The following is a 72,089-nucleotide window of genomic DNA, read 5'->3' as shown; positions in this document are numbered from 1 at the left end:
ATTCTTTAGGTCCAGTTAAGGGATCTTCCATAAGGAATAAGGCGCACATGCCCACATTTTGGAGGAAAAGGACTTCCACACCTTCTATCTCTACCCCCGTCACGGCTATTGCGCCTTCTGCATCCGCCTCCGTCCCAGTGGTTGCAACCCCTTATTCGCACCTGTCCCAGCTGTTGCATCCGCTCCTTAGTTTTTTTCACTTGTCGATGAGAACGATGAAGTCTCCCCCCGTGATGGGGACCTAAGGCCCTACAAGAGGAAGGCTGTGGATGGGGGAGTTCCCGTGGCCATCAATTCAGTGGAGGATGACTTCACTCTTCAATAGATGACTACGATACACATTAGAGATGATGTTGGGGCGACCTTTGAGGCCCCTCAACTCAAAGAGGTTAACGCGGGCGTGCTGGTATGTTCCGAGGGGGAGATGGTCGTGGAGAGGACACTCGGTGAAGGCTCCATGCCCGCAGGGCAGGAAGAGGCTTCTTATTCTAGGTCGACAGCGGCAGACGAAGGCAAAGGAAAAGACATCGTCGATGAGGGCTATAAGTCAGGTTCCGACATGGACCCTGACGACCTAAGGATGATTGACGAGGGGCTCAGTCAGATCGAGGTGAGATGGAGGGAGGCTCAAGGACCATCACGATCCTAATGGATCGTGACTTGCTAAGAAATATTGAAGAGGTGGTCCCCGCTCTCAGTCCTCTCTGCTCCGACGCCGAGTGTTTGACTCTCAAGGATATAAACAACAATACCCTCTCAAAGAACAATGCTGGTCTTGCTCTCAGGGTGAGTATAGTTGTTGTTCGATCTTTTCCCTTTGCTTTAACTTGTTTTTGGGTTTTGACTCTTGCCCCTTATTTTTGATTTGCAGATGGTCATTTTGGAGATTGAGAGTGCTCGGGGGAGAAGAGACAAAAAGACATCTATGTGAAGTTGAAGGGTAAGTACAAAGAGTACCGTGGAAAGTACCAGGATCTTCGAAGGTAGTTTCACGAGAGGGGCAGAGACGAGCTGAAGAAGAAGGACGAGGAGCTGATTGTGGTTGTGGGGAGATTTAGCGTTCTCGAGGAAGCGTTGAAGAGAATAGAAGAAGAGCTCGATCTAAGTAAGGGCATGGAGGCCTAATGCAGCGGCCTTTAAACTCAACTGGTTCAACTATTACGCCAGTGAGACGAATGCCGACTCGTAATAGGTACCCTCAGGGGGGAGGTCAAGGAGAAACAAAAGATGATCAAGCATACGGAATTTTCCCGTCTGGATGCTCAGAGAAAAATTAATATTCTCGAGCTGGCGAATAGGACTCTCCATTTTGAGTGCGAAAATGATCTATCAATAGCTAGGGCTAAGTAGGACCGACTTGAGGAGAGGATTGGGAGATGGACAAGGAAAACTCCGAGTTGCATGATCGAGTTTCTGCTCTTGAGGTCGAGAAGGCTCAACTGCTTGCACGGCCCACTTCATCAAATGCTTACGAGTATCCTAACATTCCTCAGAAGCTGTACGATAAGTGGATCCATGCCGAGGCTCGACTGGACATGCTCTCGGACTTGTATATGGTGGGCTCTATTTATGAGACGGCTCTCGAGGATTCTCGAGTCAAAGCCCGCAAGTCTTGACTCGCTTGTGATTATGATCCTGCCACGGCTCAGTCTGGTTCCGAGGAGGATGAGGAAGGTGGCATAGACCAGCTCGTGGATGGTGCTTGGTATGAATCCGCTTACCCTCAGGGCGAGGATGCAGAGGATTCCGGAGGCCGTGGTGATGGGCATTAGTTTTTGTTTTAATCTTCTTGTATTTTTGTTTGCGTTTTGTGCGGTTTTGTAAAAACTCTTCATCTGAATATGAATATAAAAGTTGATTTTTGTTTTATATGTACCTTTTTCATTTCTGCGTTTTGCTTTTGTACTTGCATGTTTTGCCTCTTTATTCTTTCTATCATTGTCATCCTATAAGTGGTCATAACCTTTGATCCGACTAGCCGTAGGCCGTATCGGCCCTTTGTTTACACAAGTCGAGTTTGTCTCTTAGTTAAGATGTGGTCGAGGGCTGATAGGTGTTATTCGAGCTAGTCGATCGTACCTTTAAGTTAGGTTGTGGCTGAGGGTCAATAGGTATTCGAGCTTGGTCAAACATAACCTTTCATTAAATCGTGGCTGAGGGCCGATAGGTGTTGTTTGAGCTTGGTGGAACTTAACCTTTATTAAATCGTGGTCGAGGGCCGCTAGATGTTGTTCAAGCTTGGTCGAACTTAACCTTTTATTAAATTGTGGTCGAGGGCCAACATGTGTTATTCGATCTTGATCAAAATTAATATTTTATTGGAGCAATTTCAATAAATGAGTACTTCTATTATTTTGACGTTGTTGCTTATGAGCATCATTTTTCCCTTGGGAAAATTTTGGATAAAGTTACAAGGTTTGGGTGTTGGCCGGCGTTCCAATTCCAGTCCTAGTATATCTAGCCCCTTCATTGTTCGACTTGGAGAATTTTTGAGGAGTAGGGTAATGAAAAATCTATCTGTTCTTGTGCGTTCCAACTCGAGGTTTCCTGTTCGTCGCCTCGTTAAAAACCTCCTTGAGAAAATCATATTGGGACAAAACTCAAATGAGGGAAAAAAGAGTACGACTTACGGGGCACTTCTTATTTCTTAGAAGTTGAAGTACTTGAGAAGGCTGATATTCCAATTGTTTGGTAGGAGCTTCCCTTCCGTAGTTTCCAATTGGAACGAGCCTTTTTCTGCTTTGCCTATAATTTTGTACGGTCTGTCCCAGTTCATTCCCAATTTTCCTTCTCATGGATCCCTGTTTGCTTGGGTTTTGGCTTTGAGTACATGATCTCCGACCTTGAGTAATCGAAACTTTGCCTTTTATTGTAATAACGTTCTGCTTGTGTTTCTGAGCGATCATCTTTATGAACGCCATGTCTCGTCGATCCTCGACCTCGTCGAGATCTTGCCTCCTATTCTCATCATTGCTGGTGTCGCTTTCATGGGAGTACCTCAGGATGGGTTCTCCGATTTTGATTAGTATGACCGCTTTTGTTCCGTAGACGAGGGAGTAAGGTTTCTCTCTTATGCTCGTCTTCGAGGTAGTCTTGTGCGCCCATAATACTTCTGGGAGTATTTCTGGCCATATTCCCTTTGCCTCTTCAAGTCTCTTCTTCATGATGTTTAGTATTGTCTTATTGGAGGATTTCGCTTGTCCATTGCTAGCAGGGTGGTAAGGAGTTGAAAGTATTCTTTTGATATGCCATTTTTCGAAGAACTCGGTGGTTCTTCTTCTTGTGAACTGAGGTCCATTGTCGCAACTTATTTTTTTAGGTAGGCCGAATCGGCAGATGATGTTTTTCCATAAGAAGGTGATTACCTCTTGCTCGCGAATTTAGGAAAATGACCCTACTTCCACCCATTTAGAGATAGTCAGTTAAAACTAAAAGAAATCGTACATTACCTTATCCCGGCGGGAGTGGACCCACAATGTCCATTCCTCACTTAATAAATGGCCATGGAGAGGTGACCGAATGAAGGTGCTCTCCTGCTTGGTGGATTATTGGGGCGTACTTCTGACATTGCTCGCATTTTTTCACGAATCTGAGGCGTCTTTCTTCATGGTAGGACAATAGTACCCAGCCTATATGAGGCACCTTATGAGTGCTCGATCACCAGAATGAGCGTCACAATGGCCTTCGTAGACTTCCTTGAGAATGTGTTAGGTTTTGTTTGGGCCTAAGCACTTTGCCAAAGGACCGCCATACGTTCTCTTGTATAAGTCGTTATGAAGGAGGTTGTATCTAGTCGCTTGCATTCTTAGTTTTTTAGCTTCATTTTTGTCATTTGGGAGGATCCCATCCTGCAAATAGGTAACTATACAATTGCGCCAGTCCCAATTTAAATTTACAGATTTCACCTCGATTTGGTCTAGTGACATTTTGAAGAGATAGACTATGCTTTTGTCTCTGACCGTTATGCTTTTGGTGGCGGCGGACAATTTGGTGAGGCCATCTCCTTCGATGTTTTGAGTTCATGGGATCTGGTCAAGCTGACATTCGGCGAAATTGGGCCGCAATTTACAGATCTTGGATTGGTATTTTTGCAACCTTTGTACTTTAATTTAGAAATTCCCTATAACTTGGTTGACTACGAGCAGAGAATCATAATGGAGTTTCAACCGCTTCATCCCATATTTGAGTGCTAGTCTCAACCCTACAATTACGGCCTCATACTCGCACTTGTTGTTAGTCATATCCAGACATCTTATGGACTAGCGAATTACTTCACTGGTAGAGACCTCGAGTACGAGTCCCAGTCCTGATCCGGAAGAATTGGATACTCTATCAGAGTAAATGACCCAGAGGTCTTGTGTTTGAAGAGAAGCTTGAGCAGATTCCTTCTCGGCCTCAGGCATTACTTTTGCGCTAAAGTCTGCGACGAAGTCGGCAAGCACTTGGTACTTTATTGCTGTTCGAGGCTGATATGTGATGTCGTGCTCACTTAGCTCGATGGCCCATTTAGCTAGCCTCTCTGATAGCTTGGGTTTATGTAAAATGGTTCATAAAGGAAAAATGGTGACGACCGAGATAGAGTTGCACTAGAAATAGGGTCTAAGCTTTCGTAAAGCTATGATCATTGCCTAATTTCTCGAGGTATGGGTACCTCGTCTCAGCGTCAACAAGTGTTTTACTGTATAATAAATAGAAGATTACGTACATTTGTTTTCTCGAACCAAGACCACACTTACTGCTACTTCAGAGATGACGAGGAAGATGATGAGGCATTCCTCGGGCTCGGGATTCGAGAGTAAAGGTGGTGATGACAAATACGCCTTCAGTTCTCGCAGTGTTATGCCCTTGGGCATCCATTCGAGGTTGTTATCCTTTTTGAGTACATCGAAAATCTTGTGACATCTATCAGACGACAACGAGATAAATCTAGCGGCAATTCAACCGGTCAATCTTTGGACTTCTTCTTAGTAGTCAATTGCTCAGATATCCCATTGATAGCCTTGATTTGATCTGCGCTGACCTCAATTCTTCTCTGCGGTACTAAGAAGCCCAAAAATTTCCTGAGGCTATGCCAAACCCATATTTCTCGGGGTTTAGTTTCATCCTGTGTTGTCTTAGTATATCGAAAGCTTCCTTCAAGTGATCGATATGATCCTCTGCCTTCACGGATTTGACCAACTTGTTGTCGATATATTCTTCCATAGTTTTGCCGAGTTGGTCTTTGAAAATTTCTGTGACCAACCTTTGATAGATAGCCTCTTTGTTCTTCAATCCAAATGGCATGATCCTACAATATGTTCCCCTATGGGTGATGAACGTGGATTTTTCTTGGTCTTCTTCCTCCATGAGTATATATATGGTTGTAACGCAAATATGCATCTAGATAACTTAACAGCTCGTTCCCTACTATTGCGTCGATGAGTTAGTCGATGTGCGGCAGCGGGAATGAATCTTTTGAGCATACTTTGTTTAGGTCTGTGAAATCCTCACACATCCTCCATATTTCTATTTGACCATCACTATGTTAGCAATCCATTTCGGGTACTTTGATTCCTTGATGGAGCCGTTCGCTCATAACTTCTCTACTTCCTCGTGGACGGCATCATTGATGGTAGTGTTGAACCCGCCTTACCAGGGGATAGAAGAGGTTGGCATTCAAATTGTGTGTGGCGATCTCTTTGGGGATGACCGGGATATATGCATGGCTTAAGGCAGACAAATCTGCGTTAGTTATTAAGAATTGACTAAATTTACCTGGTTCTCGGAGTTGCAACCGATTTAGGTTTTTTTACTAAGGTCGCTATGATCTAATTGGATGAGGTCGAGCTTTTCTATGGTTGACTCTGCGGCTTCATCCATTTCGGGGTCCATAATGACTTCCTTAGCTTCAACTTCTGGCGACCACGACCCTGCTGATTGTTATGCTTCTTTTTGTTAAGTTGTCGTGCTGTCAATGGCGATTTGGTAACATTCTTGGGACTACGTTTTTCCCCTTGTATGCTGAATATTCCCCAAGGTGTTGGAAATTTCATCACTTAGTATAAGCTGGAAGGGACGACTCTCATAGGGTGTATCCATGGTCGTTCCGCAATGGCGGTATACGCGATAGCCTAGTCCATGATGTGGAATGTTGTCTCTAAAGTCACCCCACCTATAAGAATGAGAAGTGTAATTTCTCGCGATGTCCGTTCAACTGCATTATTAAAACCGGTTAGTATGATGCAACATGACACTATCTTATCCTCGAGTCTCATTTGTGCGAGGACTGGGGGTGGATGATGTATGCTCCACTTCCGTTATCTACCATGATTCGTTTAACATCAGTATCTAAAATTCGTAAAGTAATGACAAGGACATCATTGTAAGGGAAAGTCAAACCATCGACATCTGACTCAGTCATACTGTTCTTGGGTGATCGATCTTTTGAGCTTGTGGGTGGCGATGAAATTGATGTCGTTGATAGAGGCATTGTCATTTCCTCCAATAATCATATTGATGGTACGAGCTAGTAAAGGTGGATTTGGCGGGCCTGGACGTTCTCGACCCCTTGCTAAGGTGTTCCTGCCTTTGTCGTTGAGTAGTTCTTTGAGGTGCCCTTGATGTACCAGGTTCCCTACCTCTAGCCTTAGGGTGATGCAATTCTATTTTGTGTCCACGTTCTTGGTGGAATTCACAGAAGGCGTCAGATTTACTGGTGCTCAGATCAGACCTCATCTTTGGTGCCCATTTCATATTTATTCCAAGTTTCTCAAGGGCGTAGACCACCTCTATAGGTGAAACATAAAAGTGAGTAGATAACAAGGGGGCATATCTCTATCGCTCCTGTGAGTTCCTGATCTCGGCCTAGATAGGATATCTCCAAAACGAGATGGGGGAGGAGCGGGCGTCCTGACATAGGGCTGGTGTCATTCTCTATTTGGCCACGAGACTGGGTGATATCTCCTCATATTATCTCTGCGTTCTTTCCTGGGCTCAGATTGTATCGAGATAGATCAGCGAGTTGGTCCGTTAAGGTCATCATCATCTGATCTGACCTTGGCACAGTAGGCATTATAAATTTCATCCCAAGTGGTTAGAGGATACTTCATTAACCAGCTCAACAGCTTTCTGGTCACTCTTGGACCCTCTCTGCTGAACACATTTTGAAAGGCTGCAACAGCCATCCCTTCGGAAAAATTTGGTAAGGTCATCCTTACCTTGTTGAACCGAGCGAGGAAGTTCTTCAGACTCTCTCCTGGGGATTGTTTGATGACGAAGATGTCATTTACTCTTGTTTCGGCTTTCTTGGCCCCAACATGTTTTGTCACGAATTTATCGGTCGTCTTTTCGAACGTTTCTATGGAACAAGCTGGTAACTGTGAATACCATGTTAATACCCCTCCAGTGAGGGTTTCGCCAATTTGTTTCAGCAAAATGGAGGACACATGCTCCTTGGTGAGGTTGTTGCCTTTCATAGCGGTGACGTAGTAAGTCACATGATCTTAGGGATCGGTTGTCCATTCATATATTTTGAGATATGGAGGTATCTTGAAGGTCTTTGGTATGGCAAGTGGAGCCGCTTCCTTGCTATATGGCTTTTCTATGAACCTACCGGCGTCCCTTTTTGGCAGCAATTTGGGGGCGCAGGGTATCTTGTCTACCCGTTCCTGGTGCTCTTTCATTTGGTCTCTGAGCGCCTTGTTTTCATTTTTCATTTCCTCCATTCTTTTCAGCACGGTGGCAAAAACACTGTCACCTGCACTGTAGGTAACATCGTGAGTTTTACCTGAAGTTGGCGGGTCTGGTCGGTCGCTCTGTTCGTCCACTCGCTTTGCTGCATGGACTCTCGTGGCTTCTGTAGTAGTGCGTGCATGGAGCTTGTTTGCTGAATACGCTGACTAGGGTATCAGTTAGCCATGCTTCGAGGAGTTTTTTCATAGCAGGTGGCGTCCCCTCTCCCGCGGATATGGAGGGTCATTTCCCGTTTGGTTTTGTTGCGTTGCAGAAAGATAGGGTGACCTTTCTCGTTTGGGAGAGGCCGTAGGCGTTACCCCCTCATCATGGATGTCATATCTGTCGTTGACAACATTCATGAGGTGTAGGGGAACATTATTTGTTGCCCTTGCTCCGTTTCCTTGGTCACCTGCCATGGAAATATTGTACGCACAGAGAGGAGAAATAAACTTTGTGATTTGTTAGATTAGCAAGTCACGTGAGTTGTAGATCTAATGGAAACTAAAAGATTGGCTAAGAAAATTCCCACAAATGGCGCCAAACTGTTTGACCCAAAATCTAGATTTAGGTTTAAACAATTAGATTTTCTAATAGAATAGAGTTAATCTTAGCCAATATTAATATCCAAAAGATCGTTTAATTGATTTCGTGGAAAAATGTCACAAGTTCCGTCAAATAGCAATAAATGTGTAACAACGATATTATTTAATGATCCAAGAACAAAGAAGACAACATTAAACGATAATAAATGAAATATAATGTCATTTTAGTAAATAAATGCAAGTGAGATAACCAAAAAAGGGTCAAATTCGGTGATATTCCTCCTGTCAATGAGAAGTGATTAATGAACCTCTGAATATTTGTATTCTTCTTGGATCATGGGAGAAAAATTAAAATCAGATAAGAGGAAAATGTATATAAAGCAAGAATCTTTAAAGAATGCCAAAGTGTTGTTCTTTTACAATGAGTGTTCAATCCGTCTCTATAACTACATATCTTTCTATTTATAAGGGAGCATGGGCCATAAAACCTTAATAGTTCTCTTTAATGTCTTATCTCTAAAACTAGCCGTTACTACTCCGTTAAGGAGAGTACTCGTCCTCGATCTCGATCTCTGTTGACTCCTCGATCTCTCCTTCGTCCTTCGTTGAAACCAAATTGATAACACGTGGCGGCCTCCAAAAGCTTTCTTAATATCGATTAGGCTCGCATATAAGTATGGTAATTTTTGGCCCATACACTTAGGGCATTCATTTTATTCTTAGTCAAACCTCTATATAACAATCACATTTCTTCTAATATTTTTTGGCTGCTATAATGAAATATTGTTAAATAGGACATATATTATAGTATAATATAAAAATTAATTTTGAAAAAAATTTAACTTTTATAATAAATAATTGTTTTATACGGATAATGTTATTAAGATGTTTGACTCTCTCTATATATATAAACATCCTCCACGTCAAGTATACTTTTTATCCTTTAATTAGGATTTTTCTTTATTAGTTATCTCTCAATCATATTTAGTTTATTGTTTATTATAATCTCGTGGTCTAAGCAGTAGTATGAAAGTCTGGTAAAAATAGCACGGTATAGCCAGTTTTCGGACTAGTCATTAAAAAATAGCCAGCGTTTATCAAGTCAATAAAAAATAGCCATTATTTTGCTGCAACAAAGATCAATCCAGCATAATATACTGGAGTTCGGTGCACCTGTGTATGAACTCCAACATACTATGCTGGACCGATATACTTTGCTGGACCGGTATACTTGCTGGAACTCCAGTATATTATGTTGGAGTTCTAGTGTACTTATGCTGGAACTCCATCATATTATACTGGAGTTCCAGGCATCATATTATGCTGGAGTTCCAGCATACTTATCCTGGAACTCCAGTATAATATGTTGGAGTTCCAGCATACCAGCATAATATACAGGCGTATTTTTCGAATTTTGAACAGTGTTTTCGCTCAGATTTATTTTTACATGAAAAGTGGCTAAATTTCGATTACTTTTGAAACTGAGATATTTTTGAACGACCAATTATAAATCTGACTATTTTTGAATATCACCGAAAGTCTGAGTACGAAGATTATCCAAATGTTAAGGGCTCCATGGTAGAGTTAACTCCTTGGATGGTTACCCAACTTATAAGAATATTCTACTAAAGTGACCCAGTAATTGCCTTTTCACTTAGAAAATAAAAACTACATATTTAAATATTAAAATTTTATTTTTTAATAATAAAATCTATTTAACCCATGACCTTTATTCTCATCTAACCAACCCAAGAAAATAAGTTTACTATCAATATATTAATGTTAAGAACTTTAAAAGTGAAACACTTTACCAATTTTTTTCTTGTGCATTAATGAATATGTAACATCTTTAGATGTTGAAATTAATTAAACATTTCTCTAACTTATGTCACTTCCATCGTCTCATTACGATAAATTATATTTCAGTCGTTGCATAGAACATGACAACTCATAATAAGAAAAGGCCAATTGACAATACTAAAATGAATAATAGCAATAGTAGTTCAGGATAGACTACAATAGCAATTCAAGTGTATTTAGGCGTAGCTCTATTACAGATAATATCAATGCCATAAACCCCTCAAAACGCTTGTAACAAACTAGCCATTGATTAGTCTGTTTTCCCGCGCAAAAAATATAAAAGTTTGTTTCCTCCCATCGGTCCACTTTAATTGATTTTTTTGGTTGTTTTCAAACATACTAAAGAATTCACCTTTTAGCATTAATTAACAATAAAATTGGCCATATTAACCTTCATTTGTTCATTGAAAATATAACAAATACTCATAAGCTCTTTAAAAACTTCGAAAAAAAGAGGTTAACTCCTTGATATTTGAAATAATCAAATATAGTGGAACATAAAAAACAAGCAAAACAAAAAAAGTCAATTAAAGCGGAATAGAAGGAGAATTAACTATTGAGGAATTCTCATACTAATTAGGATGACCATCCAAGTAATGAACTCTAAATTACCCACGACGTTCTATTCCTTCATTGGGAACTTGGAAATATATATATATATTAAAGGACATTTGGAACTCTAAGTTAAGGATCTTCATTGTTGCTTTTGCTGATTTCCATCCTCAACTCTAGTTTGGTGATTGAAGCCCTTGTTGTGAGGGCAACACAGTTAAATTAAATCCAGAGCAATTATTTGGCTACAACACTATTCTATTAACTTCAAAGCATAGAAGGGTTTGAAATAACGAACACAAAAAACACCAAACAGATAAGAAAAGAGGGCAAAAGTTCAGAGGAAAAACATCATATTAAGAAGTCAAATCATATCAATCAAACAGGACACCTCGCCCAAAATCAGTATGAATAAACAAAATGCAATTTTTTCGAAAACCTGCCCAAAATTTGTTCAATAATCCGATACTATATCCAGAAAATTGGCTTGTATTATTCGTTAGAAAAGAGCTCGAGTTGAATGGAAAACAAAGAGAAAGCCATTAATAGTTTAAAAGTGTGAATTACCTCATACATTCGTTAATAAGGAGCATAGGTATAAGCTTATAACATAAGGGTATTTTCGTCCAGGCATGTAAAAGTTTATTAAAACAGTGGCTAAAGACTAAAAATATTTAAAACAGTGGCTTAAAAATAAAGACATATGCTATTAATGACTATCTGTGCACATCGCCCTATAATCTTCCACTGCCCCAAATCTAGCCACCTATGGTCCTTTAATATCTCTTTACCCAGCGTGACTACTTTGCACCGTGGCTCAAAACAATACTCTCTCTCGTACATAATAAGTGATCAATTTGCTTTGGGCACGCCATTAAGGAAATACTAAATTCTAGACGAAAATAGTTAGTGTGACTAAACTATCATTCATTAAATGTTACACTATAATAATAGTAGCACTTACTTCTCTTCTCAAATGTGAGGAGTAAATGACTTTTTAGGAATACATACCAAGGGTAATTTTGGAAAAACAAATTAAATTTTTTCTTGATTATATAAATGAACACTTATTTTGGACCAAAATAAAAAAATAAATTGGTCACTTATTGTGGATCGGAGGGAGTATGTAACAATGCCTCCACTATCGCTACCTCGCACGTCGTTATCCCCACCTCATACTCTACTCTCATCCCAATCATCCTCTAAAATACCTGGATCAATGGAAACTCTAACCTATTCTTTTGATGGTTCTTTTGATGCCAACAGCCACATCAGTTGCATGGGTGGCCTGATTAGTGATCACACAAGCTCATGGGTCGTCGGCTACGCCAAAGCACCATTGCCACCACTGCTCTACATGCTGAACTACTTGCCTTATTAGTAGGACTAAAACTTGCTTTCGCCAATTTTTTTCCTATAATGGTGGAAACAGATTCCAGATATTATGTAATTTATTTCTCAAACACAGTTATTGCTGCTCACAAATTCTTTCTGATTGCAGTTTTGTTCTTGATATTTTAGGATTGGACACAATATGCCACATATTTTGGGGGGGAATACTGTGGCTGATGCACTAGAAAATATGGATGAAACTTGATTCCACTAGCTCCAGAAGTGAATAATACAGTATTCGAGGACACACCTACTACAAAAAAAAAAAAAAACAATTACCAACAAAAAATATTGTTGGTAAATTGATCAAATTGGTTGGCAATTTGAATTACTAACATATTACCAATGGATATTGATCTGTTGCTAAAAGGCTCAATGATAAATTTTACCAACCAGTTTGAATTTGTGTAAAATTACCAATTAAAAATCAATTAGTAAACACCAAATAAATTTGTTGGTAATTTTTTAATCTTGAGTCCAAGATTTTCGTTGGTAAACTTACTAACCAAAATTCGTTTGGAAGTCCGTTAGTAACTGTACTAACAGATAGAAAATGAATTAGTAAAATTGGTTTTTCATTATTTAAATTGTGTTTGTAACTGGTTGGTAAATATAGTAACAAGAAAAATTTCGTTTGTATTCCGTTAGCAACTATACTAAATACTAATGGATACCAACTTGGTTGGTAAATCCGATAGTATATTTTTAAAAGTACATTGGCAATCGGTTGGTAATTTTATCTATGGAAAAGTTCTGATAAGAAATTGTTGGTAATTTACAAGTAAATTTCAAATTCGTTAGCAAATATAGTTATTTATTTTTAAAATTTACGTTAGTAATTGTTAGTAATTCGTCATAAAATTTACTAAAAAACTAGTATTAGTACCCACGCAGATGTGCGGACATTAATCATGTCAAATATTTAAGTTATTTGGATTGTATTTTAGTAATTTTAAAATTTACATGTTCTCGGTAAATATAGATAATCATTGGATATTAACTACATCAAAAACAATTAACCATTTCTTCTATTTTTCTTTTTTAATACCATTCTTGCCGGTGTCATTGGATTCTAAAAATAGTCAGGAAGCAAAATAATAACTCATATTTATGGCAAAACAATCAAATGTTGAGGCAATGAATGACTCTTTGGATAAGACTTAACTCTTTTACTACTACTTGAACTCTTATTTGGTATGTTGATATCTCTTAAAAAATATTTCTTTCTAAAAATTTCAATTACTAAAACATTATTTTTCAATAATAATTATTTTTATAATAATGTAATTGAAAATATTATTCTTAATTCAAAACTTATTTTAGTTGGTTATCTAAAAATATAAAAAAATTCTTTAGCTAGTGAATATTTTTACTCCATTTTAATATTTGACATTAACCATGTTAAATATCTGAGTTATTTGAATTATATGTAAATAACTTTAACATTTAAACCTTCTAAATAATTATAGATAATCGTCAGATATTAATTAAGAAACACTACATGAAAAAAGACTAACATTTTCTCTATTCTCGTAGTGATAATTTTATTTTTGCATCATTCTCATAGGTATCATTGGAACCTAAAAATAACCACAAAGTAAAATAATAACTCATATTTATGGCAAAGCACAAAGGTTGACACGATATAAACGATTCTTTGATTACGACGTGACTCTTATACTACGATTTGAACTCTTATTTGGTATGATTTTATCTTTCAAAAAATATTTCTATTTTGAAATTTCAATGTATAAAACTTTATATATATTATAACAATGATTATCTTTATAATGATGCAAGTGAAGATATTATCATTAGTTTAAAATTAACTTTAATCAGTTATCTAAAATTTAAATGATTCTTTGGCCGGATTTATTTCAGTATGACTCCACTTTAGATTTATCGATATCTCTAGCCCCAGAATTTAAATTTTTAATACCCTATATATACAAAAATTTTGTTCTTTGAATCATTAAATGTTAAATTAGTTGATTATTATTATTATAAAACATTGCATATATTATCTTAAAATTGTCAAGTAGTTTATTTTTCGATACCATACTTGGCTTAACCTCATTGCAAACTACTCAAATTGCATTCCAATTCAAATTCAAATATCATATCAGTTTATTAGTAATAGTGATTTTTAAAAACGATATATAATGTGAATTAAAAAAATATTCTAAGATATCTTTATCTTATAATCTATGTATTTGAGTTGGAAAAAAAATATATTTGAAATCGATGAGATTAACTTTCTAATTTTTTATATTCAACAAAGATGAAACATGAGAAGAAATTTGTTGTCATCTTTTATTTCTCGTTTTTAGATCTTTCTAACATTTTTTTCAATATTTATTTTCTTTTATCTTATTTTTTATGTCATTATATTTTTTGTTACAAAAAATTAATTTATTTCACTATAAAAGGATGAGTTTTAATAAAATATTGTCTACATATGAACTTTAATTATATTTTTACTCTTTGGTTGAAATTGTTTCATATTGTCTTTTTGGCTTTATCTAATCAGCCTAAATAGGTGCTCACCCGACCACTTAAATTAAAAAATTGAATGATGTGTAATTTATATATAATCCATATATAATATGTGTATAATCGTGCGTTATCGGTATATATCTATTTGTATTAGCTATAAAAAGTAAACAATAAATATTGCCGGATATTATGTAAATATTCCATAATATTTCGGTTTTTTAAATTTATCCATGATATAACTTCTATTATAAATAATTATAAAACTCCCTACTAATGTTCAAAAATATCTTATCTTTTTATTATCTTTGAATTAAAAAAAGTAAAGAGTTATTTCGAAATAATTTGTTTACATTTAAAAAAAACAGTTCACGTCATACCAATTTTTTCTTTATATATACTCTTAGTTACACTTAAAAGTCGTTATAGAAACTATCAATTAGAAATCAATTTCTCTCTTATTGAGTTTGAAAAAAAAAATCTTTCACATAATCTAATGATTCAAAACTAATATTCTTCAACGAAAAAAAAATTATATCCTTGCAATATTGGCCTGACTATAGCTAAATGAAGGGGTTTCAGCTTCTACCCTTCAATTCCTTGAATGTGCTAAATTGAAATTAATGATAGCAATCGTATAGCTAAAGTTTTGTTATTTGTTTGATGTCCATTTATGCAAATTGACTCTTCAAACAAATATTCTTCAAGAAGAAAAAAGAAATAATTTTTTTTAATGTTGACTGATTTTGTGATGTTTCTTTCTCCAGCATATATGTTTACTTTATTGTATATGTAAGTAAACTTTTATTTGGTTTTGTAAACTCTTTTTTATTATTTAGATAAACATAAACGTGTACCCTATATATTAAACTTATTTTAAAAGAATTTCGTTTTATTCAAATCTAGCTATAGTGTTTCAAAGAACTATACTTATAGGATTTTAAATGTGAAAGAGTTTTATAGTTATATGGAGTAATTTTTATTTTTGCTAGAGGCGAAGTAATATTTAAATAATTAGAAAAAATAACAAAAAGTTCCTAACAAAAGTTGATGTTTGGGCCATCGACTTCATGGGTCCTTTCGTGAGCTCTTGTGGAAACACTTACATTCTTGTGGCGGTGGATTATGTCTCCAAGTGGGTTGAAGCCGTGGCTTTGCCCAACAATGAAGCCCGGAGTGTTGTGGCATTTCTTAAAAATAGTATCTTCACGAGGTTTAGCACTCCCCATGCTATCATTAGTGAAGGGGGATCTCACTTTTGCAACAAGGCTTTTGATTCATTGCTATCTATATATGGAGTTAATCACAAAGTAACCACCACATATCATCCTCAAGCTAGCGGTCAAGTGGAAGTCTCCAACCGAGAAATTAAGAGTATCTTGTCTAAAACTGTAAATGCAAATAGGACCGATTGGTCGAAAAAATTGGATGATTCTCTTTGGGCCTATCGGACAGCTTACAAGACCCTGATTGGTATGTCTCCGTACCGGTTGGTGTTTGGGAAAGCTTGCCATCTTCCGGTGGAATTGGAGCACAAGGCTATGTGGACCTTGAGGAAGTTGAACTTAGAATGGGATGTTGCTGCAAATCTGAGGGTTGAACAACTCAATGAACTCGATGAGTTTAGATTCCATGCATACTTCAGCTCGTCCTTGTACAAGGACAAAATGAAATACCTTCACGACAAATATGCTCGGGGCAAGGAGTTCAAAGTTGGGGATATGGTTCTCTTATTTAATTCCTGGTTACGTCTGTTTCCGGGTAAGCTCAAGTCAAAGTGAAGTGGGCCATTTGAAGTTGTGTTCGTGACCTCGTTTGGTGCTATTGATCTAAAAACAAAAATGGTGAAGTCTTCAGAGTCAATGGCCACCGGGTTAAGCATTATCTTGGAAAGTTGGCACTTCTTCATCTAAAGTGATGTGGTGGTAACATGCGTCGTGTCGCGACGTTAAATCAGGCGCTTTTTGGGAGGCAACCCATGTCTTTTTGATTTTCTTTGTAGCTTAGGATTTTTAAGCTAAATGTTTGTGAGATGTTGCAGGGATTGTGTTGAAGTAGTGCAAAACAAATTAGGAAAATTGCATAGTCTCTGAAGACTGCCAGTGCAGGCACGGTGCACTTTGTGCAGTCCGCACCGGCATGAGTCCAAAAGGGGACTCTCTAAAGTTCTTCACCGCAGCCGCGGTCAAGTTAGTGCGGTCTGCGGAGGACCTATGCAGCCGCGTTCCATTTTTGTGCGGTCCGCGTAGGGTGCTTCATGAAGGGTCACACAAATAAACCCAACACGATCCGCGGTCACTTTTGTGCGGTTGCGCTGGTAGGTGAGTACGGGTCCTACTGAGTATCTATAAATAGAGACCAAGGGTCTCATTTTAACCTTTTTGCAAATTGAAAACCCAGAACCCTAATTTTACTGTTCATCTTCTTCCAAGATTGATATTATTGCTTGTGTGGATCGATTGCATTTATTCTTCCTAATCCTGGTAACATTTCATACATTCATGATTAATTACTTTCTTATTTTTATTTTATTTTCTTGCCAGTAGTCTGTAACTTCTTTCTCTTCATGATTTTCTTCGAATTGTTGGTCTAGGTTAGATTTCGTGATTAGTTTAAAGTAACTAAGGATTGGGTACCTGAGTAGGGACAAATAGGGGTAAAAATTTGAACAAAAATAGAACAAAGCATGCAACCCTAGCTTAGTCCCTGAAACTGACCCAGTGCGGCCCGCGGTCGCCTTAGCGCGGTCCGCAGTACCCTAACGCGGTCCGTGTTATACTTCTACGGGGTTCGCGATGCTTGATTGACTGAGGAACAACTTATGTCCAGCGCGACTGCAGTAACTTTTGTGCGGTCCGCGCTGGCCCACCACGGCCGCGACCCCATTTTGTGCGGACCGCGGTGTGAGATTCAGAGAACACCTTTTCTGGGGCTTTGTTCAGTGCGGTCGCCTTAGCACGGGCCGCGATGCCTCCAACGCGGCCGCACTCCTGATGGTGCGGTCCGCGGTGCCTGGTTCTGCAGCAGTGTCTGTAACAATCATTTTGTTGTCTGCAACTTTAAGTCATTCACTTGTTTCACTACCTGTGCTTCAACTAACAATGTTAGATTTGTCAGTCATGTGGTGTTCCACATGTTTAGGCAATGATGGCCGCATGGAAGTTGATTCTTGAGCGGAGCCTCATTGACAAAGACCTTCTACCCCTACACCCCAATGTGCATAGACAGTTTCAGGCTTGAGTGGGTTGAGGGTTCTTTAAAGACAATTATTTGAAGGAGAATGAGCATATGGTCAAAGAATTTTATAGCAATGTGGCCCATATCTTGAAGGGCACTAAGGTGACAAAAGTGAGAAACAAAAATGTGGTATTCACCGGAAAGGCACTGAATGAATACTTAGGGTTCAATGATGAAGATAAGTCCCTTTACAATGAAAAGTTAGCAATGGGCGAGGAGGTTCGTCCGTGGTTAGCTTCATACCTGGCAATCCCGGGTACGGTTCTAGAATGGTTACAAGCAGGGGCCAAAATACTTTGGAGAACTTTCAACTTCGAGTCTAGAGGGTGGTTGACCTTTGTGTGCAGTTGGCTCGACCCGACTACCCATGATCAGACTATTCCACTTGCCCGGGTGGTTCTTATTGCTTCAATTATGGTAGGTTATCCTATCAACGTGGGCAATGTGATGTCCCGCACCATTTTTGCAGTAGGGGTTGAGCATGGCCGGAACTACCCTTTTCCCAGCACCCTCACTATGTATTTTCGGGACTTGGAGGTGGAGAATAGACCGTTTGACGTCAAGGTCAAACCTGTGGCTCCGTTCTCCTGGTACAGTTTGAAGGGGCTAGACAACCCCAAAGATAAAAGTTACAAGCCGCCTGCCTCTACCCCAACTGGCCAGTCTGAGGAGCCAGTTGCGGTAGTGTCTTCTGTTGAGCCCCCCACAAAGCCTTCTACCATGCCTGCTGTCACCACTGATTATGATTTGCCTCCACGACCCTACTCTTCCGCTGGCCCCAATACTTCAGTTGACCCGGGGTTCCCTTCTTCCTGGACTCATTCTTTCACGGTCCATCAGTTGAGCCGCACACTAGCCAGTTTGAACAACTGGATATCAGCTGCAACATCCAAGTTGTCTACATTGTCTGCTACAGTTGAGGCCCATTCTGCACCTTCCACTGCTCAGATTCCTCAGTCCATTGAGGATACACTGAAGAAGCTCCTGGACAATCAGGAGAAGATTATGAGGACTCAGGACGCCTTGACTATGGCAGTGGATTCACATGGAAAGGCTTTGAGGGAGCTTGCCAAGGAGCACAAGAAGATGAGGAAGTCAAGGGCTTCCAAGGAGTCGGTGAGAGTGCTAAGGACTGATGTGGACAAGCTATTGGCAGACCAGATGCCTTTAGACTTGTTATTCGGGGATCCAGCCCTAGCAGCAGGAGCAGGCACCCAGGCTCTCAAGGAAAAAGAGGAAGCTCCCCAGTTCAGTTGGTGCAGTTATTGAGCTATCAGAACCACAAGAGACCCCCTCCAGTGATGCACCCATCATCTAGTCGGTTCAGGAGTAGGCCCCAGTCCCAGTAGCTGAGCAATAGGAGATCGGGAACCAGTCTGAGGTTACCGTATATATAGAGGACTTGGGGACCACTGATGATCCCCATGCAGACGAACCAGGCCTAGGGAGCTCCTATATATTTTATTTTGTTTTTGATACTTATTTGATAGTTGGCATTGAGGACAATGTGTCACGACCCAATTCCCGAACCTGGTCGTGATGGCGCCTCTCATGAAGACAAGTCTAGCCATTCAACCCAATTCATCCTTTTAAGAAATTAATTAACACAATTATAGTATAAACATGGTTTAATAATATCCAATAGCGGAAAGTATAGATAAAATACGGAAATCCAACCCAACTCAGCCCTAACCGGGGTGTCACAAGTCATGAGCTACTACAGATTTTACTAAAATTCTACAAAGTATGGAATTAGGAATGACATCTGAGATATCATAAATACAGAAGATAAGGGAGAAAACGGGTCTGCGAACGCCATGCAGCTACCTCGATAACTCCGATGAAAACTGAACAACAAAAAACTCGCTCTATGCCTCAGGAATACTTGTACCTGCACAAATTGGCCCCATTGTGTGGAGGGTTGTTGCATGATTGAGGCATTTAACCAATATGGTTGGTTTGCCTTTTACTTTCTTTCATTTGATTCATCTCTACTCTCCTAAACTTTTCCGCCATGGGATTTTCACTTTAGTAGCGAAAAGTAAGAGAGTGCTAGTTAGCCCAGAGGATAATAAGGACCGTGGCTGATATGCCAGGTTTGTTGCTGCCCCCACTGTTGGTTTAGTGGGTCAAGAAAATGTTCCATTTCCTGAGAAATGAAATATTGCACGTAAGTTTTCTTTTTACAACTTTTTCTATCTTTTCTCTCTATTTTGCTTGCTATCATTAACTTTTCCCTCTTTTTTAGCAACCACGGGAACTGGTGATGAGATTCCCAATTTTTGTGGTTTGGGAATGTTGCTCCTATGGAAGGTAGATCTTGGAAAAACTTGTCGCATAGGTTTGGTTGGAAGGTGAAAACTCATAGTAAAGGCTTTTCTCATATCTTCTTCATATTTTTATTCATCCATTCTTCAGAATTTGTTTTGATCCTTCTTTTTATCAAGATTTCCCATTCGAGATATTAGTGTCGATGCTGTCATAGCTTCCAGAGTTTCCTTGGAAAGAGCTCAAGAGATAATATTGGGTTCTTCATCGAAAAGGAAGGCCGATACGACTCAAGATTCTGAAGAATAAGAAGAAGAAGAAGAAGAAGAAGACAGAAGTTCCTTGATTAAAAGGTCGCGGGCCAGAAGGCACGTCTTTTCAGATGATGAAGCAACTCCTCCCCGTTCTACTCCCATTACCGAGCCTGTTAAAGCCACCATGGTAATCTCTGATGATGACACTCCTGTGGCAGCTCGTGACTCTGATGATCAGTTTTTTGCTCGTGGGTTTGATAGTGACAATTTGGGTTTAGTTTCTGATGAAGTACCCCTTGCCTCATTTACCATGCTTGTTCTTGTGACGTCTTCTTTACCAGTTGTAACTGTTGCTCCGCCCCAAGCTGTTTTGACTTCTTCCACAGTTCCCCCTACTACTGTCCTTCATATTGAGGTTGGTTCCTCAAGTGGAAGTGGAGTTATGAAGCAAATTATCATCGAGGTTCCAGCCGATGGTAACCTTTTGAGAAAATCAGGTCGGGCTGATGTGTGGTTGAAACCTCTGATCGGTCCAGTTGAGAAATCCAAGCTTGAGAGTCACAACTCTTGACTTGGATGAATGACATAGTGCAGTCATCATTAAAGGTATTTGTTTCTTTTCACATTTTATTACATCCTTCTTCTATTAAGGTTCTTACCCCCCTTTTTATTTAGATCAATCTTGTTGGCACAGAGATGGTGAAGAGGGTTTCCCATACAGAGTAGTTAATGCACGATTATCAAATTGAAGCGGGCAACTGGAGAGAACAATATGAAAGCCTTCAAATTGATATGGAAGTGTTAGAAGAAAGCAAGCGCACCTTAGAGAAGCAATTGAAGGTTTTATTTTCAGAGTTAGCAGTTGAGAAGGCTTCCTCAAATCAAGCTGGCAAGGATAAAAATCTCCTCGAGACATTGTTTTCTGAGCAACTCTCCAAAGCCAGTGAAGAGATTAGAGAATTAAAGGCTTTGCTAAATGAAAAAGAAATTTACGTCGGTGAACTTGTTCAATCACTTACTCAGACCCAAGAAGATCTCCGTGAGTCTTCTAATAAGGTCAGTTTTTTAGAAAGTTCACTTGCTCATCTACAAGCTTCTTATGATTCGGCCTTGGCTAAGAATGAAAAGCTCAAAAATGAGATTAATCAATGGGAGAAAGATTATGAGCTTCTTGAGGACAAAACTGTCATTGAAGTGAGTAGGGCAATTTTAAACACACGCCACGATACCCTTGTGGAGGCTAGCCAAGAGGATTTCAACTTGGATGCTGAGTTAGCCAAGATAAAGAAGACTGTTGAAAAAACTCAGCAAGGCCAAGACTTTCATTCTCTTATAGTTGATACTCTCGAGCATGTTAAAGATGATATGGGTATGGTGAATGCCCCAACGACTTCAAGCCAACTCGAACCTTCTGCTTCTAGTGACACTGCTTTAGATCCTTCTTCAGCCCCTCAGTGAAAGCTTATGAAGTGTGACTTCTTCTTCTTTTTTTTTCTTGGTGGAATGTGGTTTTAACCCTTGGTCCCATTTGAGGGTTTAGTTTTTTGAAAATGACAAGTCCCCAGACCTTTTCGGGGCATTTTGTATAAATGACAAATAGTTTACGACTAGGTTCATACTTAGTCTAAACTTTAATATTAAGAAGTTTTTGTTTTAACTTAACTGTCTTGAGCTTCTGTTTTGCTCGTTCTTGCCTTTATATTCAAGGACTTGTTAGTTAATTCGTGGGTTTATGCTTTACCCTTTTTGCATTTTTTGTTTTATAAATACTTTATTAACTTCATGGATGTCTGAATCAAACATAAATTTTATAAAAGAGGGCCCTTTTTATACTTGATACTTAATGAAGAAGACGTCTCAACTTCATAATGGTATAAATATACGAAAAAGAAATAGGAACATACATGTTTCTTGAAATAACTTTGATGAAGTTTTAATTGGAACTTTGTCAAATTTAAGTAACATCTTACATGTATTTAAATATCTTCTATAACTTTTCGTAACTATTTTTATTACAACAGATTTGCAAAAAAAAGGAAATAAAATCCAAGGATTTTTTTTAACTCATGACTAAACATTGCCTTTAACATATACATCATAAGATTTTGAAATCTATATGAAGGTTTTCTAACTGGCTTGTGTTATTGGCTCGTGACTTTGCTCTGCACTTGATATATTTGATGAGTAGACTTTTGGGCTTGACTTGAATTTAACTTGCATTCAATCTTCTTTGCCTTCTTTATACATATGTCCTATGTATATTATATAGTCCCCCAAGTATTTGAGCTTTGAAATATGAAATCTAGAGCACTTGATTACTCCTACCATGTGGTCCTTTTCCTGAAACGGAAAAACATACGGGACTCGGAGGTACGATTTTAGATAAAGACTGCTTAACCCATTTAAATTTCTATCAAAATAGTTGTAACCTTAGACCGGGAATTTATATTTTTCCACGTGTCTTGCAGGTCGTGATTCATCACTTAGTACGGGTTAGCTTTTTGCCTATCATCTAAAATCGTTAGTAAAATTTTAACAATTCAAAAATAAAATTTTAAAATGAGGGTACCAGCTCGTGGATATTTTCTCTCATTAGAAATAGTATCTCTTCAGATGAACAACATTCCAATGTGAAGGTAGAATCTTGCCATCTATTGTTTCTAGCTCGTATGCTCCTTTTCCTTGCCTTTATCTTGTGGTAGTGGACCCACGATATCCATCCCCCACTTCATGAAAGGCCACGGTGCAATGACCTGATATAATAATTATGCAGGTCTATGCATATTGTTACCGTATCTTTGGCACTTGTCACATTTAACCACAAAATTTTCCGCTTCTTCTTCCATTTTGGGCCAATAATAACTTGCTCTAATCATGGTTTTCACTAAGGATCTTCCCCCCGCGTGATTTTCACAATGCTCCTCGTATATTTCTCTCATCACATAATCTGTTTGAGAAGGTCCGAGGCATCTTGCTAGGGGACCACCGAATATTTTACGATAAAGATTGTCTTGCTTTAAACAGTACCGAGCAACTTTTTTGTGAAGCGCTTGAGCCTTTTTCTTATCTTCCGGGATAAATCCATACTGCAAAAAAGTGACAATCTCGTTCCTCCAATCCCAAGTTAAATTATTAAAATTTACCTCATTTTTGTCCTGATCAAGTACTGAATGGAATAGATGAATTACAGAAGCATTTTCATCATTTGTCACTTCCGCTGCAGATGCAAGATTTGCTAAGGCGTCTGCCTCGACATTTTCTTCTCTTGGTATCTGCACAACTTTCTAGGTTTAGAATTGCCTATCTAAATTACGTGTCTTTTCCAAGTATTGCTGCATTCTTGCCTCTCTAGTTGTGTAAGTCCCCAGCATTTGGTTAACTACGAGCTGCGAATCGCTTTTGATTACGACTTATTCTATGCCAAGCTCTCGTGCCAGTTCTAAACCTGCAATCACAACTTCATACTCTGCCTCATTGTTAGTAACAGGATGACATTTTATGGCTTGTCGTATGGTTTCACCCGTAGGTGGTACCAAAACAATTCCTAGACCTGCCCTTTTTATATTCGATGAACCATCAATGAATAAAGTCCAAATTCCTGGATTAGACCCGTTGAATACTTGTAGTTCTTTTTCTGCTTCTGGTTGCATCCCTTGGCTAAAATCGGACACAAAATCTACTAACACCTGTAACTTTATTGCAGTTCTAGATTGATATGTAATGTCATATTCACTCAATTCTATAGCCCACTTGGCTAACCTACCTGATAACTCATGTTTGTGTAATATATTACACAGGGAATAGGCAGTTACTACAAAGATGGGGTGGCATTGAAAATAAGGTCTTAATTTCTTAGATGTCATAGTTAATGCAAGTGCAAGTTTTTCTAGATGAGGATACCGTGTCTCAGTATCTAATAATGACTTGCTAACATAGTAAATTGGAGACTGTTTACCTTGGTCTTCACGAACCAAAACAGCACTCACCGCTACTCCTGAAACAGCAAGGTATATAAGTAACTTTTCCCCATCTTTTGATTTTGCGAGCAACAGTGGATTTGACAAGTATACTTTCAAATTTTTGAGTGCTTGCTGACATTCCTCAGACCATTCGAACTGTTCTTGCTTTTTTAGAGCTGAAAAGAACTTCAAGCATTTTTCTAATGATATGGAAATAAATCTTTCCAAGGCTGCAATTCTTCCCGTCAGTTTCTGTACCTCTTTTTTACTCGTAAATATATCAGGAATTTCCTCAATAGCTTTAATCTGCGCGGGATTTACTTCAATACCACGGTTAAAAATAAGAAATCCCAAAACTTACCTGATGAAACGCCAAATGCACATTTCTCGGGATTTAGCTTCATGTTGAATTTACGGAGAATCTAAAATGTATCAGACAGGTGCTGAATATGATTCCCTGCTTGTTGGGATTTGACTAGCATATCATCTATGTAGAATTCCGTGATTTTCCCTAAATGTTCTTGGAACATTTTGGTCACCAACCTTTGATATGTGGCCCCAGCGTTTTGGAGGCCAAATGACATTACTTTGTAATAGTAAGTCCCCCTGTTTATTATAAATAAAGTTTTTTCCTCATCTAGAGGATCCATTTTTATTTGGTTATACCTTGAATATGCATCTAAAAAACTTAACAATTCATGACCTGCAGTAGCATCAATTAGTTGACTATATGTGGTAACGGAAAAGAATCTTTAGGACAAGCTTTGTTTAGGTCAGTGTAATCTACACAAACTCATCATTTATCATTCTTTTTTGGTACTACTACAGTATTAGCTAACCAATTTGGATATTTTACCTCGTGGATAGACCCAATTTTTAAAAGTTTTTGCACATCATCTTGAATCACCTGATTTTTGAAAGATCTCTGCTTTCTTTTCTTTTGTTTGATAGGTGGATATGATGTATCTTCATTTAACTTGTGAGTCATTACTTTCGGGGGTATTCCTGTCATATCAGAATGCGACCAGGCAAAACAATCCACGTTAGTTTTCAAAAATTCAGTCAACTTACCTTTCATTTCATGGCTTAAGTTGTCCCCAATGTAGACTTTCCTTTCAAGCCATTGTATGAATAGCTCTACAGCCTCTAACTCTTCAATCGTCGTTTTGATGTTTTCATTTTCTTTCAGTTCTTGGATGGAATTGGGCCTCGAGTCTACATCTGTCCGCCTGTGTTTAGTTAAGGCTTGTGTTGCAGCATCCTCAACTAAATTCTGTAATTGCTATTTTTCTTCATTTTTTGCACTTGAATCTGCTACGGAGTTGATGCTCCTAGATGTCTGTTGATCACCACTGATTTAACGTATTCCCCATTGTGAAAGGAATTTAATAACTTAATGTAGAATAGATGGTAGGTCTACCAAGAATCATATTATAAGCCATATCCATCTCTACCACCTGAAATTTCGTATCTTTAACAACTCCCTCTGCGAATGTTGTGAGTATTACCTCCCTTTTTGTTACGACGCTTGAATTGTCAAAGCTGGATAAAGTATGCACTTTGGGTACCAGCTTATCTTCAGCTTGCATTTCGTTTAATACTCTTAGCAAAATGATGTTCACGGAGCTACCTGAATCAATCAAAACTCGTTTTACATCAGTGTCATGTACAAGTAGAGATATTACCAATGCATCGTTTTGTGGAGTTAGTACACCATCCGCATCTGCATCATCAAATGTAATACGTTCTTCTTCCAAAACATGTCGAACCCGCTTCCTCTGTGTGACTGTAACCATTGAAACTTTCTTGGTTGCCGTATGTGTCACACCATTAATTTCTTCTCCCTCGCTTATAACGTTAACGGTCCTTTTTGGAGAAGGAAGTTTAGGGGGCTCCTGCCTGTTCTTCATGTACGCTTGTTTACCTTTTTCACTAAACAATTCGGTAAGATATCCTTGCTTTAATAAATGGTCAACTTCACCTTACAGCAATCTAACCATGATCATTATGAAACCCGTACCAGAAATCAGGATTTTGCCTATTTAGATTTGATCTCATTTCCTTTGGCCACCGCACCTTATCACCCATGCTTCTTTATTTAAAAATATCCTCCATTCTTTTTTCGACTTTTTGAGCTCCCGAATGCGCTTTGATAAATGAATCTGCAAGCTGAGCAAAAGAATTTATAAAATTTTTGGGTAAAAGAGAATACCACGTTAATGCTCCCTTGGTGAGTGTTTCACGGAATTTTTTGACCAATACTGATTTAATTTCTTGTTTGGTCAAGTCGTTGCCCTTTACACCATCCATGAATGCAGTCACGTGGTCTCATGGATCTGTTGTGCCATCGTATTTTGGAATATCGGGCATCTTGAATTTCTTCGGAATCGGTAGAGGAGCATCGCTGGGCTTCCAAGGTTGTTGTGAATATTTATCCATATCTATTCGCTTGATTATAGGCGGTGCTCCAGGTATTTGCTCTATACGATCGCTTGCTCCTTGAGCTTTTTGTGCAAAGTTAATACTAAATTTTGTAAATCAGAATTAACTATGTTACCTGGTTCTCCATCACGAGACTCACTGGGAGTTTCACCACTGCCTGAATTAACGAGTCCAGAACGTGGGTTTTCCAAAGTGTTATTATTCGGAGTTGTTATTGGTGGTGCAACCGACAACTGACTGGTAAAAGCCTGGAGAGCGTTATTGACCTGTTGAGCAATTAATTTCTTAAGAGCGTCATCGAGTGCTTGTTCATTCGCAACTCTGTCATTTTGATTTGCTTCAGATCCGTCTGGAGTCCCCTCTTGTGACTGTCGCTGAGAATGTTGTGGCGAAGGAGGTGGGGTTTTGTCATCTGCATCGTTCACTTGATGTTGTGGATCTTGAGGTGGTAATTGTGTTGGTTATTGTCGTTGACATTCGACATGATCGTTTTTTGATAAAAGAATCTATTAGGAAAGCAGATGATTATCAGATTCCCCGTAACTGAACCAATTTGTTTAACCAAAAATAGGGTTTCAGTCAAAGCATAATTTTAGAAGAACGCGGGTTACTGATAATCAAATAGAAATAGAAATAATTGATGTAAATAATGACTGAATAGAAAGCAAAGTAAATCAGTATATTTCAATAGTATTTCCTATCCTTACAAATGTTCAGCCCTCACCTTTTATAACTATTTCTAAGTAATATGTTTTTCTCTTTTCATAATGGAGTCATTATGGACAATTAATGGCATTTAATGTAACGTTATAATTGGTAATCATAACTAATTCAATACAGATTCCATAACGTTTTCCATAATTAATGCCTATTAATTACCAATAATACGTATCTATACCCCTTTTGCTATTTAGGTTCATTCTTCTGATGCGACTCCTGAATATCAAGAGGTTCGAGTACCTATCCTTTCTGATTTCCTTGGATCTATGCCCGTGTCTGCTGAAGCTCGTGCCTCTTCAACTATTCTTTGTCAACTGTCATTCTTTTACCAGTCCATATGTCATGACATGTCACCTCATAATTAATTCTATACATGAACTTAATTTTTCCCAATATAGGCGGGTTTGGCAAAACCCACAAAAATTTCAACTCGTCCCGCCCCGCATGGTTATTTTTTTAATTTTCAACCCGCCCCGCTTGGACCCGCTCCGCTCCGCCCCACTGAATTTGTTTTTTCTTCAACAAACTAGTTTGATATTTTATTATTTTGTAAAATGGAGAGTTTAATAGAATCACATAAACATAAAATTGAGAGAATATTATGCCGGTCTTCCAAAATAAACTAGTTGTCCATGTCAGGAAAAGCATGAGAAATTGAGAAAGTGCCGGCAATTAAATCGAAATATAGTTATTCTATAATTTTTATGTATGTATAATTCTATATGCATAATATATTATTATAGCAAAGAAAAAATCTACAAAGGATATGTATTACAGCGAATATGTGTTTTTAAAAAGGATATATATTTTGTACAAGGTACTTTTAAAAAGGATATGTATGTTCTGCTTTTGCAAAAAAACAATGAAAAGTAGAACAAACAAATAAGAGAGAGCAATTATTGACAAAGGGAAAAATTAAACAACAGAACTCATATACTAAATATTGCCACAGTCCGTGTTCGGCAACCAAAATCAATTTAGCGATACTAAATATTGCCCCGCATTGAACCCGCCCCGCCCCACTTTAAAATTTTTAAAAATTATTTTAACTCCGTCCCGCTCCATTGCCATCCCTAATCCTAAAGGTTTGGCGACATTTTAGAATCATTTCAAAGAAGAAACTTTCACAAGAGAATGTGGTAGGGCTTCGTCAGAATGTTAGAGATACTACTTATTTAATTGCAAACAGAAGAATTCCGGCGAAAAAAATAGACAATACCTGCCGGAACTACGTTTTCTTTATTACCAAATTACCATCTCACCGGCACAAACAAGTTCATCCACAACTGAGATTAACCCCGAATCACCATTAACTGCCCAGCAAAAAGTTGTTGCATCAGCAAATCAATGAATCATCATTGTTGTCTATCTTTAATCTCGACTGATTCATCTTTGGAGAAAGGGTATTTTTGGGGGGTCAGTCTCATTGCAATTTGAGTTCACTAATTGCTGAAACATTCAGATCCCACATTTATCCCTTTCTTCTTCTTCCGTTCACAAATACTCACCATCCCGTTTCCCTTCATTATAATATTGTATGTTGTTTAAAAAATAAGATTTTGAAAGTTTGATTATACATAGTCTAAACGAAAAACATAATTACTACTTTTGACCTTTGATAACAAATAGTAAGACTATTATTTTTCAAGAGGGAGAAGAGAGAAATCAGAGAATGGTGTCTGAATAGAATGATGGAGAGGAGTGGTGTTTAAGCCTTTATATAGGGTAAATAAGAAGAAAATAAAATTATTAGATTTGAATCTGGTACGGGATTGAAAAGAAGAAGCGGAAATTGAGTCGAAGAAGATGATAGAAAAAAGCAGTTAGCGGAGATAGCCGAAAAACTTCATAGTTTTCTCAGTAAACGCGCTCAGTGCCAAGCCAGAAAGTTGAGTCTGATAGACACAATTTGGCTCAAGTTCACGTGTTCAATAGGTACAAACATTAGTTCAAATGTCTAAATGAAAACTTGGACAAGTTTAAGGGAGGGAAATATAAAAGTTTCTTTATTGAGTAATTCTCATACTAATTAGGATAACCATCCAAGTAATTATCTCTAAACTACCCATGATCGCAGACTATTCCTCCATTGGGAACTTGGAAAGAAAAACGAAGTTAAAACGAATATATATATATATATATAGGCGTGTACATAAATCAATTACGTACATCAATAAGTAAATCTTTTATTTTCATCATTGAGTTATTGATTTTGCACGTTGTACGTACATAGTTTCATTCTTTTTTTTTTATTCTTGTCTAATTTAGTAACTTTGTTAATTTTCTTGAACAAGATAAAATATTAGAATATAGAAGCAGAAGTGATGCATGTCAGCTTCAACAATAATCGCTAGCTTAATGTCATTACTATTATATACGAGTTCTTCATCAATGTCCTATGTTCGTTGGGAACATTCTTGATCACGTTTGAAAAATATTTAAACACCATCATTGCTATTTTATAAATAAATAAATAAAAATCCACTTTAGCCACATATATGAGCAACATGACATTTGGTAATTTAAACCCATTAAAAATTTATTTACCTTATATAGATTATTCTGTTATTTGAGTGTAATAATTATAATTCCTTCCATGTTACAGTTAGATATTTTACACTTGAGATAAGCTAATATTAAGAATTGAATCAATAAAATTAAATTGGTTCCTTTAATATTGAAAATTAATAATTAAGTTTCTAAATTAGTTAATTATTAATTATTAGAAGAAAAAAATCCAATTCAATTATACTCCAATTTCATCATAAGTAAAAATTATTTTTCAAGGTGACAAAATGCTTAGACTACATAAATTTGCTTCCATAAGAATAATATTGGCGGTAAAAGAAATTAGACAAAAGAGCGAGACTTGAAGCAATAAGGATGAAACATTGAATAAATGACAGTTCCATATATTTTCTACGTATTAAGTTATTCGTCTTAAATTATTAACTCAATAATATTAGTCATTTGTAAAATTTACATTGTCACTACTATATTACCGAATCAGTAATAGGCAAAAAAAAAATGAATATTTCAATTTATGTTATTTGAAAAATCGTGATAATTTTTTTGTGTGACCTTTTGCTTTTCTCATAAAAATAACTATAACTTTTGTAAGATATTCCCACATAAGCCCTCAAAATCACAACATAATATCTAGGCGAAATGGCTTCCTGGTCACTTAAGCTTGTCGGGTTTTTTAAAGCCGATACATAAACTTATAACTTTCTTATTTGAACACTCGAACTCGTTTTTTCCATAACTAATAAACACATCTGACCATTGACCATGTGCGCGTGTATTACACATACACATACGTGTTCATCCAGTCAGCAAATGACCAAGGGATGTCTTACACGTAAGGGCGCAAAAAGTCAAGCAGCAACTCCTTCTCTTTGGCTGCTTTAGCGTTCTTCTTCATCAACAATGACTATCTGCTTTTCATTATTTTGTTTCACATGTGGCTTAGCTTGATCCTTTTCCATGTTACTCTTTCGTTTCTCTTCCTTCTTTTCTTCCAGCTTTTTTATTTCAAGGATTCAACAGTTAACAAGATAGTGCCCTAATTTCCTACAATGTTGCAGAATTTGGGTATATTTTAAAATTCAATGCGTTGAACGAATCTTTAAGAGGCAAATCATCATCTTCATATCCAACCCAAACATTGGCGATTAAAGGTTTGAGTAAATCAATTTCCACGCTTACCTTCGTCATACTAGGTATGTTCCTAGCTTTGGTCGCCACATCAACGAACTTGGAAGGGGAAGTTACGGGGAAGTTCAAAACTTAGCTTCAACTCTACAATGACAAAATATACAGCTTTCCACCATTTTCACGGTCTGAAAAATGAAAAAAAATTGAAAATGGAGCTTCAAATTTTTAAAAATGGAGGAAGGGGGTATTTTGTACTGTTGGGCGTTGGGAAGGAGGTTTTCACGCTCCTGTGCGTCGTGTTCCTCACGCGGGCTGCTGATTAGGACCAACTGACACCACATGGGCATGGTCAATGGTCAAATGTGTTTATTAGTTATGAAAAAAACGAGTTCGAGTATTCAAATGGGAAAGTTATAAGTTTATGTATCGGCTTTAAAAATCTCGACAAATTTAAGTGGCCAGGAAGCCATTTCGCCTAATATCTAAGAACTTTTGTAGGGGCGGAATTTATCCTTTATAGTGCTAGCTACATGTGATAAATATTCATCACTTTTAAGCTTACACTTCTTACAACATTTGCTTTGCAACTCAAACACATTGTTTAATATATTTTAAGTAATTTTGTAAAATTATGTATTAATTGATATGGGCACGTGCACGCACAAAGCTACATCTATTTAGTATAGTATGTTAGTATGGCTTTTATTTTAGTATAATTATTTGTTATTAGAACCAATCCAAGATATAACTTACTTTTATTTTAAATATAGTTCGTATAAATCGTATAAACAACTAAATTGGTAGAACAAGATGACAATCCTTTAAAACTCTTAGCACCCTTTTAAAAAAGAATCTCAACCTTATTTAGACTTTCTAATTACTATGTATTAAGATTTCATTTACGCATTCTACTTTTGTACGTATATTAATTAATAAATTAAATCATGATATAGTATAAAAGACGATGGAAGAAACTTTCACAAGGGGGATGTGGTAGGGCTTCATCACAATATATATCAAAGAGATATTACTTATTTAATTGCAAATTCTTTTTTTGTTATAAAATATAACCCAAAATAACAATATAGAACAAGCAAAACAAACTAAGAGATATAGAGAGAAAGAGAGGAAGAGAGCTTCTTATTTTTTCTTCAATTGTGTGTATTTTCCTATCTATTACAAGGCATTTATATAGGCATAAAAGGTGAAGAAAATATGTCATGGAATATGTCATTGAACATACAAAATATGTCATTGAATATGTCATTAAGCATTTGAGACGAAGATCATGGAAGAAGAGTAGACATCCACCATAATGTGATATTTATCATAACACTCCCCCTTGGATGTCCAAAGATAATGTGGCTTATTAAAACCTTATTAGGAAAAAAATCCTATGGGGAAAAAAATCCTAGTGAAGGAAAAAGAGTACACATGTTTAGAAATACGCCTTTTGGTTGCCTCGTTAAAAACCTTGCAAGGAAAACCCAGTGGGACAAAACCTCGTAAGGGAAAAAGAGTACAACGCGTATTAACTCCCCCTGATGAGAGAATCAACTCACATCCTTGAGCCTTCGCATCCCAATTTTGTATACCAGTTTCTTGAAGGTTGATGTTGGTAGAGATTTGGTGAACAAATCAGCCATATTATCACTTGAACGAATCTGTTGCACATTGATATCACCATTCTTTTGAAGATCATGTGTAAAAAATAACTTTGGTGAAATGTGCTTTGTCCTATCTCCTTTTATGAATCATCCCTTCAATTGGGCTATGCATGTTGCATTGTCTTCATACAAAATTGTGGGTAGTTTTTCACACTTCAAACCACATTTGTCTCGAAGAAGATGTATTATAGACCTCAACCAAATACATTCTCGACTTACTTCATGAATAGCAATTATCTCAGCATGATTAGAAGAAGTAGCCACGATTGATTGCTTAGTCGATCGCCAAGATATGGCAGTGCCGCCACATGTAAACACATAACCTGTTTGAGATCGAGCCTTATGCGGGTCAGATAAATACCCAGCATCGGCATAACCAACAAGATCGGGATTGCAATCATTGCCATAAAATAAGCCCATATCGGTAGTCCCTTTTAGATATCGCAATATGTGTTTGATCCCATTCCAGTGTCTCCTTGTAGGAGCAGAGCTATATCTTGCTAAGACATTAACCGAAAAAGTTATGTCAGGCCTTGTAGTGTTAGCAAGATACATTAGTGCACCAATTGCACTAAGATATGGTACTTCAGGACCAAGAAGCTCTTCATTCTTTTCTTGAGGTCGAAACGGGTCCTTATTCACATCAAGTGATCGAACAATCATCGGAGTACTTAATGGATGTGCTCTATCCATGTAAAACCGTTTCAATACCCTTTTAATGTAGGCAGATTGATGAACAAAAATCCCATTTGTCAAATGTTCAATTTGCAAACCGAGACATAATTTTGTCTTTCCGAGATCTTTCATCTCGATTCCTTCTTTAAATAATCAATTGCCTTTTGGAGTTCTGTAGGAGTTCCAATAAGGTTTATGTCATCGACATATACGGCAAGTACAACAAATTCCGATGTTATTTTCTTTATAAAAACACATGGACAAATGACATCATTTATATAACCCTCCTTTAATAAATATACACTAAGACGATTATACCACATTCTTCCTGATTGCTTTAGACCATACAAAGATTTTTACAATTTGATTGAAAATATTTCCCGAAACTTTGAATTTTGTGCGTTAGGTATTTTAAATCCCTCGGAAATTTTCATGTATATCTCATTATCAAGTGAGCCGTAAAGGTAGGTTGTAACTACATCCATTAAATGCATGTTAAGCTTTTTATGGACAGCAAAACTAATGAGATAACGGAATGTTATAGCATCCATAACAGGAGAATATGTCTCTTCATAATCGACACCAGGCCTTTGTGAAAATCCTTGTGCAACAAGGCGTGTCTTATATCTTTGTACCTCATTTTTCTCATTCCTTTTGCGTACAAAGACCCATTTATAGCCAACAGGCTTAATACCATTAGGTGATTGGACTACAGGCCCAAAAACTTCACGTTTTGCAAGTGAACTTAACTCTAATTGGATTGCTTCTTTCCATTTTGGCCAATCAAGTCTTTGTCGACATTCTCCAACAAATTGAGGTTCAAGATCCTCACTTTCTTGCATAATGCTAGATGCAACATTATATGCAAAGATGTAATCCACCACTATATCCATTCGATTCAAATTTGTCTCAATATCGATTGGATTTATTGATAGTTCCTTATTTTCTTGAGTCTCGGGCTCATTGATTTCCTCATGAATCTCAGGATTGGTTAAATCGTGAATTTCTGTATGAGACTCTTTCGTAGTGTCATCTTGATCATTTGTTTTTCTTTTTCTAGGATTTCGATCCTTAGAACCTAATGGTCTGCCACGTTTTAGGTGTGCTTTTGACTCATTAGCTATGACACTAGAAGATTGTTCAATAGGGACATCAATACGGATTGGAACATTCTCTGCAGGGATATGTGATTTTGTTATCCTTTTCAGATCCGTAAATGCATCTGGCATTTGATTTGCTATTTTCTGCAAATGGATAATCTTTTGCACCTCTGTGTCACAAATAGAGGCACGTGGATCAAGATGAGACAATGATGTATTTTTCCACAAAATTTCACGTTTGGTTTCACTAATTTCTCCCCCTAATTTTGGGAAAAATGCCTCATCGAATCGACAATCTGCAAAACGAGCAGTGAACAAATCTCCCATTAATGTTTCAAGGTAGCGAATAATGGAGGGCGATTCAAACCCAACATATATTCATAACCTTCTTTGGGGACCCATCTTGATGCGATATGGGGGTGCTACAGGCACATATACAGCGCATCCAAAAGTTCTTAAATGAGATATATTAGGTTCATGACCCAAAACTAATTGCAACGGGGAATATTTGTGATAATTTGTTGGTCTGAGACGAATTAGCATTGCTGCATGTAAAATGCCATGACCCCAAACAAAAGTGGGCAACTTCGTTTTCATGAGTAACGGTCTTGCTATCAATTGCACACGTTTAATTAAATACTCTACAAGGCCATTTTGAGTGTGAACATGAGCTACAGGATGTTCCACTTTTATCCCAATTGATAAGCAATAATCATTAAATGCTTGGGATGAAAACTCAGCAGCATTATCACGTCTAATAGACTTAATTGGATTATCGGGAAATTGTGCCCGTAATCAGATTATTTGTGCCATTAATTTTGCAAACGCGAGGTTGCGAGATGACAATAGGCATACATGAGACCATCTAGAGGATGCATCTATTAAAACCATAAAATATTTAAACGACCCACTAGGCGGGTGAATAGGTCCACAAATGTCTCCTTGTATACGTTCTAAAAATGCAGGGGACTCAATCCCAACCTTTGTTGGTGATGGTCTTATAATTAACTTGCCTTGATAACAAGAAGTACAAGAAAATTCATTATTTAAAAGAATTTTCAAATTCTTTAATGGATGCCCATTTGAGTTTTCTATGATTCGTCTCATCATAATTGATCCAGGATGGCCAATCGATCATGACAAAGTACAAAAGTATTGGAAGCAGTAACCTTTTGGTTTAAGGTAGAATGTGCCTCAATTACACTAATTTTTGTCCAATACATGCCACAAGATAAAGATGGAAATTTCTCAATAATTCTTTTCTGGCCAGAGACATTCTTGGTAACGATGAGATATTTCATATTATTCTTATCAATTGTCTCAATATGAAATCCATTTCTGCGGATATCTTTAAAACTCAACAAGTTCCTCTTGGACTTGGAGGAGAAAATTGCATTCTCAATGATAATTATTATTCTCATAGGCAGAGTTATAGTAGCTCTTCCAGAGCCTTCAATTAGATTACTACTACCAGAAATTGTAGTAATATCTGCCTTACACATACTTAAATGAGAGAAATATTTCTTCTCTTTGAATATTGTATGTGTCGTACATGAATCAATTAAGCAAATATTTTTATAATTGAACTTTGATCCAAGTTTGCTTTGAAAGATATCCATATTTGCTTCCCATAGTTTGACATACAAAAGAAGTATATGAATAAATATTAGTATTTTTAGAAAAAAATGGAAAAGAAATAAAGTTAAACCAATAATTCAATAGCAGTCTTTAATGCATTTTCTGGCAAATTCTAATTATTATACAAATAATTACGCAAAAAATAATACAAGTACACATATGACTAATACAATTACAACAAATTTATTTACATGTATAAATTATTTGCATTTTCCTACACATTGTATGAAAAATAATTGATCCGTATAAGAAAAGAACATACTCAAAAAAAATTGAGGGTGAAGTAACAAAAGTTGTTCCAGGGTGCTTGTAAACCTTTTCTTAAAGAGAATTAAAGCAATGTATAGGAAAGTTAAAATCGTTAAAAAATCACTGAGACTAGAATACTTATTAATAGGATATTACTCCTTGTTTGTGAAATTTATAAAATTTCGAAAATAAAAATATTCTTAAGAACTACATAAGAAGAATTATAAAGTGCAATAAAAATCACAAGATGCTTATTCATTACATACTATGAATAGAAAAGCATAAAAATTAAATTGCTCAATCATCTCTAACCACAGATCCATCACCAATCAAGTGGTTTATTTTTTTCATCAGGGTGCTTAAAAAAATCTGCCACATCCAAGTGGGTGATGTCAAATTCATTGTCATATACAAGATTGGCTTCAGAGCCTTTATTCTTCAGAGATGCTTGATAAAGCTCAACCAAATATTTTGGTATGCGATAAATTTTTGCTCAATGCCCTTTTCCACCGCAACGATAGCAGTTAGTTTCTGAACCCTCTGCGTTTCGCTTCTCATCTTTACCTTTCCATTTTTGGAAGTTATTTTTCGGTGGAGGATGATTAACACCAGGAAAATTTCTTCCTTGGATATGGCCACGACCACGACCACGACCACGAATATGGCCACGATCTTTTCCACGATTAGTATAATGGGAATACACCTCATCCTCTTTAAGCAATGGTGTAGACCTAGTGAGTCGATTTTCGTGATTTCTCATAAGCAATTCATTGTTTCGTTCAGCCACAAGTAGAAGAGAAATCAACTGAGAGTACTTTGTGAAGCCTTTCTCTCGGTACTGCTGTTGTAAGACCATATTGGAGGCATGAAACGTTGTAAACGTTTTTTCAAGCATATCATAGTCATTGATATTATCTCCACAGAGTTTCAATTTGGAAGTAATTCTAAACATAGCAGAATTATATTTAGAAACAGACTTAAAGTCTTGGAGCCTAAGATGAGCCCAATCATATCGTGCTTGTGGAAGAGTGACCAACTTTAAGTTGTCATATCTTTCCTTTAAACCATTCCACAAAACAAATGGATCTTTCACTGTGAGATATTCAATTTTCAACCCTTCATTAAGGTGATGGCGCAAGAAAATCAAGGCCTTAACACAATCTTGTGTAGATGTTTTATCTTTATCTTTAATGGCATCTCCAAGACCCATTGCATCTAAATGGATTTCAGCATCCAATACCCATGTCATATAATTCTTGCCCTAAATTTCAAGGGCAACGAACTTTCTTTTCATAATATCAGACATTTAAAAAAAATACAAATTTGAGAAAAATTATACCTTAATTTTCTCAAAGATCTTTTTGAGATGGTAGAGTCTCGTGCTGATAACGTGTTGTAAAATATAACCCAAAATAGCAATATAGAACAAGCAAAACAAACTAAGAGATATAGAGAGAAAGAGAGGAAGAGAGATTCTTATTTCTTCTTCAATTGTGTGTATTTTCCTATCTATTACAAGGCCTTTATATATGCATAAAAAGTGAAGAAAATATGTCATGGAACATACAAAATATATTGAACATACAAAATATGTCATTGAATATGTCATTAAGCATTTGAGATGAAGATCATGGAAGAAGAGTAAACATCCACCATAATGTGATATTTATCATAACATTTTTAATGATCTAGATAAATAAAATCAATATTCATTTCTTTTAGAAATCTACACTTGTTTAATATATAGTTTATAAACTCAAACGCAATGTATTTTTTAAAATTTTATTCATTGCATTGTTGCATGGATTCATCTAACAGCCTGACAAATTCACGCCATTCCTTCTCGAGATCCTGAAAGAATTTAAAAGATTGAACCTCTTATGTTCTTCCCCTTTAGTGTGCGAAAATATGCATTAACATGAAATCTTAAGGAATTAGGCTATTTGACAAAGTATAACTCCATTCTCATTTAATCAGTCAAAAGTTCACATTTCAATGCATAATAATTTACAATGTTGGGCTCCCAAAGTAGAACAACTCAAAAGTTAACGCATATCCTTTCTTTACAAATGACAAACATTAGAAATGATCCAAATTATCAGTTCACCAAACTTTCTTGGGGCCCATAAGCCCAAGAACTTCTTCCCAGAGCCCAATACTTGCAACATTAGACAGCCCAATTACACTTGGGCTACAAGCTGCTACTGTCCAATAACCAGCTTTAATCTCATCCCGCAATTGATCTCTCTCCCATGCACAATACCCATCAAAAAACCTGAAGTTTTCAAGCCCAACTACATCCCTTTTTACCATTTCAGCAGCACAGCCTACACTCTCTTTTGTACCATAATACACATTCTTCATTACTTCATCAAATACTCCACTTTTTCCAAGCCCATCTTCTCCTCCTTCATTTGGGCTTACTAAAAAAAGCCCTTCTTCTAAAGGCCCACCAAAGAACAACGGCCTATTCGCAAAGGTCGCGGACATGTCCAATACCGAAGATCTCATTTCTTTGATTGACATAAGTGATGGCCTGTTCAGAATTAAGCCCGTTGGGCCTATTGGGCCCATTGACAATAAGAGAACTACGGTCCGCTCGAAAATGTGGACACCATCGAGCTTTTCAGTGGCAATGAGCAAGCAACCTTTCTCTGGTTCGTGAATGGTGTGAGCCCATTTGCTACCAATTGTGACGGCCGGAGGCGGCGGAATATCGTCGACGGTGTCGGGATTGACGACGGAGGAAGGCTCTTCTGAGCGTAAAGCTTTTTCTCCGGCCACCAATCGTGCTCGAAATGATCGCCAATCAGAATCAGCAAAAGATCTTTCTTCGTCTTGAGGTGAGGATGATGAACTTGCCTGACAACCTACAAGTACAAAGTTTTCTCATCTTTTGTAGCTTACATGAACCAAAAACAGACGGCAGTTATCACAGTAGCCTATGCACAATTTTTCAACTAATGAAAAACTCCTTTTTCCAAATGATTGAAATTACCCCTAATCCCCTGAGTTATTGTTTAAAATTAGTTAAGAATAATAACTTTAATAGACTCCGCTGTTGATCGTGAGGTAATTTGAGCATCACAATTTTAATAGACTGTTTCACACAAGAAAGAGGAGACTTACAAGTCAGTGACAAAGGAGTGCCAACCTTTTTGAGCTGATGAAACTGACTAGTAACAAATAACCTTCTTCTTGTAGAATAAGAAATTCTTGATCCTAACAAAGGGAAGAGTTTCTCTGACAAGGGCTTTGAAGTGACAAAGCAAGCTTCCATATTGGTTTCAGAATTCAAAAGGATTGTGCTATAAAGAGTGAAACAGTGTTATAGTGGATATAGGATTGAAGTACAAAGAGAGAATTCACTGTGTTTTATATGGAGAATGTGGCTAAATGTAGACCACAGCAAGTTTTAGAGCCAATCCAGTACAAGTAGGATGCTTTTTCACTGTTGGCAGAGTGACTTTCCCAAAAGTATGGGCTAATAGATATGGCTTTACACGTAAGAAGACAGGACAACAGTTATAGGATTACACGTGTACTTATGCAGGATATTGTTTGGTTGGTATGAGTTAGAAGTGGCTAAGGTTTAATCTGCTGAAATCTGGTGCACTTTTATGAATGATGTGTTCTGGTTCTAGCCACAGAGGTCAGTATGACTTCCTCTTTCTTTTCCCACTTTCTTTCTTCTTCTTTCCCGGGTTGAGTCCTAGCTACCATTACATAGATTTAATTGAAATTTTAAAAAAAAAGAAAATTAAAGTTGTGTTTGGACATATATTTTATTTGAAGAAAGTTGAAGTATGGTGAGTGGAAGAAACATTTTTACCCAAAAACTGTTTTGAAAACTTGAAACTTTTTGAATTTTTTTTCTTCCCAAAACATGATCATATTTCTTAAACAATAATGTTTTCAATTTTATTTTATTTTGAAAAAATGAAGCGAAAATCTATGACTAAGTGGGAGAATAGACTCTTGTGGTTAGGGTAGTTCAAAAATATCGAAAATTCGCACTAGCTAGAAATCAAATCAAATCAAGTTGATAATTAATTTTCTTAATTTGATACTATGTCCATGGATGGGGCGGCATAGACTCTTGTGGTTAGGGTAGTTCAAAGATATCGAAAATTCGCACTAGCTAGAAATCAAATCAAATCAAGTTGATAATTAATTTTCTTAATTTGATACTATGTCCATGGATGGGGCAGCATAGACTCTTGTGGTTAGGGTAGTTCAAAGATATCGAAAATTCGCACTAGCTAGAAATCAAATCAAATCAAGTTGATAATTAATTTTCTTAATTTGATACTATGTCCATGGATGGGGCGGCATAGACTCTTGTGGTTAGGGTAGTTCAAAGATATCGAAAATTCGCACTAGCTAGAAATCAAATCAAATCAAGTTGATAATTAATTTTCTTAATTTGATACTATGTCCATGGATGGGGCAGCATAGACTCTTGTGGTTAGGGTAGTTCAAAGATATCGAAAATTCGCACTAGCTAGAAATCAAATCAAATCAAGTTGATAATTAATTTTCTTAATTTGATACTATGTCCATGGATGGGGCGGCATAGACTCTTGTGGTTAGGGTAGTTCAAAGATATCGAAAATTCGCACTAGCTAGAAATCAAATCAAATCAAGTTGATAATTAATTTTCTTAATTTGATACTATGTCCATGGATGGGGCGGCTTTTTAAATTGTATTCCGCCATTGAAGAAAGCAGTAAAGCTGCTTTAACAGTCTCCCACTAAAAAGCAATACCAAATCTTATTATTTGGTTCAAGTGTCAATACACATTAAAGCTCAAAAGCTTCTCCAATACAGTCACTACGACCTAAAAGATCAATTAGACAAGCATACTGCTCTAATTTATAAATAACCCCATAATCTCTCTCCATAGAATAAAAATAAGCTATCCTCCTCCACCAAACCAATATTACTCTACTACCAAAAGTTTGTGGTAGAATAGTTGAGATTCCTTCACACCAATGAAAACTTTTTGGTAAGGAGCGTTTTACTCTTTTAGTGGCTTGCTCGATGCTAATTTTAATTCCTCGGGTCTGATAGACTCCAGATACAGAATGGTCATACCCCCCTTCCCCTCCCAACCCCATATACACACGCAAGTGTACGAGTCTACATGCACAAGATACCTACCAATGTCATGTCATCAGGCACACGTCCTTCTAGTTTCATGAGAGAAATGGCGAAAAGCCGTGCCTTCTTTCCATATCCATGTAAAGCTAACCATGTATCAACATTCCAAGAAACTAATATATCTCCTCAGACCTAAATCAATCTCCCACGCTTAGCATACTCATCAATGAAGGCAATGCAAACTAGAGTATTAACCTTGCACATACACTCACAATGGGATCATACACTCAGCACTTCTTTTATCAAACTAAGCATACAAGATCAGTACAGGCAGCTAGAATACTAACAGAAGCGACAACATCAAGGCTCGAACCATCTTCCTACATTCGAATGCATTAACTCAGATGCCTCTACAATCCTTTTTTCAGTATATGCAGATATCATCTTTGTCCACGAGACCAGATTTTCAGAAGGCAACCTATCAAACAACAGCCAAGCCATCTTGCACTGTGAATTTTGATGTTACAGAGTCAGCGTATTGAACATGATAACTTTCTATTCATCTTATTGTCCTCATATTTGTTCTCATTATAGAAAGTCGGAATGGTTTGAGTGCAGAAGCAAATCAAGGATGTTAAGTCAGTGAGTTCGGAGTGCAACTGCATCCACTATCACTTCACAAGTTAGTAGCAACAGGTGCGTATTTAATATTGAATGTGTGTATTTTTCAAAACAATTGAGCTATATACATAGAGCTCAAGATACACTAACATCTACTCCCCCATGCAATATGCGGGTAATTAGTTGTATTAATCTGAACACGAATCTTCCTCAACTCTCACAAGCGTGGGTATTTGGCCACGATCAACAAAATCTATCTTGTTCAATCTAACACAACCAAGCACTTTCTCTGGCAACTCCTCTGGCTTCTGTGCCTGTGGAATGTAGTGAATACCCAATGAGCATACACCATTATAATGCCAAAAGTAAGCCAACCATTCTCAAAACTAATCAGCATCATTTTTTGTTTCTGAAAAATAAGGGGAAAATAAGAAACCTGAATTGTTAGACCAAAATCAACTATTCCATGTTGTAAACGTTCTCTAAAAGCATCAAGCCCCTTTCTAGCTATGTAGCTGAAGCGATGAATATCAAGATCAACTTCAAAGTAATTTGGGCCCTGCAATAAGAAGACACCATGCTCTTTCAGAATACTGTGGCACTCGAAAACAGCAAAGATGTTGCTAAACTGACTATAAACTAAAGTCATAGTACTGAAGTAAAAATCATTTAGAGTGTCACCTGATAAAAGTTGTGTTGAGGACGGGAAAGCACAGGCTTTTCATTGTAAGCATTCAAAAGCTTTCTTTCTGTTGCACTTGAAACAAGCTCATCTGGATTAACCAACCCAACCGTAATCTTCAATCTCTCTCTGAAAGGAACAATTGACTCCTTTGCAAATCCTTTTACCTTTTCCATGTCGTCTTCAATGAATCTCTACAACAAAAATCAGTAGCACATTTAAATGCAAAACTAATAGGGAACCAGGGCATAATGAAAGTTCTCCCATTCCCCTAGTACCACTATCAGGGCTAGATCTGTAACCAAGCATGACAAATAACTGCCAAAATTGGTTAAAACGTGAGAAAGTTTATTTTGGTTTCGCTTGTTTACTAACTTAGGAAGATTGCTACATATCAACCAGACATTTGAGCAGTTTCTTCCACTCGCATGAACACCTTTCCCAAACTTCGAGTAAAGTAGAAGGGGAAAAGGAAAACCGAAAGGAGAAGAAAAGGTGTTGTTTTTGCTTCAGAAAGATGACATAAATTACCTTGATGAAGTCTTGAAACTGGGGAGAGATGTCCTCCTCAAAACTTTCAGAAAGTTTGAAATATATAACAAGGCTCAAGCCTTCCCCATCAGCATCACCAAGGAACATTGGAGCAGGATAAGTAGGCAACTGACAAAGAAAAACAACTTTATTACTAATTAGAACAGGATGTTTTATCTAATAAAAACTCCTTTGCTTAGTTGGGAGAGACTGCTGTAATACCTGAATATTAACAATTAGTAATGGAGGTATTTTTCCATCTCCTTTTATAGAAGGAAGCTCAATGTGCTGTGCGATGTGATTGATCTTTCTAGGGCAAACAAATAAGTCGACCCCAATTGGAATATAAGGACACACATTAGGAGCAGGGCTTTTCCTCTTATCTCTGCAGATTAAATGAAAAATGTAAAGAAACATGTGTAAAATCCACTGCAAAATCTCAACAACAGTAATTAATTGACAAAGAGAAAGGTAAGTTAAGAGCGCACTTGAAATAACTATCACCACGGAGCTTAAAGTTTGAGGGCTCAATCTTTGACCAACTTCCTGCAATGAGCTTTTCTTCTGTGCAACAAGGAATTACGTGCCCAGCCCTGGGGCGGACAAGATACTTTCTTGAAGAACCTACAAGAATACCATTATATTTAAAATACTGTTAACTAGCTTTCTCAATTAGCTTTTCGACTTCTCTTTTTACACACTCCAGAACAAGAAATCTAACATGAAGGTAAATGCATCATGATCTCGAGAAGGTTTAGCTGGTGATTAGATTTTAAAAAAATAAGGGGAATAAAAATGTGATGGAACAAATTCGTATAATGGAATTCTCAAATTGGAGTCAGTTTATGCTGAAAGAATAATATACACAAATGGAAAGTGGAGGAAGTACTCACAAAATTCGTTCTTTTCTTCTCCATCAACAGACGTCCTCTTCAGAGAAAGCCTTATAATAGTTGATTTCTTTACTTGAGAATGTGGGCCTGAATTTGATGCATTAATTGTTTTGTCATTGAAACTCAATGAACTAACCAGCTTCGGTAAGACAGACTTGAACACCTTCTCCTGAGTTTTCTCCTGCAGTTTATCCTTTTTTACACCTTTAAAACTTGCATAGGCACGATCCAAATTCTTCTTCTTTTTGGTTCCAAGGTCTTCACCCTTCCCTAGCGATGGAATATAGTCTTGAGCACTTACAACTGCAAGTCCTTTTGGATCCTGAACTACATCTTTGCTCAAAACCTTCTCTGTTTTACTGCCATCTATCTTGAGATATTTCTCATGGTATTCTTTGTACTTGAGTTTGCTATCCATAAAGCATGATGAAGTTTCATACTGAAGTACTTGTCCACTTGAAATGTTGGGGAAAATATCTACAAGAAGCGAGAAGGAATAGAACGAATAAGTAATAACTTTGTCACTTGGTTCATTAAACTTAAGAAAGAAACTTTCTAACATATAGTTTGCCAATTAAACATTAATGTCGTAACATTGTCATAGATTCCTGTCAGCTTCTGATCTTCTGGAAATGATATAGATTCCATCTGCTAAAGAGCATATGATCCGTTATGAACCAATAGTGTCTCACTCCAAAATAGTTCTGATGGAATTTCCGCAAAAGATAAGAGAAGCGCTCCCCCCCCCCCCCCAAAAAAAAAAGAAACAAAAAGAAAGGGATAAGAACTGCCAAAAACATAGGGTAATGAATAAGGTGGTATTCTTCTTTTTCTTTTCCTAAGAATGATGGCCTTCTTAATAGAAAGAAGACGTCATCAATTATAAGTATCACTTAAAACACATTCAAGAACAGCAAAACAAAGTACGAAATTGACATTAAAACACAACTAAATATGCCCAAAATCAATGATATTACCCCCATGAACACTACTGAAGTCATCATCTGAGTCGGACTCCAAAATGCTGTGCGTGTCAAACCATGCTTCTTCTTGACAAAGAACTGTAAGCAAGTAAATATCTCATCATTTTCAAGCTTAAGGTTCAAAACTTTTTCATTATCAAAAGCTTAATCACACAAACTCCAGTTGCTAATACGATGCTTTCAAAAGAGAATATCCCTTTTCCTCATTGCGAACGAAGAAAGGCATCAGAATTAACACAACCACTAATCTATCAAAGGAAAAAAAGGATGTCAAAATGCAAACTTTTAGCAGGATATACTCTTTTGATACCAGTGTCCTAACCGAATGAGACATATGCTGCCCAACAACAAAATAGCAACTCCAGACGTCGAAAAGTACTTATTTTGTCAGATCAAATCGGAATATCATTTTAATGGAGTATACTAAGGTGACATTTCACTTGTCTAGGATATTTCCTTCAAAAGAAGATCAAGTACTTGTCACTTTAAGGATTTAATCCGGTAGGTTTCTCATCACATATGATATCAAGAGATAATAAGGTTCAAAATGAAAAAAAGAGAGTATACCATTAGCATCTATTTGACTATGTTGCCACTGCAACTGAGTAAGATGGAATGTGGAACTAGAGACCTCAGATCTTCCGGAGGTTGTAGTTGTACGAACAAACTCACTAACAGCAATATCTGTCACCCGTGCATCGCTATTTCTTTTCCTGGTTCCTACTAGACCTGAGTTTGAATTCTTTCTATGACGACGATGGTATTTCTTCCTTACCCTGATTGTGCTTGCTGGAGTTGATACACAACCACCCATTATTATGACTCAGCTCACAAATCTCACTGCGAATTGCTGCTGTACCATGCGAAGATGCAAATTCCAAGTTGAACACAAGAAATTAAGTAAGTATACCTGGCACGAGAATAAGAGGAACTGCTACCGTTAATCTCAATAAAAGCTCACAAATTTGTTCATCACACGTTAACAGGACTTGCAAAGAAGTATTCAGAAAAGCCACATATATAAATTGATATTGATTTGGTGGCTCTCAAATCTTATATACTAGAATGAAACTCAAAAAGATGGGACAAAAGCAGCTTTTAACAGGGCTTAAAAGCAGTGAACCTTATAAGACACATTTAAGAATAAGGAATCACCAAGAATATTACTGACATAAAAAGCAAACAAGATGCACAAAGATGGCTAAGTACAAAGAAACTATGAAACAAACTTTAATAATTTCATGTGATTGCAGATTTAAGCAAAAAAGATAAAATTGGAGACATAACTGAAAAGGTGAACATAAAGTAGCAGGATCAAATATGTGATAACTAATAAGCTGCTTTTCCATTTCATTTTTTTATTTTTTTTCTTGTCCTGACTTTATGAATCGTTGATGATGAAAAAGGATGGAATGAACATGACCTTGTTTTCACTTTCAGAGGCTTAATTAGACAAAAGATGTCAGATTATTATAGACATAAGAAAAAGGGAAAAAGGAGAACGAAGAAAATGGGTCCACATTAAGATCATATAAGAAGCAAACAAACAAAAGAATAACAACAAAATTGTTGTTAGTATAACAGAAAAAAGGAATAAAAATAACAATGCAAATGCGTAGGAAAGCAGAAAGGGCCAAAATATGAAGAATGAAAACAACTAAAATAATATTGGAAACAAAGATCAGAACTAAAAACTCACAATACAACAAGCTACTAATCAACAGGTCAGGAAATACCTAGGAAGGAGGATGAAAACGTTATTAAACAAAATTAGAGCCTCGTTCTTTGAGCAATAAAATAAACAATGAACCACGAATTTTCAAAAGAACCCATCATTAAACCCTTCAAAAATTATGACAAAAAAACAATTACTATATCTCAATCTCAAACTAATTATCTTTATCTGGACCTATCTAAGCATGGACGGAGCTAAGGGGCGGAAGGGGCCGGGAAAATTACACTATATAGATAAACAACTTTTTTTCTTATATACTATTAAATGTTAAATCTCTGGCTTCTATTTTCCTTTTTTTGTTTTTTGAATCTCTTGGTGAAAATTTCACCTCCACCATTGTGTTTAAGTACAGAAAAAAAGATTACAAAAGAATGCAGAAAAATGTAAAAGAAGCAAGAAAATAGCAAGGCTAAGTATGATCCGAAAAATGGATACCTTACATAAAAATGCTGACCTGCTCACCACCAGCAACATTTAAGTATTACGTGAAAAAATTATAATGTGGGGTACCTTTTTTTTTTTTTTTTGTATAGAATGAAGAAAAGATGATTAACAACGAAGAGATGTGAATGTGGGTCTCCCTCTCCTGTAAATGAAGAAGAAGAAAAGCAAAATTCAAGAACCAGAGGGAGAGAGAGGGAGAAAGAGCTAGCGTTTGGGTCCGACGTGTCGGATCCAAGCTCTTTTCCTAAAACTTCTCCTTCTTCAAGCAGCTGTTCTATTTTTCTGGGTGTATTTTTCCTGTTTATATTTGTATGGATTTGACAGAGAGATATATGCCGAGAGAGATTTCAGAATTCAGAGGAATCAGGAAAGCAGAAGAAGAAGCAGATGAGGGACAAGAACGTCATTTTATATAATGTCTAAGAGTGCGTGCGTGCGTTTGTTTATTTGATTGATGTAGTCCCGCCTGTCCCCGTCCCTTTCTCTCCCCCACCATCCCCAACCCCCTCTGTCCAGGTATTATTACTGGAATTTGTTTATTAAAAATTATTTTTGTTGTCAAAACAAGACTTCATTTATTTTGCATCCCCCCATAATTTATTGCATGTACATGCAGTTTTAAATCAACTTTAAATATATTTCTGAGAATTTATGCAAAATACCCATACTCCTTTAAAACAAGCTAGTATACTGTATACACCAACATATTTTACTTAAAGTTTTCTTTTTTAGTTAATGACGTCAGTTGTTAGTTTTTTTATGTCACATAATAGTCTTTCTTTCAGTCTCAGGTCCATATAATCGAATAAATTATTTTAAATTAGTAACTGTAATTGCAATGGTATTATTAGTAATTCAAAATGAGGTTAATCTCATCTATAATCGACTAAATTATTTTAAATTAGTAACAGCAATTGCAATGGTATTATTAGTAATTCAAAATGAGGTTGATCTCATATATATATATATATATATATATACTAGTAGGGATAGCCCGGGTTTCGCCCGGACCCAACATAAACAATCTATATTGTTTCATTACACTATGTTATTACTGATTCTCACCGTAACATTTTGATTTTCTCTTATGAGAGGTCTCACTAATTTTTCAAATTCTTTGTCATGATTTTTTGTAAGTACTAAAGAGAAATATAAAAAATACTACTACTGTAAATAAATATACAGTGACAATATCTGCAAGGACCCAAAAGTAAAGCGCATAAAGTTCTTTATCCTTTGACTTTTAAATTTTAGTTTTCAATATCATATAAGTTCGTCAAAAAGTAGATCGAGCTGAGCGCGTTGTGAACTAAATCATCAGAAAGGACAGACCCTGTATCCAAAATGTGCGAGCCTGGTTGATCTGCACAGAGTTAAAAGGAGTATCCATGAAAATGTTTATGATCGTTATTATTTCGAAAATGAGTTGATAACAGTATTGCTGAAGTAGAATCAAGTGAAACTTTATTAAAATATTAGTAAATGAATAGCATAACGTATGTAAATACAAGTATTGATAATGAGCGAAGGAGCATACCAATTTACATTTGATAACTTTAATGAAATTGGTAAAACTATATCTCAAGAAGGCTAGTACATGCCACCTCTATTAATATTTCCAGATATAAGCCATTTCTTCTCAGGAAAAGCATGTAATTGTATCTCACAAAGAACTCGTCGTATAGAGAACACATACTAACAGGAAAACTCTATCAATATGAGAAGACTATCCATAAGTACGTCAGTCAACATATTCAAAGACCTTTTGCCTAAATCAAGTTAAAATCAGAGGACTCTTAGTTAGGTCTCTTAGTTTACTGGAAATTATACTTTTAACTCCTTTGTTTCGCCTTTCGCCATTCCTTCTTATTTGTACAAGACCTTTTAGTTGGCGAGTTTGTATCTTTGTGTCAAAGGAATAAGCTTTACTAACTGGACCTTTTCAATGCAGTCAAATTCGTCCATAACTTGCATTAATCAAGTGATTTATCAAAAACTCTTCTTATGTGTCTAAACAACAGCAACAACTAGTTTGAGTGTGAACTCCTTGACGGTTTTATATGAGTATGAACTTCAGCTAACAAATGGAGCAATTATAAAGTATCTTACATAACTGATATGTCTTCTTAAGCAGAAAATTTACTTGCCAAATGAAAACATCAAGGCCATTTAACAATTGTCATCTAATCTTTTTTTACAATACAAATGGAAAGAATGCGGGTAAGAAATAACATTTTCTGTATCTTATGCCATAGTTTAATGTCTAGCAAGCCGAAATAGTATCTGAAAATAAAAACACCAACTAACTTTAGTTATGGCCACTAAGAACCACTAAGCTTGCAAAGTAGGTAAGGAACCCAAATTGGATGTTTCAAAATTTTGCCCTACAATAATAGCTGCACAATACTTTTTGCAGTCATGCAAAAAAACTAATTATACAAAATAATTTACACAAGCTAGTTACCTAAGATACTATGAGAAGGAAATTCAAAACACTGTTAAGAAATGGAGAGTATGTTGTCCAAATAAGGCCACATGTGCTGAAGAAATTTATTGAGTCAGTCCAGCTTCGGCAACATATAAAGATAATAATTATGTATAATAACTAAGCAACTATAAAGATGCAGGTTAAACATGTAACTGAATACATACACGGTCATTATCTAGACAATAAACCCAACCAGTAATTTCAGGAAGTAATTACTGCAAGCTTTGAGAATCTTGCTCGACTAATAGATGAATAGCAGGTCTTGATAGAGTAAATGATTTCAAAGGAGTTGATTATGTAAAATAGAAAATATTATCTCTTCCAATGATAAAAGTGCAGAAGTAAGACATATGGAATATATCAATGAGCAAGAAGGAGACGTAAGTTAAATATGAGCAAAGTTCTAACGTTCTAACAACATGGCTACTAACTGACATATATTAAAGTACTCAACATTTCATACATTTAAGATAGTAATCAGAAATAGTAGTTTGGTCCTGAGTATTTATTTAAATTTGAGCAATTCATACACTCTTATTTATACCCAACCAGAAAGGCTAACTAAACAACTCAGACTATTCGAATCTTTACTTTGAGACAAAGAACGAAAAAATCAAAGCTCTATAATTTACAGGTTATACATTAAAGATTACAGTCTGATTATCAGTTTATTGAAGCTCAGTGAAGTCAAACTTATAAACCTTCAAACAATAGAGCCGTAATAAAAAAACCAACACGATAGATCAGCAAACTAACTTTTTTAACTATGCGCTTACCTTGAAAGAGCAAAACGGAGTAGTGAAGAACGTCACCGAAGTCGTGAAGATGAACAAATTGTTTTGATCTTTATGCTCTGTGTTTCATAGAAACCCAGCTATAGAATCACAACAAAATACCTAAAAAGAACTTCTAAAACCAATGAGCTTGAGTTTTATACCATGCAAAGGATTATATGTTATTGGTACCTACTAAACCCAAACCAATAACAAGAAGAATAAGTTTTAGTCAAGATAAAAATGAACCATCAAATAGAGTGCTTATTTCATGACCAATTGGTTCTGGAATATATGACAAAAAACAATAAATTTAGCTAAATAAGAACTGCAAGATTTATTCATATTAGGTTCCTATAACTATAAGTATGTATAGATGCAATTAAACAAACTACAAGATGACATAGAAGTGGGTAAGCAGGCATGTCCAATGGTCCACTCTACTCTCAGTTACTATCGTTCTTCAAGAAAAATTTAAGTTTATGTCCTTATCTCCATTATATAGGATGTGGAAAGGTATTCAAGAAGGAAACTGCAGAGGGCAAGCTACCAAGATACAAAGTTCTATACTACAGGGATCAATACATCCTTAAACATATGACAACCAGCTTTAACCCAAACTTCATTCATATTCCAAGGCGAAACTTTGTCAAGTTCTCAGTTTCGAGTAGTAACAATTTCAAAGGGTATTGGCATGTGCAAATTAATATTGTGTGTAAATTTAAGTATCTCTAAAGCTAACACAATGAACATTACCTTTTTCAACTAAGAACACTTTTTGAATGATCTAGGACATGCCTTTGAAACTTTTAAATAATGTTGCTTTATTACAATTTTTTATTGTCATCTCTAAAGCGTTGAAAAAAGTACAGAGTCATACTTAATCGCAATCTGAATGCCAAAATAATGAAAGTATAATTTCTTAAAATATTATTCTTGCATAATATTCTCTCGGACAGCTTATTTTTTTCGATTGTGCTGTAATATTTTACCATTTTGTAAGCCCGAACCAATATCAAAGTATCAGATACAACATAGCTAGGGAAATTTTTCTTAAACCCATGCAATTACCCTGACAGAGCAAAAGTGCAGCTGGCGGATGACGATGTTACCAGTGTTGCAAGGAGATGACCAAATCACTCTGTTATTCAAGGAAATCCAGTAACAGATGTAACCTTCGATTAATCTTTTTTGAGAATCTCAGTAGAAGTCAAAATTTTAATTTTGGCAAAACAATGTGCGAAAATCAAAGAGAAGAAAGTAGCAAAACCCAAAGAAAAACAGAGAGGAAACAAAGCAAATCAAAAGGATTTACTTTGGTGGAGGAAGCTTGAGCGGCGAAGAACTATGCGTCAAATATTGAGGAGAGAGAAAATTGTTCTTCAAACTCGGTAGCGGTGATTACCACAACATAGGTAGAAAATGACATACTACTTCTGATCCGAATAGTTAACACTTAACAACAAATAAGGACATAATAGACAATTTAAAGCAAATAGCACATCAAATGACCAAACTGCCCTTGTCATAAGCAGACATGTTGACGGAGAGCATATATATATATATATATATGTGTGTGTATAATTTGAGTCGAAAAAAATAAATCTCTTAAATTTGCTTAATTTATAGGAGTCCATATTTAGGCAAGTCGATGAAGAAATAGCTGAGTCGAGAGCTTCTCACTGCCATTGACTCTGCGATCACATGTATTTGTAATGATAAATCCATTTGTTTCAGCCACGTACCACTCCCATCCCAAAGAAACAAACCATGCATGTGCGTCGACCCATGCATGTTATTACAGCCTTAATTTTAGGTAGTTCAATGTGAAATAACACCTTTTTTTATTATTCCGGCAGGAGTTAGTATATAGGTTACGGGTTTGACTAAATTCAATAAATTTAGTTTAAGTTTTGTATTTTTTAAAAATATATAAATTATTAATTTAAAATTCAATAACTTAAAAGGACTAGAATCTCGAACATACGTACAGCTAGATGGTCTTCTGAGTCCAGCATCTCAACCAATCATATTGCCAGACTTATAATAACTAACTTCATATATGCAGAAAAGAAGTTTGTGGAGGAATTTTATTCGTATCCAATTGTAATCCTTCCATATATCTCTTAAAAGCTAGGAAAAAGATACATTTAAACCACGGAACAAAAAATAGTTAGACAATAATTACATCTCTCTTTTTCTCTTTATATATACTAGTTTTAGTGTACGCGCGTTGCGCGTGTTCCCTATCTTAGTAAGTAATTTTTGGTAAGAAAATTAAATATATATTTTTAAATTATAAAATAAAGTGTAAGCTTCCGTAGTTAATTAAATACTAATCCTATATAACTAACTCAATAAAGAAAAAATTTTGTTCATAGAAGTTCTCAATCATTATCAATATATTCACTTTAAATTATGTTTTTTTTTTTTGTTTTATCAGTTCAATTTTACCAGTTATTATACTTCCTTTTTAGTTTCAGTAAAAACACATAGCCTTGAAGATTTAAAACTTTTTCTAAAAATATTATTCAAAAGCTATTCTTAAGTTCATGCGAGAAGATACAAACATGTTTAATTAGCACTTTTATTACGATTCTTTAAAAAGAAATCATATAACATAAATTTAAAAATTAAATCTTATGTCTCAATTTATCTCCTTCCAAAGGTTTCAATATTACCTAAGTAGTAAGGTTTTAGTTGCTGAGATGAAAAAAATATCATAATTTACATAACTTTGTCGAAACGTGCGTAGCAAAGAAAGCATTACTAAAATATAAAAATCCAATAGGATGCACAAATACTATAAAACATTATTGAAATTTAATGCGTGTGCATGTACATATTAATTTAAACATTTTATTTTTAATATATAATCTATTTTAAAGTTCTAAATATTTATACTTCCTATATAGTTTAAATAAAAAAAGATTCAATAAGTAAAAATTTAATTGATTTTAAAGTCCGAAATATTAGAAAAATATTTAAATTATATTAGTATTCAATGTGAAATTTATTTTTAAAGAATAAAAAGTCAATCATCATTTTCTGTAGAGGTTTCGTGCTTTTATAATATAGATTAGCTTTTACGGTTTAGTATGATTAAAATATGCATCAAATAATTATTTTGGTTGCTTAATTGAATATGGATTAATTATATTATATGACTAAAATAAGAATATTTAAAGTACACATTTAATTGTTCCATGTTAAAACAATTTTAATGTGGATGCTATTGTATTAAAAAACATTAACTTAATATGCGATTTCATGTCCTCATATTTCAATTAAATTAGAATTCAATTCAAAGCACCGTATAAATGTTCTCATCTATTTTCAATTAGTATAATATATATAAGGTAAAATATATATGTATTTTTTTCTTACCTAATTTAAAAAGGAAAGATAAGTTTTAATTGATTTTAATATCCTAAATATTAGGAAAGCACTTGAGTTACAATTTTATCCATTATGAAAGGTATTTTAAAAGGGTAAAAAAGGCGAACGACATTTCGCTAAGGGTCTTCGTGCTTTTAATATAGTATATAGATATATATAACGAAATATTTTCTTTAATTTGCAAAAGGACAATTAAGGGAATTTTGAATCTTTCTCCTTCAAAGTGACGTATTCTATTAAATTAAACTGGCTCAATTAGTCTTAGTTGGTCAGGAAAAATAGGAAGACTTATTAATTAAGCTTAAACCATGCATGTGTATAAAGTTATATATGCACGGTTAAAGTCTTATAGCATGTGATATTATTAACCAAACTGTCTTAATTAAAGGGATTTAGGTTGGGATCATGAGACTTCAAACAATATAAAAGAGCATGTTTCCAACACTATAAGTATTTCATAAACCTTTTAAGTATAAACAAGATGTTTATATTCCACTAAATAAAGGATCACACACAAAAACAAAAGCATATAGATAGTGCAATGATGTGTCGGGATTGGATCCTCTCCGGTACTATTTTGTCCATTAATCTTCGATAAAGTGTCTGATATGTGCCACGTGGACAAAAGGTAATCAATGGTTTGGATTTTTTTTCATTATTCATGATAATTTTTTTGCGTAAATATTTCTTTAAACTTCATACCATTGAAGTTATTTACAATTGTAGTACACTGATATTTTGTTCCACTTTACCCTAATTCTTTTTCTAATAATTCATTTTTTCTCTTAATAATGTCAAAAATCAGCTAAAATTGTCTCTTACGGCTCAAAATTTAATCAAATAATGAGCTTCATTTCCTACATAATAAACTTGAATAGCATTAAAGTTATCAAAATAAAATTATATCAAATCAGTACGTCAAAAAATGACATACTATGTTAGAATTTATACAACTAAACTACAATTAAGAAATAGTTGGTAATGCATTATAATGGGAAAAATAATTAAATTAGCACTCTTGTCTATTTAAAGTTTAAGTTTGCCTTCCATGTTTTATATAAAGTAATGAAGATATTATACCATTTCGTCAATTTCTTAGAAAGTTAGAATATAATTTTTGCTTTTTTGCAGTGCGTGTTAGAGAGGATTAAGGGGCCAAGAATAATGAAAAAAATCCAAATCATTGATTACCTTATGTCCACGTGGCACATATCTATTGAAGTTGAAGCTTAATGGACAAAATAGTACTGGAGAGGATCCAATCTCATCACGCCATACGAAAGCATATAGATAGCTAAGAGATACTTCAGCGAAAACGAGATCGTGCATGTAGTTAGAGATAATTAAAGATTTAAAAATCAGTTAGCGCTACAGTTATATATTGTTGATCATCATGACAATATGTTTGTACTGAATATATGTTTACATATATTCTAAGAAAATTATTTTTCTTGTCTAAATATATTAGCGGAGGGATAGCCCGGGTTTTGCCCGGGCCCAACATTAATGTTAGCTTGCAAACTTATAAGCACTCAAAGATTTAATAGCCTCTACGGGTTTTGCTCTGCTTCTTCTTCTTTTTTTCCTTGCCTCTACGGGCTTCCTTTCAGGTAAAATAAAAATGATATTGATGGTTTGTTAGCCCTAATTATACAGTCTTATTAATATTAGCAACAGGGCAAATGTATTTTTATTTAATCTTGTAAAATTGTGTAACTACTGTAATTTTATTTATTTGTCAATCGTTGATTCGTTTCTAATCCTACTAGCAAAATCAATTAACTAAATAGAGATAAAGCATGCGACCGTACGTGTCTGGAAAAGTCAAGTGGACCTAATGGTTCAGCGATGTGAATGACGCGTGTTATGGAATAAACTATAATACCAGGGTTTTTCGGTCATTTCGCTTTAACCAAAAGCTCCTCTGGATTCCCCTTTATTAATAGGGGTAATAAAGTAATAATTTGAGGCGAAGGTAGTAAGTTCGCCTTTTTATAATAATTCCCACTCAAAATCATAATGGCAGTACTTGGGAACTGTCGAAGGAATCATGTGATGGATAGCCAATTATCTTCTCAAGGTTTTTGAGCAATGATATGTATCTTGCTGGATTAAAAGCAACAATTTTATATACATTCTTCTCATGTCGCATTGTTGCTTTAATTGTTTAACAAATATACCTAATCACCTTCACATTTGGAACCTTTTAACTCCTTTTTTAACAATAAGAAACCATGCCTTATTTCCGGTGAATTTTTATCTTGTTAATAATAATTCAATTAATTATTATAACTTGTTCCCTGTTCTTTAAATTACGTATCAATATACTTTGTTACTGAAATATTATCTGTAATTGAGTGTCATATTAAACTAGTGATTAAAAATATTAATTTATATATTTTTAATATAAAAAAGTTAAATTCAAAAATATATTACACAATATTTGCATCAATTCTTACAAAACAGTAATAATAAGTCCAATAGTATTTCATAACCATATATTGACTTAGATTTCCTTTTCTGCGCCTATCTAGCTCGATTTCTTCGCCTAACTAAATTACTCTATTATGCAAGTCCTCGCAATTAGACCTTCTTTTTTATTTTATTTTCCCCTACTTTATCGCCTTTATTGCTTCAAATTAAAAGCTACTAATTACAAAACTGCCGTAATTAACACGTTAAACGAGTAACCCAAAACTCTTACAAGCAGTCTTAGCGTGAAGCATTGATCATTTTTTAACGCTTCACTCTCTCGCACGTCAAACTTGAAACTATTAAGAGAGAATTAGAGATCAAATAAGAGGAGAGCAGTCATTATATTTATACTATATTAAAAGCACGAAGGCCCTTAGCGAAATGTCGTTCGCCTTTTTTACCCTTTAAAAATTAATTTTGCACTAGACAAAATAGTCATTTAACTCATTTTCTTAATATTTAGGACTTGAAAATTAATTACTATATTTTAAGTATTAAATCATTCCTTATTTAAATTGGGTAGAAAATCCTAAAATTTAAGACATTAAAATCAATTTAACTTTTACCTTATATTAATCACTTAAAAAAAAACACCAACGTTTCCTTTCATTAACAAGAGATATATTACCTATTATATATTTTCTTAATTCTACAATATCAGTAAAATACTACTACCAATGAATTAATATTTTCCTAGAATAGACTATTGGAACTTAAAACTAACCGGGTTTTTTTGTCTCAATTATAAATAAACAAAAACTGTAGTCCTTGGAGTATGTGTCAAGTAGTATAAGAAATAATTTATTGAATAGTCAATTAATTATTTCTTAATATTTAACAGTTAAATGAATTAAAATTTTACGCATTAAAATCTTCTTATTTGAATTATGCAAAAAGTTCTACCATTTACAACTTTAAAACTGTTTAGAGTCTACTTTATACAAATCTATGTTTAGGAGTTTAAAATTAATTAAAATTTTACTTATTAATTTTTTTCTTATTTAAATTATGTAAAAAGTCCAAAACCTTTAAAAATATTAAGAGTTTATTTTATGTAAATCTTACACTTAAAAACTTATACTATATTAAAAGCACAAAGGCCCTTGGCGAAATGTGTTCGTCTTTTTTACCCTTTTAAAATTAGAGTTCACCCTAGACAAAAAAGTTATTTAATTATCTCCCTAAGATTTAGGACCTTTAAATTAACTAATATTTTTAAGAATTTAAAATAAACTATATAACCATATTCTATTTACCAACGCCATATCTTTTAGACAAGATAACTACTTTCGCTATCTTTTAATTTTGATACAAAGTTTATCTTTTAGACAAGATAAACGAATACTATGTATCTTGATTACAAAAAAACAAATATTACCACCATGTAAGAAATAAATATATAGATTTCAAGGGGGAAAAAGACTCAACCCGAGAAAAAAATCAGAACATATTTTAAATCTTTAAATCTCTTTGTTATATAAAAATAATTTATTTTCTACATAAAATATTTATTTTAGAATGTTGACAAATTAAATTAGGTTTTATTTATTATTCTTCATGGAAATGGAAAACTAATTATACTTACTTATAATCTATAGTCGTAATAAATATTGTTTACAAAACCTTCCTCTACATTAGAAAAATCAATTCTTTAAATATATAATTCTCTACTATATACCACGTATTTTTTATATTTAGCAAGTTTTTTAAATTTGTAATATCTTTTGTTATAAAAAGTAGCTTACCTTCAATTTTCTACATAAAATATTTGTGTTAGAATCTTGAAGATAAATTAATTGTGAAAAAGTTACCATTTATTTTAAAGCTTCATTATTTTTTGTATTCATTATTTGATAATTAATAAAAAAATGTTATTATTTCCTTGTAGGGTGATTTTAGGAATGCACTATATCTCCTTTTCAAAAATTTAAGTTATTATTCAATTTTTCAAGCTTTTAATATTTTTAAGAAAAATAATAACTATTTAATTAATATTATTGGATGAAGATCTAAGAAAATTTGTTTAAAGAACAACTTCCTCAAGACTGACCTAATTAGGTGACTGAAGTTTTATGAAAAATTACATTATTTAGTAGATATATTTGAGAATGTAGTGACGCATCTACCAAATAAACAATCAGGTTAAATATTTATATCCAGTAGTTAAAGTTTATAATATTTTGATGAAATAAATTTTTTGACAAATTGTGACGTAATATAATACTATCATTGGTCTAATTGATAGTCGAAATTTGTATTACTTGTATTCCAAAGAGATGTTAGACGAGATACAACAGCATGACATATTTATTTCTTATTTCACAAGATATTATATTATATAACTAATTCAACTATATTCATCATCTTTGTATGTTAAGAAGATATTGTTTCAATGTATACAATAATTTATTTATTTATTTTATATATTTTATATTGAATGACGCGAAACACACGTACATTAAAGCTAGTATTATTATAAAAGTGGGAAGTCCTTAACTAAAAAGTTAGATTACTAAAATACCCTTCTTAAAATTTAATATTTATTAGAAGAAAAGCTAATTAAATTTTAAGTGTCTTTTATGAAAGGTCATGTCCTTTTAGCATGCAACGAAATATCCAATTTGAACTCTGTTCATTCATTACTTTTACTGGAAAACAAAATACAGTCTTTAGTGAAAAAAAAATATGTGTTGTTTTTCTTCAAAAAAAAATTCTAAATGCTTAGTAGCAATGTGAAGAGGCGGTATAATTAAGAAAAAAAACTGATTTAATTAGACGTGTCCTTTCTAAGAAGTTGTGTCTTTTCAATAAGCAACTAAATATTCTTTTTAAAATCTATTCAACTCATAGTTTTGTTGAAGAACAGAACCCCCATGATACCACTGTAGCAGAAGAAGCAAAGAAGAAGAAGACAGCAGTGTTACATTTGCTTTAGGCAAATGATTCAATCAAAGTGGAGCATGACGTGGCAGCATAATAGCCCTTGATATTCAAATCAGGAGATCTAATCTTGACCGTTGGATTAGAAGACATAAACATATCTGGGCCATTCATTTATTAGTGCCATACACATGAGTGAGCACATGCTCACATTTGTATTAGTGCTGATGCACTAAAGTGAGTATGGACTCACATAGTAAAAAATATTTTTGTCTAGGAATATTATATGTACATTCTATGTATCTATAGGCTATAGATGTATATAGAAGCTACAGTAGTGAATATATAAAACAAGAGAAAATTTTTCTGCATCGTCAGCTCTTTCATTCTTTCATGGTATCAGAGCAGATGTCTGCTCTATCCTTGAACTTCATCTTCTAATCTTCTTCCTATTCCTCAACTTGTTCTATCACCATGACTGGAACAGATTCTTCAGTAACACCTTCTCTTTCTGGATCAACAAGTCAAGCAGTCAATCATGATGTCAACCAGCCCTATTTTCTTCACTCTTCATATGCTCCTGGGATGACTCTTGTGACCTCACCTTTTGATGGAAGAGGATTCCCAGGATGGAGAAGGTCAATACAGATTGCATTGTCAGCCAAAAACAAGCTGGCGTTCATCAATGGGATTTGTGATGAACCTGCCTTGGATTCAAAGGATCATGCACAATGGAGTAGGTGCAATGACATGGTAACCTCATGGCTTTTAAATTCTCTAACTAAGGAGATAGGAGACAGTGTAATCTATTCCAAATCTGCAAAAGAACTTTGGAATAGTCTTGAACATAGATTTGGACAATCCAATGGAACCAAACTCTACCACCTACAAAAGGAAATTGCTAAGACAGTTCAGGGATATAGCAGTATTGCAGGATACTTCACAACTCTGAAAAAGTTATGGGATGAGTTAGATTCCCTGAACTCGCATCTAGGTTGCACTTGTACCTGTGTGTGTGAAGGGAAGAAGAAGGTAGCCAAGTTCCTAGAGGATCAGAGAGTCATCCAATTCCTAATGGGACTGAATGATGTGTATGCACATGCAAGAGGCAATATCCTCAGATGAGCCCACTTCCAAATATGGATCATGCCTATTCCATCATGCTGCAAGATGAAAGTCAGAGGGAAATATTTGTTAGCCCACAATATCCAACAGATGGTGTATCTTTTATGGTAGGACCTCAAGGGAAGTTTAATCAAAGGAACAATATTCAGAAATCATGGGGAACTCCTCAGAAACAGGGGAACATTCAGAACATGCAACAAAAGTTCAAAAAGAAGGCAAAGTACAATCCTAATGTGAGTTGTAGTCATTGTATGAGAACATGACATGTAAGGGTAGATTGCTACAGACTAATAGGATTCCCAGATGATTTTCAATTCACAAAATCAACAAATTATCAGCCTGCCATAAAAGGAAATGCAGTGGTGGCAGGACATGAAGGTGAAGAGAAGAACAACACATGTAGTGAAGGAAATATCAGCAGTCAGAACCAGTTTTTCAGTAAGGAGCAAGTGTCAGAATTGGTAAACATAATCAAGCAAGTGCAGATTGGAAGTGCAACAGCCACAACATTAGAAATCAATGCTAATGTTGTAGCTGGTACCATACTCAAATACACAGGAACTTGTCTTGCTGTTTTCAACACTAAAACATGGATAATTGACTCAGGGGCCTCTGAACATATGTGTTTTGATGCTAATTCGTTCCTATCTCTTACTCTTCTTCCTGCACCTTTGCATATTATCTTACCTAATTCATTCCAGTTGTGTGTTACACATATAGGAAGTGTGTCTATTCAGCTTGATATGGTTCTTCATAGGGTGATTCATGTACCTTCTTTCAAGTATAACTTATTATCTATTCATAAGTTATGTCTTCAATTCAGTTGTTCTTTGAATCTAACTTCTAATGGGTGTCTATTGCAGGTCCCTTTAATGGGGAGGGGACAAGTTTTTGGTGAAGTTAGAGATGGATTGTACCTGTTTCAGCCAACTAGAATAGAGTCTATCTCTCCTCTTAGAAAAAATGTAGTTTCCATTCCAAAAGGAAGAAATTCCAGTGTTATTTCTACTTCTGTTTTCTTTTCAGTACCTTTAGTTGCTATCGCTACATCTACTGTAAAGCAATGGCATGTTAGGCTAGGGCATTTGCCCTTTTCAGTAATGAGAAATCTGAATTTCATTAAGTTTCCCTCTAAGTTTGATTGTGTGTGTCACATCTGTCCTCAAGCTAGGCAAACCAGACTGCCTTTTCCTTTGAGTCATATTAAGAGTTCTGCTATCTTTGATTTGATTCATATTGACACATGGGGGCCATTCAAGACTGTGACTTATAATGGTTATAAGTATTTCTTGACTATTGTGGATGACTATAGTAGGGCCACTTGGACCTTTCTCTTAAGTTCTAAGGGGAATGCTTTTTCAGTTTTGAAATCATTTCTGTGCATGGCAGAGAGACAGTTTAACTTGAAAGTTAAGAAGATCAGATCTGATAATGCCATGGAACTAGGAAAAGGCTCACTAGAGGCAAGTTTTCTTGAATCAGAAGGGATTATACATGAGACCTCTTGTGTTTTTACCCCTCAACAGAATGGAGTAGTTGAGAGGAAGCATAGACATCTTTTGGAAGTAGCAAGGGCACTTTTATTTCACTCTAAGGTGTCTCTCCAATACTGGGGAGAATGTGTGCTGACATCTACATAATTGATCAACAGAATCCCTTCTAAGGTTCTGAATGGATTAACACCCTATGAGGTATTGCTTGGTACACAACCTAGCTATGATTCACTCAAGAGTTTTGGTTGTTTGTGCTATGTCTCAACTTTGTCTCACAACAGAGGGAAGTTTGAACCTAGGGCAAAAGGTTGTGTGTTCCTCGGATATGCCCAGCATCAGAAAGGTTACAAGGTCCTGGATCTTGTCACTAAAAGGGTGTTTGTGTCTAGAGATGTTAGGTTTCATGAAGATCAATTCCCTTTTTCCCACTCACCTCTCACATCTGATTTTCCTTTCTTCCCTCAAGATACAATTCCAACAGATACCTTGCCCCATAACTCAACAGAATACTTTTCTAGGATATCTCTACCATCGCCTTCACCTCCATCTACCCACTCCTCACCTAGCAGTTCTTCTACATGTCCTGGTCCCTCTACTTCAACCAACATCAACCTAACACCTTCAGACTCTGCTCCTACTCCATGTCCTTCTTACTCACCCATCCTGTCCAGATCATTTTCTCCTTCATCAATCAGCACACCTATTCCACCTCCACCAGTTAGAAAATCTGACAGGGTAACTTAGAAACCAGCCTACTTAAATGATTACATTTGCAATAGCATCTACCTATCCGACCTTAGTTCATGTCTATCCAAACCTCTCAAGCCAAATGCCTTTTCCTTCCATGCTCTTTCTATAGACAACCAGCATCTCCTTCAATCTATTTCTACCACATCAGAACCTAGCAGTTATCAACAAGCTTCTATCCATCCTGGGTGGAAAAAGGCTATGGATGCTGAAATTTCAGCACTTGAGATAAATAACACTTGGGATGTTGTATCCTTACCACCAGGGAAGAAAGCTTTACCCTGTAAATGGGTGTACAAGGTGAAGCATAACTCAGATGGTACAATTGAAAGGCTAAAGGCTAGGTTGGTGGTGAGGGGGGACATTCAGAGAGAAGGGATAGATTATTCAAAAACTTTTTCACCTGTGGTAAAGATGACTACTATCAGGTGTCTTTTGGCTGTGGCTATCAAGAAGGGGTGGAATGTGTCACAACTCGATGTTAATAATGCCTTCTTGCATGGGGATTTGCAAGAAGAGGTCTATATGAAATTCCCAGTGGGTTTGACTCCTTCTCAACCTAATCTTGTATGTCGACTAAGGAAGTCACTCTATGGTTTAAAGCAAGAGTCGAGGCAATGGTATGCTTGGTTAGCTGGGGCTCTAAACTACAAAGGTTACTCCAGCTCTCTAAATGACTATTCATTGTTTTTCAAGCAATCAAGTGATTTGATTTCCATATTAGTTGTATATGTGGACGATATACTACTCACAGGTAATGACACCACAGAAATTGCACAACTTACAGCTTTTCTACACTCAAAATTCAAAGTAAAACATCTTGGTCACATTCATCATTTCTTGGGTATGGAAATTCTCAGAGAAAAGCATGGTTTTATAATAGGGCAAAGGCAATTTACCTTGGAACTTTTGGCTGAATTTGACTGCACAGGTCTTGCTGTATCTTCACCTCTCGATACTTACTCTAAATTGCAAGCTGATATGGGAGAGCTTATGCCTGATCCTACCATTTATCGCCACCTTGTTGGAAAGCTTAACTACTTAACAAATACTAGGCCGGACCTCTGTTTCGCTGTTCTTTGTTTGAGCCAGTATATGCAACGTCCTTGCATGTCTCATTATTCTGCAGCTTTGCGTGTTCTCCGCTATTTGCGCACTGATCCTTCTCAAGGGATTTTTCTCACTGCAGATCCCTCTTTTAATCTACTCGCCTTTTGTGATGCAGACTTGGCGGCTTGTAGAGATTCTCGCCGGTCTGTTAGTGGCTTCTTCATCACCCTTGGTGGAGCTCCAATCTCTTGGAAATCGAAGAAACAAATCCCCATCTCTATGTCCTCCGCAGAAGCGGAATACAGGTCTATGAGAAGGGTGACCGCAGAAATCACTTGGTTAGTCCGTTTGCTTGCCGATCTATCAGCACCACCCACTTTACCAGTGCCTGTTCACTCGGATAGCCAAGCCGCCATTCACATAGCTCGTAACCCAGTTTTTCATGAACGAACCAAACATGTGGAGTTGGATTGTCACTTTGTTCGTCAACAATTTCTGTCCGGTTTGATCTCTCTCTCTTTTGTTCCGTCGGAATCTCAGCTCGCCGATCTATTTACCAAACCCTTATGTGGGGGTTCTCATCGGAGTATTTTATCCAAGCTGGGGGTCTATTCTCTCCCCTCCACCTTGAGGGGGGTGTTGAAGAACAGAACCCCCATGATACCACTGTAGCAGAAGAAGCAAAGAAGAAGAAGACAACAACGTTACATTTGCTTCAGGCAGATGATTCAATCACAGTGGAGCATGACGTGGCAGCATAATAACCCTTGATATTCAAATCAGGAGATCTAATCTTGACCGTTGGATTAGAAGACATAAACACATCCGGGCCATTCATTTATTAGTGCCATACACATGAGTGAGCACATGCTCACATTTGTATTAGTGCTGATGCACTAAAGTGAGTATGGACTCACATAGTAAAAAATGTTTTTGTCTAGGAATATTATATGTACATTCTATGTATCTATAGGCTATAGATATATATAGAAGCTACAGTAGTGAATATACAAAACAAGAGAAAAATTTTCTGCATCATCAGCTCTTTCATTCTTTCAAGTTTAAATCTTGAGAGTAAAAGCATGAAGATTTCAAAAAAATATGTATGAAAATAGGAGCACACAGTAGATGAAGAGAAAAAAGATATTATCTTTGCTTTGGCCCTTCCACAGGGTTTCATCGGTACAACATTCCAACAAAACATCACGTGAGTTCTTAACTTTTTTCTTCAATTTATTTAAAGAAAAGAACAAAGTATCATATATTTTACCAAATCTTGTTGAATTTTTCAAATTTGTGGTTGCTTTTGATTATTCAATTCTTGACCATTAAACATAATTCGACTTTCTGAAAGAAATATACTATATATAATTTCAAGATTACATGTAAGAGATTATAATTAGTACTATATATAATATTTAGTTTTTAATTGATAGTATAAAACTTTACACTATTAGATCACTTAAAAGTAAACTAATATAAGTAATTACTTAGAATAATAAAATTAGCATGTTAAATTGCATTGATAATATGAATTTTTACAGACATAAGTAAATTTCTAAAAATATTGAGAATTCATGATTGAAAATTAGAAAATACAACTATAATTTAAAAAAAATAAAAGAGCATCGAGAGATTTTTGGTAATTAGATACCATAAAAGTAGAAAGAAAAATGTAAAAATAGAAACTAATTTAATTTGAAGTCATTTCTAAAAAAAATAATCATATATATATTTAAACGGTTTGCTCCTGTAGTCAGTTAATGACATAAAAAAATATCTATCATTTTAGCTTTCTGATAGTTCTTTTTCCGGTCGTACTAAATAATATGACATTCTCCTTATCTATTCTGCCAACTCATCTTGAGAAATAAATAAGTATATTGCTATTTTTCTTTGTTGAATTTACAACTCCAATTCTAAAACTTCTTCATCCTATTGGATTGACTGAAAAAAAAATAAAACTACCTTCATGTATATGTACAATTGTGTGTTATATATGTGCACGCAATGCAAACATATATGTACATATGTTACATTTTATAATAAATACATTTATATTTACTCTTATGTTAAACTAAAATTATCATTAAGAACGACTTGTGAAAAGAATATATTGCATCGATATTGAGAAGTAAATAAGGTAACTATTAAGTTTTGTTATCACAAATAATTATTATATTTGTACTTGCCATTCTAGAAAAGACATATGATGAATAAATTATTGTACAAAAATAATATTATACTTTCTTTTGCTAACAACTTATTGATATGTATGCGATTGTAAAAGAAAGGTTGCAGTTTCTTAAAAATAAAAAATAAGGCAACCACTGTAAGACATAAAATATTTGTAACCACAATCGGCATTGCTCATATTCACAATTAAATTGTGTTGCTAAAATATCTAAAAATTTGAAAACCATCAAGATAAATTTTTTATAAATCAGAATAACTAACATTCTGTTACATTGAGTTTTGTCTCCAACACAATAATTTAACAAGATATGTACAACAACACATATAGTAAACCAAAAATGCATATTTAAGTGGAAAAAGGTACCAACCCAATTGATGGTGTACAAAACATACCATGACAGTGACCGAAGTAGCAGCAAACACTAAAAAGACGTCTCCTTCTCCCCAGATTTAAACTGTGATTATTCATATTCATAGGTTTAAATGATATCGACAAAAAAATTACCATGATTTGCATTAGTCATTTATACGAACTTTTACTTTATTTCTTTTAAAGCTTTGTTTTAATATTATAGTACTAATTGTTTTACGATATCGTTTTACTACAAGACTTGACATACACGTGCAACGTACATGTGGAAAAACTAGTATGTATGTATGTATATATATATATATATATATATATATGTGTGTGTGTGTGTGTGTGTGTGTATGTGTAAGTCATCAGTGCATTATAACCGTATAACGTGTTGTAACTTTTGATTTGCCTTATTTTTCAAGTTACTAATTCTAGCAATTATGTTGGATGATTCTTGTAATTATTTTTTTGGTGATCTGAAAGTGTGAAAATTCATTTATGTTGTCCATGTATACATAATTTTAACTGGTCATTTGCTCTATTTCAAAAAGGAGTCGAACACTAGATAAACTTGAATGATGCGTTTGTTGATCTAATACGGCGCAACTCCTTCGTTTATACCTTGCGAACGAAGCCTATTGGGTATTTCTAACTCACGGGAAAAAAATTCTAGTAGAACTTTCAAAATTAATGTTGATTTAATTAGGAACCGAACACAATAGATAAAAACAAAAGATCCAAGTAAGTGATATCGATTAATTGGAATTATGACTTATTGTTATTAGGAGTCCTCACTCGCATGGTTCTCAAAATATTCCTCTATTGCACCAATACCGATTCTAATATATCCAATCTTATTCCAAATTGAAAATATGAATTGTAGGGGTGGCAATTGGAGCCCAACTCATTTGACGAGGGGAAGTGAACGGTTAGCCATTAATAACACATGTATTTACATTAAAGTCACTATTTAAAATGTTTTTAGTCTTTAGCCACTACTTTAATAAACTTTACCTGTATGGACGAAAACACCCTTCTGCTATAAAGTTCAGGACCAAGTGTCCTTAACTTTTGAACTTGTAACTCTAAGTCTCTAAGTTCAGGACTACACGTCCTTAACTTTTGAACTTGTAACTCTAAGGTCAGGACTACAAGTCCTTAATTTTTGAACTTGGAACTCGAAGTTCAGGACCACCTATCCTTAATTTCTGTGCTTGTAACTCTAAGTTAAGGACTACTTGTCCTTAACTTTTGAGCTTGTAAGTCTAAGTTCAGAACCAAGTGTCCTTAACTTTTGAACTTGTAACTGTAAGTTCAGGACCACATGTCCTTAACTTTTGAACTTGTTAGTCTAAGTTCAGGACCTATTGTCCTTAACTTTTGAGCTTGTTAGTCTAAGTTCAAGACCTGTTGTCCTTAACTTTTGGGCTTCTTAGCCTAAGTTCAGGACCTATTGTCCTTAACTTTTGAGCTTGTTAGTCTAAGTTTAGGACTTCGGGACCTATTGTCCTTTAACTTTTGAACTTGTTGTTAGAACATGCGCAGCGGAAGCAAGCATACAATTCAGGCATCAAATACATGTAAACTAGACAACGAAATAATAACAAGATTAGAAGCACTAACCTCTTGAAATAGTTGCACAAATCTTCCAAACAGCAAGAATCCAGGGCTGCAGTCTTCTGCTATTTGCCTAGTAAAACCTTGGACGATTTTGCTTTTGGGTGGGCAAGAACAATACAACTCTAAAAGTGAGTCATTATGTGAAATTAGTCTTGCTTTAATAGAGTTATTTTTGGCCGAAATTGTGCTCCAAAAACGTGTAGGATTCTCCTTCTACAAGTAGAATCCTACTCCAACTCTATTAGATGACTTTTTTTCCAAGTCATTTTTTACCCAAGTCTTGTCCAGATTTTTACTAGGTATAGCAGGGACCACAGAAATAATAAGAGTCTACCAATTATAATATTAATTCGAAATTAGCATGAATTAATTGTTACTATAATTAATTGCAATTTATTCCACTAAAAACTACAATTGAACTCCTCAATATGAATTTCAAAAATTCAATAACACTTATTTTAACTCCCCGTGTTAAGATCTCAAATACCAGTTAATTAAATTAAATCGCTAAAAATTTAATTTAATCAACTAATTAAATCCTTTACAATTTCGCTTAAACTATTTCATGTGACAGACACAAATTCACCGGCCGGGTTTTCACATAAAAACTTATAAGCTTACATAAAGGGGTATCATCAAACTCAAAACCAAGTCATGGATTCTATCAACTAATTATTATTCACAAATATTATTCGCTATTGTCCAATCTATTAAGCATACACTAACTCTGAATAGAGTCGTACCTTTTGATAAATCAAAACAATAAATAAATTACATCGATCACAATAATTATATCAAGATTAGGAGTATAAGCTCATTTAATGAATTAGAGAATTTTTTTTATATATATTCAGTACAAAAACATCTTTTCTGTACTTGGTTCATTCAATATATACTGAGTATACTAGCACAAGAAGTTGGAGTAAAACTACTCCCATAATCAAGACAAATTATATTATAATCTTGTGCTATAATCATCAAGATATTTTGTCCAACAATATTTTTGCTTGTGAACATAATTTGTTAATTATGAGAACCAACAATTTAATCTTATGTGCATGAGCTATGATTCCATACACTAAATTGTCTATTACATAACTAAAAGGACACACATGTAACAAATGATCTATTTAAAATAGTACTTTATTGAATTGAATAAATTAAATAAATAATTATTCCATAAAGAATAAAACATAATACTATGTCTAAACCGCATGGTTAATAGTATATCCCAACACTTGTAACTGTAAGTTCAGGACCTATTGTCCTTAACTTTTAAGTTTGTTAGTCTAAGAAACTAAGCAATGAAAAAACAAGATGAAACTAGGCTAACCAGTCAACAAAGTCATCAATCCTCTCAGGCCAGTAACATGTCAAAAGAGTAACAGTCCCAAACAAAACATACATATCTACCTGTTCTGAGAAGCAGCAAAGCTCACTATCTGCAAACTTGACTTAATTAAGTGCAAAGAAGCAATTTAAGGCATATCAGTGAAGAACAATACAAATCTCGTACGAAGTTTAGTAACTCTAAGTGTGTGATGACCCATGGCTTGTGCTGCAAATAAATTCTATGTTCCGAAGCCTTAAAACCCTCTCTTTATCTCACCTCGATTTGCGTGCATAATTCGGGCGCGTTTCCGGAAAGCTTTTATGTGAAAACTAAGTGAAATAAGGAAATTGGCTTTTAAAATTAAATAGAGTTGACTTTACTCAACATTCTTGGTAAACGGACCAGGACCCATGATCCGACGGTCTCGTAGGGTGCGTATTAAAATTTCGAACTTGGGCATATGCCCGGAATCGAATTCCGAGGTCCCAAGCCCGAGAAATAAATTTTTAAAGAAAATTATTTTTTGAAAAATATAAGAATTTTTGAAAATGAAAAGATGTTTGAAGTTGATGGTATCGGGTTCGTATTTTGGTTCCGGAGCCCGATACAAGTTTGAAATAATAATTAGGTGGAATATGTAAAATTTTGTAAAGATCGGAATTGGCTTGGTATAAAACAGACTTAAAGTTGAGGAATTGAAAATTTTGGTGTTCTTGAGTGATTTCATGAATTTGGGATTTAATTCTAGTTGTTGATGTTATTTTGATGATTTGATTGCACAAGCAAGTTCGTATATTGTTTTTAGGTTAGTATGCAAGTTTGGTTTGGAGCGCCGAGGGCTCGGGTGAGTTTTGGATAGGCCACAAAGTGAAATTTGACCTAGGAAAACTGCTGGTATATTGCAGGTCTACAGGCTTCGCAATTGCGAAGCCTGGCTCGCAGTTGTGATGCCTGACTCGCAATTACGAGCTCGCATTTGCGAACACCCATCGCATTTGCGAAGACTGGGCTGGATAGGGAACCTTCGCATTTGCGAAGCTTATGTCGCAAATGCGACCTTGACAGGCACCGCAATTGCGAACATTGTTTGCATTTGCGAAGAAAACACAGGCAGGCCTTCCTTCGTAATTGTGAGTTCGCATTTGCAAACATATCATCGCAAATGCGATATCTGCGCCTGTGTAAATTATAACTTAGCCGAAAATTCTTCATTTTTCAAACTTTCTCAAAACCTTAACTCTTTTGGGCGATTTCCTAAAGAAAAGTTCTTCTCCAAATCGATTGTCCGTCATTTTTAACTCATTTTCTTTAATCTATAACATCTTTTCACATGATTTCAACTCAAGATCAAGGGTTTTCATAGGAGAAATTGGGTGTTTTGGGTAGAACTTAGGATTTTTAATTTTTTGGGGATTTGGACCTCGATTTGAGGTCCGATTTCAAAACAAATTATATATTTGGGTTCGTGGTGAATGGGTAATCGGGTTTTCGTTCCAATCTCGGGTTTTGACCATGTGTGGGTAATCGGGTTTTGGTTCGAACCTCGGGTTTTGACCATGTATGCCCAGGGTTGATTTTTAACTTTTTGGGAAAATCTTTATAAAACCTATTTTTATGCATTAGAATTGATTCATTTAGCATTTATTGATATCGTTAAGTAAATTGTGGCTAGATACAAGCGAATTGGTGGTGGAAACAAGAGGTAAAGTGGTAGTTGAGGCTTGAATTGTGTTCATGACATCAAGGTAAGTGTTTGGTCTAACCTTAACTTTAGGGATTATGAGTTATGTCTTATTTGCTATGCGTTAATTGTTGAATACGACGTATAGGTATGGTGACGAGTATCTACACGTTGGTGTCAAGCATGCCCATGAGTCTCATACTATGATTAATGTGACTCCGTTCCGTATTGTTCATGCTTTTTATGATGATTTCTATTGTTGAACAAGGCTTGTGAAAGTATTATTTGTAATTGAACATTGTAGAGCGTTGGTTTAAGTTGAGAATTGAGTTGTGAAGTAAATGTGGAAAAGAGAAGAGGTTTATGATATTGTCTCCCTTGCCGGGATATTATTGCTTTTGATATTATCTCCCTTGCCGAGATGTTATTATTCATGATATTGTTTCCCTTGCCGGGATATTGTTGTTATGCTATTGTTCCCTTACCGGAATTTTATTGAAATATTATTGATTTCCTTACCCAAATTGCTTTGTGATTGTTGCTTGGGTGAGGAAGAGTGTAAAGCACGAAGGGTGATACCGTGTATGATTTCTGAGAGTGTTAATGCACGAAGGATAATGCCGTGACAATATTGTGAGGTAAAAGCACGAAGGGTGATGCCGTGCCGTACGATGTACAATGTCGTGCCATGATATGAGTGATAATGCATGAAGGATAATTCCGTGCCATGATTATGTGAGGTAAAAATACGAAGGGTGATGTCGTACCGATTATATTGATTCTTATGCTGAGGACGAGAGTAAAAGCATGAAGGGTGATGCCGTGCAGTTGCCTTTAATTTCTGATTCTTGTTGATAATTGAATTATGGCGTTCTTTACATTTATCTACTGTTTTTCTGTTGATACTTGTTGTTCCCCGCAGCATGTTTTCCCTCTCCTATCCTTAGTTGTAAAATTTCTGCTTTTACTTTTCCGATGTATATGATTTAACTGCACAGGTTTATTTGGTAGTCTTGTCCTAGCCTCGTCACTACTTCGTCGAGGTTAGGCTAGGTACTTA

The 72,089-nt window shown here is 35.5% G+C and overlaps 5 protein-coding genes and 2 long non-coding RNA genes across 9 annotated transcripts; 4 read left to right on the top strand and 3 right to left on the bottom strand.

Moving 5' to 3' along the window:
- Positions 1–21,040: 21,040 nt before the first annotated feature.
- Positions 21,041–21,769, top strand: LOC138885580 (spindle pole body component 110-like). Its single transcript, XM_070166543.1, has one exon. The coding sequence runs from the start codon at positions 21,041–21,043 to the stop codon at positions 21,767–21,769; it is 729 nt and encodes a 242-aa protein (XP_070022644.1).
- A 15,142-nt stretch (positions 21,770–36,911) lies between these two features.
- On the bottom strand, positions 36,912–37,667 carry LOC138885579 (uncharacterized). The gene is made up of 2 exons (XM_070166542.1): positions 37,456–37,667; positions 36,912–37,362 (listed from the first exon to the last, which is right to left on the bottom strand). Exons 1-2 carry the CDS (start codon positions 37,665–37,667, stop codon positions 36,912–36,914), a joined length of 663 nt encoding a protein of 220 aa, XP_070022643.1.
- Positions 37,668–38,360: 693 nt separating this feature from the next.
- On the bottom strand, positions 38,361–39,772 carry LOC104228188 (uncharacterized). Its single transcript, XM_009780600.2, has 2 exons — positions 39,548–39,772; positions 38,361–39,288 (listed from the first exon to the last, which is right to left on the bottom strand). The coding sequence occupies exons 1-2, from the start codon at positions 39,696–39,698 to the stop codon at positions 38,522–38,524; spliced, it is 918 nt and encodes a 305-aa protein (XP_009778902.1). The 5' UTR covers positions 39,699–39,772; the 3' UTR covers positions 38,361–38,521.
- LOC138886534 (uncharacterized) lies at positions 39,172–47,931 on the top strand. Its single transcript, XR_011405485.1, has 3 exons — positions 39,172–39,261; positions 42,141–42,218; positions 47,501–47,931. It is a non-coding gene; the product is annotated as an uncharacterized lncRNA (long non-coding RNA).
- On the bottom strand, positions 41,174–47,509 carry LOC104228187 (uncharacterized). Of its 3 annotated transcripts, none has more exons than XM_009780598.2 (10): positions 47,403–47,509; positions 45,800–46,142; positions 45,227–45,310; positions 44,250–44,726; positions 43,845–43,980; positions 43,579–43,741; positions 43,357–43,485; positions 42,825–43,019; positions 42,580–42,702; positions 41,174–42,457 (listed from the first exon to the last, which is right to left on the bottom strand). In XM_009780598.2, the coding sequence occupies exons 2-10, from the start codon at positions 46,044–46,046 to the stop codon at positions 42,332–42,334; spliced, it is 1,680 nt and encodes a 559-aa protein (XP_009778900.1). In that variant the 5' UTR covers positions 46,047–46,142; positions 47,403–47,509; the 3' UTR covers positions 41,174–42,331. The 3 variants fall into 3 exon arrangements, with proteins under 3 accessions (XP_009778900.1, XP_009778901.1, XP_070024308.1); XM_009780599.2 differs by lacking the exon at positions 47,403–47,509 and adding an exon at positions 46,520–46,691; XM_070168207.1 differs by lacking the exon at positions 47,403–47,509 and having other exon boundaries at positions 45,800–46,463.
- A 6,613-nt stretch (positions 47,932–54,544) lies between the features above and the next one.
- Positions 54,545–55,820, top strand: LOC104217680 (uncharacterized). Its single transcript, XR_708829.1, has 2 exons — positions 54,545–54,699; positions 55,203–55,820. It is a non-coding gene; the product is annotated as an uncharacterized lncRNA (long non-coding RNA).
- Positions 55,821–59,900: 4,080 nt separating this feature from the next.
- On the top strand, positions 59,901–60,551 carry LOC138885578 (uncharacterized). The gene has a single exon (XM_070166541.1). It carries the CDS (start codon positions 59,901–59,903, stop codon positions 60,549–60,551), a length of 651 nt encoding a protein of 216 aa, XP_070022642.1.
- The last annotated feature ends 11,538 nt before the right edge of the window (positions 60,552–72,089 follow it).

The sequence above is a fragment of the Nicotiana sylvestris genome, chromosome 2 (assembly GCF_000393655.2).
Source record: "Nicotiana sylvestris chromosome 2, ASM39365v2, whole genome shotgun sequence".
In the NCBI taxonomy this organism is placed as follows: domain Eukaryota; kingdom Viridiplantae; phylum Streptophyta; class Magnoliopsida; order Solanales; family Solanaceae; genus Nicotiana; species Nicotiana sylvestris.
Note: the sequence above shows the minus strand (reverse complement) of the source record. Positions and strands in the feature narration are given on the sequence as shown.

Excerpts from the sequence above, each read along its gene's own strand:
- LOC138885580 (XM_070166543.1), top strand. The coding sequence starts at position 21,041 with ATGCACGATTATCAAATTGAAGCGGGCAACTGGAGAGAACAATATGAA.
- LOC138885579 (XM_070166542.1), bottom strand. The coding sequence starts at position 37,667 with ATGACATGGGTATTGGATGCTGAAATCCATTTAGATGCAATGGGTCTT. Across the intron at positions 37,363-37,455 it reads GAAAGATATGACAACTTAAA|AATTACTTCCAAATTGAAAC; the intron begins GTTGGTCACTCT and ends TGCTATGTTTAG.
- LOC104228188 (XM_009780600.2), bottom strand. The coding sequence starts at position 39,698 with ATGGAAGCTTGCTTTGTCACTTCAAAGCCCTTGTCAGAGAAACTCTTC. Across the intron at positions 39,289-39,547 it reads CACTCCTTTGTCACTGACTT|GTTGTCAGGCAAGTTCATCA; the intron begins GTAAGTCTCCTC and ends TTGTACTTGTAG.
- LOC104228187 (XM_009780598.2), bottom strand. The coding sequence starts at position 46,046 with ATGGGTGGTTGTGTATCAACTCCAGCAAGCACAATCAGGGTAAGGAAG. Across the intron at positions 44,727-45,226 it reads CTTCAGTAGTGTTCATGGGG|ATATTTTCCCCAACATTTCA; the intron begins GTAATATCATTG and ends CGCTTCTTGTAG. Across the intron at positions 43,020-43,356 it reads AGTTTCAAGACTTCATCAAG|AGATTCATTGAAGACGACAT; the intron begins GTAATTTATGTC and ends TTTTTGTTGTAG.
- LOC138885578 (XM_070166541.1), top strand. The coding sequence starts at position 59,901 with ATGACTGGAACAGATTCTTCAGTAACACCTTCTCTTTCTGGATCAACA.